Source organism: Delphinapterus leucas, chromosome 5 (assembly GCF_059928025.1).
Source record: "Delphinapterus leucas isolate spDelLeu-1000000601 "Yukka" chromosome 5, BTC_Dleu_Yukka2, whole genome shotgun sequence".
NCBI lineage: Eukaryota > Metazoa > Chordata > Mammalia > Artiodactyla > Monodontidae > Delphinapterus > Delphinapterus leucas.
Window position 1 is genome coordinate 19,169,162 of NC_143133.1, and position 60,948 is coordinate 19,230,109.

At 35.3% G+C, this 60,948-nt stretch overlaps 1 protein-coding gene across 1 annotated transcript; it reads right to left on the reverse strand.

Annotated features, from left to right (window-relative positions):
• Positions 1 to 11,319: 11,319 nt before the first annotated feature.
• On the reverse strand, positions 11,320 to 57,433 carry ADAD1 (adenosine deaminase domain containing 1). Its single transcript, XM_089911535.1, has 11 exons — positions 56,170 to 57,433; positions 55,228 to 55,416; positions 52,899 to 53,066; positions 48,178 to 48,245; positions 43,451 to 43,577; positions 36,377 to 36,500; positions 34,408 to 34,578; positions 32,962 to 33,191; positions 25,061 to 25,298; positions 20,790 to 20,922; positions 11,320 to 11,433 (listed from the first exon to the last, which is right to left on the reverse strand). Exons 1-11 carry the CDS (start codon positions 56,339 to 56,341, stop codon positions 11,320 to 11,322), a joined length of 1,734 nt encoding a protein of 577 aa, XP_089767661.1. The 5' UTR covers positions 56,342 to 57,433.
• Between the last annotated feature and the right edge of the window lie 3,515 nt (positions 57,434 to 60,948).

The following is a 60,948-nucleotide window of genomic DNA, read 5'->3' on the forward strand; positions in this document are numbered from 1 at the left end:
TAACTATCAAGACTTAGTAAAAAGCTCATAATAAATAAGCATGGTTGACATAAGGACAGAGCAGGGGAAAAGAAAAAGTCTGACATATATAAGGTTACATCAAATGTACAACTTAATTCAATGGGGAAAGAATAGTCTTCCCAATAAATGCTTCCAGGTTAACTAGATAGATTAAAAAAAAAAACCCTTGAGCATTATGTCTGAATAAAGGTAAAATAAGTGTTGATAGAATGAGGAGAAACTGATACCTCTGTGCACTGCTTGCGGGAATGCAGACTGAGACAGCTATACTGGAAAGTATGGTAGTTCCTCAAAAAATTAAACACAGAATTACCATATGATCTAACAATTCCACTTCTAGGTATTTGTCCAGAAGAATTGAAAGCAGGGACTCAAACGTACTTGTACTCTCATGTTCAGAGCAGCATGAAATACAATAGCTCAAAGGTAGAAATAAGCCAAATATCTATCAACAGATGAGAGGATAAACAACAACAACAACAAAATGCAGTACACCCATACAATGGAATAATATTCAGCCTAAAAAGGTAACTCTGAATGAACCTGAAAACACTATGCTGGACAAAACAGTACAAATATTTATGACTCCACTTATATGAGGTACCTAGAATAGGCAAAATCATACAGACAGAAAATAGATGTGTGCTTACCTGGGGGTTGGGGGAAGGAGGCAATGGGGAGTTACTGTTTAATGGGCATAGAGTTTCTGTTTAGAATGATACAAAAGTTCTGGAAATAGATAATGGTGATGGCTGCAAAACACTGTGAACATACTTAATACCACTGAATTGTACACTTAAAGTTGGTTAAAACAGCAAATTTCGTTATATATTTTACTGCAATAAAACATGCATTAATGTTCTCTGAATCTGTAATAGCCAAAATTGGAAACAACCCAAATGGGTTCACCTTAATGGGTGAAGGGATAAACAAACTGTGGTAATATATAAAGTGAAATATTATTCAGCAATAAAAAAAGAACTATTGATACCCACAACAACTTGGACTGATCTCAAGGTCACTCTAATGAGTGAAAAAAACCATTTTCCAAATATTATACTATATGATTTCATTAATATAACATTTCAAAATGACAAAATTATATACAGAGAGAGAACAGATTGCCAGATGTTGGAGAAGGTTTGACTATAAAGCTTGAGGGAGTTCCTTTGTGGTGGTAGTTATATTAATGTATACATGTGAAAATATTTCATAAAACTGTACACATCAAAAAGGAGTACATATAAAAACTGGAGAAATCTGAGTAAGTTCTGTGGTCTAGTTAATTATATTGTGCCTATGTGCCTGGTTTTCATAATGTTCTATAATTATGTAAATGTACCACTGAAGGATGGTGGATGATGGGTACAAAGGACCCTCTCTGTATTGTTTCTGCAACTTCTTATGAGCATATAATTATTTCGAAAAAGGTTTTTAAAATTCTGAGAGAAAATAATTCCTTTTAAGTGTTTTTAGTAAAAAAAAGAACAACACGTTAAACTTGGTACTCTATACCTTCTTAATACAGAAAGTCCTTGGGTTTTAAAAGTAGAAGTCATCTTAGTAAATGCAGTTATACAGGAAGTGTAGTCATTAAAATTCTAGCAGTAAATGATCAAATAAGATAATTCATCTACAACATATATCTAAGGGACTCAGAGATGCCCCCAATTTCTGAAGTAGTAAATTTAGTTGTCTCTAGGTATGTCTACACATATCTGCATATTTCATTCTTGGGAAAAAAATATAAAAACTTAGTAAGTTTTCAATAAGTAAATATTAACTGATTACTTAAAGTCACCACCCAGGAGGCTACAGGAAAAAAATGAACAAATTTACAATTTAGTAACAGTGATAAGAAGTAAAAATAAATGTGTTAAGAGAGGGATGGATATATATATGGGAGCTCAGAAATAGGAAGGATATTTAAAACTAGGAAGTTTCAGAGCAAATTTAATGGAAAAGTTACATTGGAGCTGTCCTTAAAGTAGGAAGAATTTGGATAAAGATGGAGAGGAGAGGCTCCAACTCAAGACGGCAATGTAGGAAGTTCCTGAACTCACCTCCTCCCATGGACACACCTAACCTACAGCTATATATGGAATAATTTCCTCTGGAAACAAAACTAAAAACCAGCAAAACCAGTTTGCCCCTTCACATTGGGCAAATGAGAGGGATATCACATCAAAGTGGATAGGAAAGGCTAAGACACAATCTCACCATAAATCCCATCTACTGTGAGGTGACCCACAACCAGGAGGGAACTCAAAACCTGAAGCTTCTCACTAAGCAGCAGAGGGCTCATAATACCGCACATTGGACACTCCAACTTTTAAGGTCAGCACCTGAAACAGTCCTCCAAATACCTGGCTTTGAAGACCAATGAGGCTTGCACCCATGACACTTGGAGAGCTGTGGCAAACTGAGGGCTTGTATACAGACTCCACCTGCCCCAGGGCCCAATGTGGAAGCAGTCCTTTGAAAAGTGCCCAGACTTTATGTAAAGGAGATTCATTTCCTAATTTTAAAGCACTGGTCTGAGGGGCAGGGGCCTGTTGGTATACTCTCCAGGAACAGAGGCTGGTGGGCACCATCTTCCTGCTTTCATTCTGCTTTGCTAAAGCCGGAGGGCACCATCTTCCCACTCACACTCTCCCTCTGTCGTGCTTCAGAACACCAGTATCTCCTGGAGGGGAGATTCTACACACACCTGCTGCCCTGGCTTTTTTTTTTTTTTTTTAACCTCTTTATTGGAGTATAATTGCTTTACAATGGTGTGTTAGTTTCTGCTTTATAACACAGTTAATCAGCTATACATATACATATATCCCCATATCTCCTCCCTCTTGCGTCTCCCTCCCACCTTTCCTATCCCACCCCTCTAGGTGGTCACAAAACAGAGTTGATCTCCCTGTGCTATGCAGCTGCTTCCCACTAGCTATCTATTTTACATTGGGTAGTGTATTTAGTCCATGCCACTTTCTCACTTTGTTCACCCTGTTTTTTTAATATCTGGTGACCAGTTTTTGTGGCTGCCACCCAGGGGATACCCCTTGATCACCTGTCTCTAGAGACCAGAGGCCTGTATTTCTGTGTCTTACAGGACTGTAACAATCAGAGAGAGTTCTTGGAAGTCTATCACTCCCAGGGCACTGCACATGTAGCCGACTGAAACACCCCCCAAGTCTTTCTGAGAAAGAGGTGTATTTCCTTGCCCATGAGCTTTAGTCTGAGGGTCAGGCTTCTGGTTTGACACACTTATAGGGACCTACAGAGGTGCTCTCAGAGAACGCCAGTGGATGCAATCTTCGTGCTCTCTCTCTACCTCACTTCAGCTCACTGGTATCTTATAGAAAGGAGCTTATAGCCTTCTCTGACGTTCTGGTTTTGTAACTGCTGCCCTGGACTGCCTGGCTCTGGTGGCCAGGGGGGCTTGCATTCTTGGGTACCACAGGACTGTAACACTGGAGAGACAGTTCTTGGCAGCCTCCCCCTCAGGGCACTACACAGATAGCAGACTGAAATACACACCCAGACTTTCTGTGAAAGAGGGACTTGCTAATCATGGACCTTTGGCCTTAGGGACAGGCTTCAAGTTTGGTACACATCTAGAGGATACGAAGGTGTTCTCAGGGAACACAGGCCGGGAAAAATCATCTTTGCACTCTCCCTCTGCCTTGCCACCGTTCAACGGTACCTCCCAGAAAGGAGCTTATACACTTGTCTGACGCCCTGGTTTTTGTAAATGCTGCCCAGGGGATACCTCCAGATTGCCTGGCTCAGGGGGACCAGTGGGGCTTATCCTTGTAGTCCCATAGGACTATATATATTTGCATACTTTAACAGCTGCTGCCTGAGGGTCTGGCTTCCAATCAACCTATATTCTAGATGCTGAATTCTTCCCCTTTGGGACACTAACTGGTCTTGGCACACCCTCAACTACTGGGAGCTATTAAAAATAAAAAATGTTACTCGGACGATCAAGATCAAAACTCTTAACAAACATAACATATTAATATATGTAGAACAATTTAAACTACAACTCTCAAAATAATTCATTTAAAGATTTTAAATGGTAATACCAATCTTCTAGGAGTAGTATACCTTTTTAACCTCTACCATCATGTAACAATAAAAACTATAGCTTCTAAAAAAATAATCCAGATTTAAAATATCACAAAGAAAGGGAATTCAGGCTCAGCAGACTTTTTAACAACAGAAACATGTATGTTATTTCCAGGAACAAATAATGTTTTGGTAGTCAGGATGCTCCTTTGATACTACTAAAACTATTACACTAAACAAAAATACTTTTGCCATCTATTATAACACAAGAAGTGACAGAGTAGAAAGTTGTATTTTAACTCAACTTAATTTATAGTATGGTACCAGGATCAAAAGACTTCTAAAGAGGAAATTCGCATGCTTCCTGTTTACTTAACAATATTCTTTCTCCTTTCTCACATCAAAGAAAAGTTATCTTTATCTTGGAACCATCAATTTCAGCTCATTCTCAAAGAAAATAAACTTGCATTTGAAAGTCACAGTGATCCTTCATTAACTGTTATTATGAAGCTTGACAACACTCATATCCACTCCGCAACCAACAATATTTTTAAAGTATCTGTACCTATTTCATGTACATATTTATCCTTAAATTATTTTTCACAAGTTTCATCTAAGCCTTCCTTAAAATAATGCTCAGTCATGTCACCACCTCATGTGCAAAATGAAATATTATCTAAAAATACCTCCCAACTAAAAAATTGTAAGTTCCTATAACAGATATAATTAAATGGCTATTCTACCTCAATAGGCCATGACTTAATACATGATCAACACCACCACATTTTTAATTAAAAAGTTTAGAATACTGCTTTCTAACCTTTTTCATACATGGCACAGATAAGAAACTGGCATTACTGGACATGGGGGCAAATAACGGCTGCCTAAAGACACAGTTGACTGTCCAGGCTTCAGCTGTCTCTGGGCCTGGGCTCAACTGCTTTCAAAAGTACACCCAAATCACAACTATTTACACAACAATCATCAGTGAAAAAGACTGGAACCTACCAGAAAAGATCTTCTACAACTTAAGATGTAAAGAAGAAACCACAACAAGATGGGTAGGAGGGGCAGATTCACGATATAGTCAGGTCACATGCCTGGGTGGGCAACCACTGTGGCAGAGGTTCTCCCACATGAGTGAGAGGTCCAAGCCCCATTTCAAACACCCCAACCCAGGAGTCCTGCACCAGGAAGATGAGCCCCCAAAGTATTTTGCTTTGAAAGGCAGTGGGACTTAATTTCGGGAGTCCCAGAGGACTGAGGGAAATAGAGATCTCACTTAAAGAGCACACACAAAATCTCACACACTCCAGGACCCAGGACAAAAGCAGTAATTTTATAGGAGCCTAGGTAAGACCTACCTGCTGCTCTTGGAGAGTCTCCTGAAGATGCAGGAGGCAAGTATGGCTCACCCTGGGGACACAGATGCTAGCAGCAGCCATGCTTGGGAGCTCCTTCTACCAAGTGACACTGGTGCTGGCAGGTGCCACTGTGGAATCATCCCTCTAGCTTATTAGCCCCAGGACCCAGCCCTGCCCTGGCCCAACAGCTGGTAGGTGCCAGTGCTGGAATGCTCTAGGCCAAGCAGCTAAGTGGGCAGGGACACACCCTACCCATCACCATATAGGCTGCCTTAAGACCCACTGAGCCAACAGCTGCCTCTGGTCACCGCCCTGCACAGCAGAGGGCCCAGGAACCAGCTCCATCTACCAGTGGGCAAGCACCAGCCCCAGAATCCCCTGGGCCCTGGCCATGCCCCCAGGAAGTCTGCTCTAGCCTCTGGATTAGTCTCACCTACCACGGGGTAAACACCAGATGCAAGAAAACCACAATCCTACAGCCTGTGGACCCAGCCTGCCATCAGCAGGCCAGACCCTGTCATGGGACCAGCTGGGCAACAGCCTTACCCACTAGTAGGCCAGCACAAGCTTCAGGACACCCCAGATCCCTTACCAAACTGTGTCAAGAACCAGTCTCCCCCACCAGCCATCTGACACCAGCACTGGGACCCCAGGGCCCTGCAAGCACACTCCAGGTCCTGGCTCTGCCTGCCAGTAGTCTGGCTCTAACCCGAGGACCTGGTTTCACCCACTAGTGGGCAGGCAACAGCCTCAGAGTCTTCTGGACCCTGCCCACCAGTAAGGCAGCACTAGTCCTAAGGTTCCCTGCGGCTCTGCAGTCAGCCACCTCCTTGTGACCCAGCCCTACCAACCACCAGCCAGCAGCCTGTGCACAAGGCAAGACCTGGCAACCAACTGGACTGGGGACCAACAAAGCCTAAAAGACTGCCCACATAGTCAGGCCCTTCACAACGGAAGGACCCTGTAGCCCTCATAAAGGGAACCCCTAGAGATATAGTTCGGATGATGAGACGGGAGTGTGTTGCTGGGATGCATAGGATGCCTCATACAAAGGGAACTTCTCCAAAGTCAGGAAACATAACTAATCTACCAGATACATAAAAATACAAATAGCAACTTAGGCAAACTGAGGTGACAGAGGACCATGTCCCAGATGAAGGAAAAAGGTAAAACCCCAGAAGAAGAACTAAGTGAAGGGGAGTTAGGTAACACCCGAAAAAGAGTTGAGGGTAGGGATCATAAAGATGATCAAACAACTTGGGAGAAGAATGGATGCATAGAGCGAGAAGTTCGAAGTTTTTAAAGGAGTTAGAAAATATAAAGAACCACCAAAAAGAGAAGAAAAATACAATAACTGAAATGAAAAATACATCAGAAGACTAAATGATACAGAGGAATGGATAAGTGAGCTAGAAGACAGAGTAGTTAAAAATCATTGATACTGAATAGAAAAAAGAAAAAAGGCTGAAAATAAGGACAGCTTAAGAGACCTCTGGGACATCATCAAGCATACTAATATTTGCATTATAGGGGGTCCCAAAAGAAGAAGAGAGTGAATGAAGCTGAGAATATACTTAAAGACATAATAGCTAAAAACTTCCCTAATCTGGGAAAGGAAACAGACATCCAAGTCCATAAAGCACAGAGAATCCCACCCAGGATTAACCCAAACAGGAAGACACCAAGACACACTGTAATTAAAATAGCAAAAATTAAAGATAAAGAGAGGATATTAAAAGCAGCAAGGGAAACCAACAAATAACATATAAGGGAACTCCGATAAGGCTATCAGTTGACTTTTTAGCGGAAACTCTGAAAGCTAGAAGGGAGTGGCACAATATATTTAAAGTGATAAAAGGAAAGAAACTACAACCAAGAATACTCTACCTGGCAAGGCTCTCACTCAGATATGATGGGCAGATCAAAAGTTTTACAGGGCTTCCCTGGTGGCACAGTGGTTGAGAGTCTGCCTGCCGATGCAGGGGACACGGGTTCGTGCCCCAGTCTGGAAAGATCCCACATGCCGCGGAGCGGCTGGGCCCGTGAGCCATGGCCGCTGAGCCTGTGTCCGGAGCTTGTGCTCCGCAAAGGGAGAGGCTACAACAGTGAGAGGCCCGCGTACCGCAAAAAAAAAAAAAAAAAAAAAGTTTTACAGATAATAAAAAGGTAAAAGAATTCAGTACCACCAAACCAGCTTTACAAAAATTGTTACAGGAACTTCTTTAAGAAAAGGTCACAACTGGAAACAGGAACATTAAGAAATGAAAACGCTCATCAGTTAAGGCAAACATACAGTAAACGTAAGAAATGATCCATACACAAAGCTAGCAGACAGGTTAAAAGTAGTAGTAAAATCATCTATATCCACAATAAGCATAAGATAAGCAATAAGATACACAAAACAATTAGATGTAAAATATGATATAAAACGCAGTAATCATGATGGGAGGTGAGAACAAATGCAAAGTTATTAATATGCATTTGAAATTAAGAGACCAGCAACTTAACTTTGTTATAAAGCAGAAACTAACACACCATTGTAAAGCAATTATACTCCAATAAAGCTGTTAAAAAGAAGAGACCAGCAACTTAAACCCATCATGTATATATATAGATTGCTATATAAAAACTGCATGATAATCACAAACCAAAAATCTGTAATAGATACACATGCAAGAAAAGAAAAAGGAATTCAAATGTAACACTAAAGATAGTCATCAAATCACGAGAGAGCAAAAGAAATAACAGCAATAACCAATAACAGCATCAAAATGAGACTGTGGGAAACTCTGCAAACAAAGAACCCAGTTTTTTCAAGAACTAAATTAAAAGAAAAAAATGAGAGGGCATCTATAGATTAAGAGATACTTAACAAAAATTTGAATTTCAATACATGGATGTAATTTTGATCTTGATTCCAACAATATATACAACATTTATGAGATGAGAGAATTACTATTAATTCTTATGGTATACTAACTGAATTGTGGTTATACACACACAGGTGTGTGTGTGTGTGTGTGTGTATTAAAGAGTCCTCATATTTTACAGATACATATCAAAGTATTTTCAGATGAAATAACATGTCTGATATTTGCTCTAACATAATCTACTTTGGGGAGGTATATATGAAACAAGATTGTTTTAATAATCATGCCATGATTTATAATACATGTGTGATGGGTACTACTCTCTCTACTTCTGTATGTCTGAAAATTTCCATAAAAAGTAAATAAAGAAAATGTTGTGAAATGCTGTTTTACTGTAGGTCACTTCCCTACACAAAATCTTTCAAGGACTCCCTTCTGCCTACCAAACAGAGAACATCTGCTAGACTCATTTCTCAAATCTTCCATCCAGTGTTCTTTATTGGCCTCAAACACTGTAACATTTCCCCTCTAATCTTTGCTTCATAATTTTCAAGTGGAATGCATTCTCTCTCTCATTTCAACCTTCTAAATTTTACCCATCTTTCAGTGCTTGCTTCAGGTAACATAACAGAACCTTGGAGCTAAAAGAGGACTTTAAACTAGTTTCATGGGTTTTTGAACAACTTTAGAAGTAGAGGTTTAGAAGTCTAAATTTAGAAGTTTGCTTTTCCCAACAGAACTTTAAAAATAAATGGAACTTTGAATAAAATGTTTTTCCTGTATTGAAAAATAGCTTACCCCTAAACCTTCTACATAAAAGTATTTCATAATTATCTACCTTTCTTATAAAAATCTTTGAAAAATATCTGCCACTAATAACGTATTTATCATGCTTACAAATATTGTGCTCAGCATGCTTATAAATTAAACATTACATACGATTTATATTAAAAAGTTTGCTTTTCTTAAAGCAAAATATTTTGTACAACCCCAACACATTATATATAGAAGAGATAATAAGCATTTCTACTTTTGATGAAGGGCAGCCTGAAGTCCTTTCTATTAAGCTTCCAACCCTGAACAAAGAATAACAACCACAAGTACCAATTTCATCCTTGCAAAGATAAAAAATTGAGCTAAAAGAAATTAAATAATTTACAATTGTCAAGAGTCATAACAGCCAATGTTGGGTTTCACATCTATATCCTGCCCCTTCTGCTAAATGACTGCCTTCTACTAAATGCTATCTCCTTTACCCTTTATATAGCTTATCCCTCTCTAGAATATAATCTTTCTCTAAATCACAACACCATATGTAAGTAGACATAATACATACACAGAGACACTCAGTGACCACTTGTTGAATAAATAAGTGGCACTTACTAGATTCTGTCTATAAAACAGCTGGGTATATTTGTTTTATCTTACCCTTAAAATTAAAATTTTCTTGAGGAAATAAATTGTCTAACATATGACCTTTCACTAGTTAGGTAAAACTTTCAGAAGCAAATATTAACCACTTGGTGCTTTTCCTTATTTTGTGTCAGTCAAAAGCAGAATACCCACAAATGTGAAGAGCCAAGAGAAGATGAAAGGTGTTGTATTTTTAGAGGCAATTTACTATCAAAGAGAGGTAAAGTAATAGAAATAAAGGCTGGAAATTAGCTGTAGATGGAATCAACCCAGATAAGAGACTAAAATGATTTTAGAAGGAAATACCAATTTAGAGAAATAAGCACTAGATATCATCTAATTGATGGAAATGGAACTTATTAATAACAGTATATTTATGTTGATCCACATGAAACTGTCCATATTTGACCATTTTTGACCTACTTCCCCCCCATAAAAATGGCAATTTCACAGGGTTCAACCTACTGATAAGTATAAAATCTAGTCTACTGAAAGACATGTAAGTATGTCTTTCCAGAATGACTTCAGTGTTCATCAACTAAACTCTACCATACTTTTAGAATAGACAAAAAACAAATCCAAAAACCAAAAACACAAAAACCCTACATTAACCTTATCAGAGATTATAATAGTTCATATGGGTTGGAGTTGGAGTGAGACTAATTTAATAAAGATCCAAGCTAAGAGGAACAAAGTCTGAGAGCCAATGCTTAATTCATCTGTGATTTAAACTAAGGAAGAGATTGAAGAGGCTAAAGCATGGAACAAACTCCCAACTTCAATAAAGATATATATCCTAACCCAAGAGTAACTAAACTTTCTCTTTCATCTAACTGTATAAACAAATACAAATATAAAGCTAAATAATCTTTTATTGATCTATTATTAGAAGTCCCTACTAAATTATAAAGAATAACATTTGGATGAATCTTACAGAATACCTGAAAATAGGCAATCTTAAAGCATTTACAATAATCCTCTATTAATCAGAATAACTAATGTATCAAATTATTCCCTAACATGGTTAACATTTTTCTGCATTTACATGTTCAGTTTGCATTCAAGAGCTTCTCTGACATGAGAAATGATGTTTTAGTTACTGTTTCTTACTATGGTTATTGGCAAATATTAGACATTCAAATGTCTGTTGATTTAATCAACAAATGAGTAAGAATTATTATTTATATTCTTGAATTCCAATTTTTAATTAAGAAAAAACGAGTGAGATATCAGGACACAATGCTGAATATCTTTGCTGAACAAATAACTTTAAAGCAAAAACTTAAAAGAAAATGAATATTCTTTTAAATTACAAAAGGGTAATGGCTTTATAATGTCTATAAAAATAAATACAAAATAGCTATATAATGAAGCAGGTAATTATTTTTTCAAAAACTAAAAAACATTTAAAACCCTAATGTTTCAACATAAACTGACACGAATATTTACAAAATTTCAGCAATCTCTGAACACTGCTGTTGCATGACTCTGATTTTAAAAGCTGAACACCACCAACATTTAAAAAAAAATTTTAGTAGTCAAAACACATGAAAAAAAAACGATTTCTAACATGACAATGGATTAATTCACATACTAAATTGCTCTATACAGGGCGATTTCACAATCCAGGAGCCATAGCCATGCTGCTGTAAGTAGGATTTCAACAAAGTTTTAGCTTCTTGATAGGATCCAGACATATGCTACAGAAAGAAAAAAATATTGAATTATAGAATATAGGCAGAATTAGGCTTATGAAAAGTAAGTAGCCCTAATCTTCTTTCTTTAGTTTGACATTTTAAAAATTAAGAAAAATCTTTTTTATTTCCCATTTCCCTCAGTATTGTTTTTGAAACTAAAAATTTTCCTTCCCAACACTCCTAAAAGACAATTTTTCTTCTTTAATTTTTAATTAGAAGAGTAATCATACTCATTACAGAAAACTTGAAAATAGAGAAAACAGAATAAAAATCACCTGTGCTGGATCACATGGTAAGTATATGTTTGTCTCCATAACAAACTGCCAAACTGTCTTCCAAAGTGCTTTATACCATTTTAACATTCCAGTCAGCAGTGCAACAGGTTTCTAGTTTCTCCACAAAAACACCCGGTGTAGTCAGTCTTTTGGATTTTAGTAGGTGTGCAGTGGTATCTCGTTGTGGTTTGATTTTGCATCTCCCTAATGAGTAATCAGGCTGAGTATCTTTTATATGTGTATTAGCCATTTGTATATATTATTTGCCACTTTGAAAAACTGGGTTGTTTGCCCACTTAATAATGAGTTATAAGAGTTCTTTATCTATTCTAGATCTAAGACCTTTGTCAAGTGTATGATTTGCAAGTATTTTCTTCCATTCTGTGGCTTGTATCTTCATTTTCTTAATCCAAGTTTTAAATTCTGGAGTCCATCAATTTTTTCTTTTATGGATTGTGCTTTTGGTGTCATATCTAAGAAAAATTTGCCTAACCTAGGAAGACAAATGTTTCCTCACATTTTCTTTGGAAGTTTTTATAGTTTTTACCTCTTTTAGTTCTATGATCCATTTTGAAGTTTTTGTATGACTGATATAAGTCTAAGTTAATTTTTTGGCTTGCCCACAGATACCCAACTGTTCCAGCACCATTTGTTGAAAAGATTTTTCTTTCTCCCATTAAATTACTTTGTACCTTTGTACAAAATCAATTGATCGTAAGTGTGTGGGTGTATTTCTGGTCTCTTATTCTGTTCCATTGATCTATATGTCCATTGATCTATATGTCTATCATTACATCAATACATTGTCTTGATTACTGTGGCTTTATGGTAAGTTGTTGAAACTAGGTAGGGTACTCTACCAATTTTGTTCTTTTTAAAAATTGTTTTGGTTCTTCTATGTCCTTTGGATTTTACGTAACAATTTTAGAAACAGCTTGTCAATTTCTACACAAAAGCTTACTGGGATTTTGATAGAACTTGCACTGAATCCATAGATTATTTAGTAGAGAAGTGACATTCTAAAAACACTGAGTTTTCCAATCTATTAATTGGTACATCTCTCCACTTACTTAGGTCTTTTTAAATTTCTCTCAGCAATGTTTCATCATTTTTGGTGTACAGGTCTTACCTTCTTTTATTAAATTTATTCCTAAGTTTATTTTTATGCTCCTGTGGGTGAAATTTTTTTCTCAAGTGTAATTCTGGGGTGTTCAGTCCTAGTATATACATATACAATTTATTTTTCTATATTGTTCTTACACTGTGTGCTAAATTCACATATAATATAGTTGTTTTTGGTAGATTCCAGAGGATATTTTACATACAATATCATTTAGAAATAAGGACAGTTTTTCTACTTCCTTTCCAGTCTGGATGCCTTTTATTCCTTTTTCTTGCCTTGCTGCTCTACCTAGGACCTACAGATCATGCTGACTAGAAGTGGTGAGAGCAATCTTTGGGGGAAGGGGAAACAGTATTCAGCTTTTCAGCATTGTCAGGTAAACTGTAGTTTTTCAGTGATGCCCTTTATCTGGTTGAGGAAGTTCACTTCTATTTCTTATTTGTTCAGTGTTTTTATTGTGAATAGGTGTTGGATTTTGTCAAATGCATTATGTACATCTACTGAGATAAGTATGTGGGTTTTGAACTTGAATATATTCACATAATACATCAAATGATTTTCTGATGTTAAATCACCCTTGCATCCTGGAATAAACCTCCTTGGTCATGGTGTATAATCCTTTTTATATGTTGCTGGATTTGGTTTGTAAATATCTTATGAATAATTTTTGCATTTATGTTCCTAAGAGATACTGATTTGTAGTTTTCACTTCCTGTGATGTTTCTGACCACTTTTGGTATCAGGGTTATTATACTGGCCTCATAAAATGAGCTGGGAAGCATTCTCTCCTCCTTTATTTTATTAAACAGTTTTTGTAGGATTTATGTTAATTTTTGCTGTTATGTTTGGTAGAATTCACCAGCGAACCCATAACTGCATTTGTGCTTTTCTTTAAGAATTTTAACTAATAATTCAATTTTTTTTTTTACTTTAGTTCAATTCAGATGTTCTGTTTAGTCAAGTTTTGTAATTTGTCTTTCTAGGAATGCATCCATTTCATTTAACTTGTCTAATTTGTTGACAAAAGGTTGTTTATAGTATTTCCTTATAATTATTTTAGCTCTTTGGGGTCTTCAGTGATGACTCTTCTTTCATCAAGATTTTGATCACTTGCGTTGTCTCTTATTTCTCAGTTATTTCTTAGTTCTTTAGTCTAGCTAAAGTATTATGAATTTTTTTGCTGATTTTTTTCAATGAACCAGCTTTTGATTTCATTGATTTTTCTATTGATTTTCCTGTCTTTTATCTCATTAATTTCCAACCCATCCTATATTATTCTTTTTTTTTTTAAAATTTGCTCTTCTAACTTCTTGAGGTGGAAGGTTAAATAACTGATTTTATGGTTCTCTTCCTTTTTAATATAAGCATTTAAAGCTATGCATTTCTAAGCACTTCTTTGATTATATTCTCTAAATTTTAATATGCTGTATTTTCATTTTCATTCAGTTTGAGATATTTCTTAATTTCCTTTGTATTTCTTCTTTGACTTGTGGAATAGAAGTTGTTTAATTTCCAAATGTATAATTATTTCTAGATTTCATTCTGTTGTTTTCTAATTTAATTCCATAGTAGTTAGAACATACTTTGTATGATTTTAATCCTTTAAACTTATTGAGACGTGCTTTATGGCCTATATGGCCTATAGTGGAGAATGCCTCATGTGTATTTGAAAAGAATGTATATTCTGCTGTTGTGTATAGTGTTTAGTCTGGTTGGTTTGTAGTGTTATTCAAGCCTTCTATATTCTTACTGATTTTCTGTCTAGTTGAACTATCAATTACTGAGGGAGGAACATTAAAACCTCCAACTATAATTGTAGAATTCTCCATTTCACCTTTAAATGCTGTCATTTTTTGCTTATGTATTTTGGGGTTCTGCTGTTATACCCATATACTTATATAATTGTTGTTATGTTCCTAATGTATTAACCGTTTACCACTATAACACGTTACCCTTTGTCTCCAGTAATATTGCTCATCTTGATGTGTACTTGTTTGATTTTAATGTAAACACTCCAGCTCTCTTACTGCTATTGTTTGCCTGGTATGTCTTTTTTTTCATCCTTTTACTTTCAATCTATTTGTGTCTTTGAATTTAATGTGTCTCTTACAGATAGTATACAGTTGGATCTTGCTTTTTAGCCCAATCTGAAAAATCTCTGTCTTTTTTCTGGAGCATTTAGAATATTCAAATTTAATGTAATTATTGATATAGTGGATTTATGTCTGCCATTTCACTTTATTTTCCAAGTCCTGTGTCCTTTATTTCTCTGCTTCTTTATTGCCTTCTAGTCCTTTTAAAAATGCATTTTTAGTACACCATTTTAATTCCTCTGTTGATGTTTTAGCTGTAGTTTTCCAGCTATTCTCTTCATGGCTACTTTAGTAATTACAATATACCTCTTTCTCTTACCATAGTCTGCTTCAGATTCATACTGACTTAATCCTGCTAATATATAGCAACTTTGTTCCAATATTGATCCATTTCTTTCTCTGTCCTTTATTATTGCCATTTATACTCCACTTACATACATTATAAAATTCAATAATACAGTGCTAAAATAATTTTAAACAACTTTGGTTTTTTAAAGAAAATAAAAGAAAATATATACATCTTTTATATCTACCCACATAATTACTGTTTATAGTATTCTTTATTCCTTCCTGTAGACTTGTTATCATCTGGTATAATTTCTTCTAAGCCTCAAGGACTTCCTTTGGAATTCCTTCTAGAGAAGTTCTGCTAACAACAAATTTTCTTAATTTTTGTCTACCTGGCAATGTTTTTATTTTGCTTTTGTTTTTAAAGGAATCCTGACCCATTAGCAGTCACTTCTCATTCTCTCCTCCCCACAGCCCCTGGAAATCAGTAATCTACTTTCTGTTTCTATGAATTTGCCTATTATAGACATTTCATATAAATGGAATCATACATGCAGCCTTTTGTGGCTGGCTTTTTTCACTTAACATTTTCAAGGTGGACCCTCACTGTAGAATGTATCAGTACTTCAGAGTTCCTTTTATGGATGAATGGTAGTCCGTAGTATGGACATGCCACATTTTGTTTATCCATTCATCAGTGGATGAACGTTTGGATTGTTTCTACCTTTTCTGTATTATGAATACTGTTACAGACATTTATGTTTAAGTTTTGGTGTAGATAAGTGTTTTCAATTCTTTTATGCATATACCTAGGAGTGAAATTCCTGGGTTACATGATAACTCATATTTAACTTTTTGAGGAACTGTTAAATTGTTTTCCAAAGTAGATGTACCATTTTATATTCCTATCAGCAATGCACGATAGTTCCAATTTTTTCACATTCTTGACCCTTGTTAATGTCACTCTTTATTACAGCTATGTCCTAATGTGTGTAAAGCAGTATATCACTGTGGTCTTCATTCGCATTTTCCTAATGACTATGTTGAACATCATATGCTTATTGGCCATTTTAAAATTTTCTTTGTAGAAATGTCTGTTCAAATCCTTTGCTCATTCAAAAAATTTGGTCATCTGTCTTTTTATTATTGAGTTGCAAAAGTTTTTTGTGTATTCTGGATACACGTCCCTTATTAAATATATGATTTGCAAATTTCCTAATGATAATTTTTGAAATGCAAAAGTTTTACTTTTAATGAAGTTTAAAATACTATTTTTTTCTCTTTTGGATTGTGTTTTTGTTATCAGATCTAAGAAGCCTTTTTTCTTATTTAGGAATACAAATATTTTCTCCTATGTTTTTCTCTGAGTTTTATAGTTTTAGCTCTTACGTAGGTCTATTCATTTTGAGTTCATTTTTGTATATGGTATGAGGTAGAAGTCCAAGTTCATTCTCTTCCATGGGGATATTCAGTTGTCCTAGGACTACTTACTGAAAAGACTATTTTTTCCCACTGAATGATCTTGGCACTCTTGTTAAAAATCACTTAACCATAATTGCCAGGGTTTATTTCTGGAATGTCAATTATATTCCATTGATCTATATGTTTATACTAATACCAGTATTATACTATCTTGATTATTATGGCTTTGTAGTATGCTTTGAAATCAAGAAGTGTGAATCCTCCAACTTTGTTCTTTTTCAAGATTGCTTTGGCTCTTCTGGGTTTGCTTCCATTACTGCTAATGAGAAATCAGCCTTAAATGTATTGGTCTATGGTTGATAACTATTTTCTCTCTTGCTGCTTTCAAGATTTTCTCTTTGTCTCGGTCTTAAGCAGTTTGACTATGATGTATCTAGGTATGAATCTTTATTTTTTTCTTTCTTGGGGTTTCTTGAGCTTCTTGGATCTGTTAATATTCTTCCTCAAATATGGGGTTATTTTTAGTAATTTCTTCAAGTGTTTTTCCTGATCCCTTTTCTCTCTCCTTTTCTTCTAGGACTCCTAGCATTGGGTTGGTCAAAAGGTTCATTTGTTTTTTTCCGTAAGATGGCTCTAGTATCACTTAGTTGTCTTCAACTTCATTCAAAACAATTTTGTTAGATTGTATGTGACAGCTGTCATATCATCGTGCATTTAAAAAAAGACTTATCAAAATTGGTGAATTTTTGTGTAGCCATTTTAATACTGAAGATGGAAGAAAAAAGCAACATTTTCAGCATATTATGCTTTATTATTTCAAGAAAGGTAAAACGCAGCCGAAATGCACAAGAAGATTTGTGCAGTATACGGAGAAGGTCCTGTGACTGATCAAATGTGTCAAAAGTGGTTTTTGAAGTGTGGTGCTGGAGATTTCTTGCTAGAGGTTGCTCCACGGTCAGGTAGTCCAGTTGAAGTTGACAGCGATCAAATCAAGACATTCACTGAGAACAATCAAAGTTATACCATGTGGGAGATAGCCAACATACTCAAAATATCCAAATCAAGTGCTGAAAATCATTTGCACCAGCTTGGTTATGTTAATCACTTTGATATTTGGGCTCCACATAAGTTAAGCCAAAAAAACCCTTCTTGACTGTATTTCCACATGCGATTCTCTATTTAAATGTAATGAAAATATTCCGTTTTTAAAACAAATTGTGATGGGCAATGAAAAGTGGATACTGTACAATAATGTGGAACGGAAGAGATCATGGGGCAAGTGAAATGAACCACCACCCAACCACACCAAACGCTGGTCTTCATCCAAAGAAGTTGATGTGTATATGCTGGGATTGGAAGGGAGTCCTCCATTATGAGCTCCTTTCAGAAAACCAAATGATTAATTCCAACAAGTACTGCTCCCAATTAGACCAACTGAAAGCGGCACTAGATGAAAAGCATCCAGAATTAGGCAACAGAAAATGCATAATCTTCCATCAGGATAACGCAAGACAGCATGTTTCTTTGATGACCAGGCAAAAGCTGTTACACCTTGGCTGGGAAGTTCTGATTCATCTGCTATATTTACCAGACATTGTACCTTTGGATTTTCATTTATTTCGCTCTTTACAAAATTCTCTTAATGGAAAAAATTTCAATTCCCTGGAAGACTGTAAAAGGTACACAGAGCAGTTCTTTACTCGAAAAGAAAAAGTTTTGGGAAGATGGAATTATGAAGTTGCCTGAAAAATGGCAGAAGGTAGTGGAACAAAAGGGTGAATATGTTGTTCAATCAGGTTCTTGGTGAAAATGAAAAATGTGTCTTTTATTTTTACTTAAAAAATGGAGGCAACCCAACATAAGTTGGTACACTTAATACTGTTCCACAAATCTTTGAAGTTCTGTTCATTTTTCTTTAACCTGTTTCATTCTGTCCTTTAAAATAATTTCTTTTGATCTATCTTCAAAGTCCACTGATATTTTTCCTGCAATTTCAAATGTACTGTTGAACCCATCTAGAGAATTATATTCATTTCAGTTATTATATATTGTTTCAATCCTAGAATATTCATTTGGGGTTTTTCTTTTTGTAGTTTCTATTTCTCTACCGAGATTACCTATTTACTGAAACATTGTTGTATTTTCCTTTAATTACTTGAACATATTTATAATAGCTGCTTTGAAGCCTTTGCTATATTCAACACTGGGATCCACTCAGAACCAGTTTCTATTGAATGTTATTTTTCCTGAGTATAGGTTTTACTTTCCTGTTTTTTACATATCCCATAATTTTTGGTTGAAACAGACTTTTTAGATAATATATTGTAGCAACTCTGGATTCTGTTTTATTTTTTTTAAGTTTGCTGCAATTGTGAGATCTGTTTTCCCCATGGTGTGTACTGTCTCTTTCCAGTTTTTTTATGTTTTAGCCTGGCTTCCTAGGGGTTACCCTGTATCTGCAAACCTTAGTGATAAACAAATAGCTTAGTGATAAGGAAAAGATTTCAGCATACATTATGCTCAAACACCTTGAACCCAAAAGGCTTCTACCTTTTTCTGATCAATTCATTTGGGGAGGGGTGGGTGGTACAGTGTATTTAATGTTGCAGGCAGTTCTATTTCACACTTTCACTCTTTACTAGGTTCTCTTGAGTCTGCATTGCACATGAGTGTAATTTCTCAGTCAGCCAAGGATATATAGAGAATTTCTCTCAACGCTTCCATGGCTCTTTCACTTCCAAGATCTCCCTGTTAAGTTACTAACTGGTATACCACTTGCCCCAAGGACTGCAACCTTGGGCCAGCGAAGTTACTGATTTTCTCCATTATTTTCCTCTACCAGGTTTGGCACATTTAGTTGAAAAAGTCACAAATTTTCACCCTCTGCCACACATCAAGTTCATCCCCTCTAGCAGAAAATCTACTACTTTTGGTGGCATTCTCAATCTGATAAAACTACAGTTCTTGCCGTTCAAACTAGCAGAGAGGAAGGAGAGAGAACAGGAACAGCTTTGGGCAAAGGTGCCACAAATTCCTGCTGTTCTTACCCAAAGTTCTAAAAGTTTTACAAGAGTATACACTTTTCAGTGTGTTTTCTGCCTTTAGTTAATTTCCAGAGTTGTGAGAAGGGGTTTTTTCCCCTGATAATTTTGTCCAGTTTTATATTTTTTACAGAGATGACTTGCAACCTCTTTATGCCCAAACCCGAAATTGTCTAGGTAAGCTTTTATACTTAAAAATGTTTGTATATACAAACAAACCTACAGTTAATATTAATTGCTTTACAGGATGGAATTATACAGTTTGAGTATTAAGATATTGGTGAAATTAAGAGACTTTCACATAATACTATATTACTGAAACTGAAATTAGGTTATTAAAAACAATTTGTATTTAATAATTTGATAACATGGATATAACATATTATGAAATGGCTCAGGTCTTAGTATGTTGAATGAAAAAATCAGATTAACAAGCATATATAATATAAGCTTAATATTTTAAAATATATACATACACAAAAATATAAATACATGATAAGAAACTGAAATAACATGCTTACATTACAAGATTAGAGTATTATATTTGAGTAGTAGGTGGATTTACAAGTAATATTTTCCTTCTGTACTTAAAAAGAAAATTCCAAATTCTCTACTCAACATGAATTATGTTCGTAATACTAAAAAAAGAATATATATATTTAAAGATAGAAAAAGGCTACCTACATCACTTAAGTCCAAATCACAAACTCAAATTAAAGGTGTTTCACAATTTTAAGACAGGCAAATTAATTTATATGAATATACTAATATATCATTTTAGAATACTTAAATACTATCGTTAACATAGCTAATATCATATACATAAGAAATTTTTTACCATTTTGTTCCTCTGGGTATGACAGTAGGTTTTGATCAATATTGTCAAAGTAGGTACACACCATACTGAGGTAGCTACTTTCAGGGGCAACACTTATTTACATATCCAATTTCCAGCATGTTCACTTAAAAATTAATTTTATCACTACATGGTAATCTCTTATTTTCAGGAACTATTTACTCAACTTTTGCTATGTATCATCATCATTATAAAATTACCACATTATTATTGTCTTAAATTTTTATTTCAGTGATTAGCTTCATTCCTTTTAAGACTTACCTTAGCTGCATGATATGTACTAGCTTCAAGTAAATCTTCTTTTTTAGCTTCTTTGGCAAGCAGGTTAAATCGACTTAACATTGCCGCCTTACAAAGCCGACTTGCCATTGACACACCACTTTTAAATGGGGAACTGAAGTAGAAAAGAATGAAACATTCACTAATCATTATTCAGTATTTATGTTGGCACTTGTAGGGATTAAAATCAACACAGAATCTACAAATATTTATTTCAATTATGTACAGTGCATATAGTGAAATTTTTTTACATAAAATTATTCTGAATATTTAACTTTCTGAAGTTAATTTCATTTATGAAATTATAGTTTAAGTTATCAGAGTACTGCATTAAAAATTAAAGCAGAGGATGGATATTTGGAACATTTCTTTTGTTTGAAGCAAAATTAATCTATGGTGATCCAAATTAAAACAGTGGTTCTACCAAGGATTGACTAGAAGAGGGCAAAAAAATATTTTCTGAAATGAAGAAAATGTCCTGTATTCTGACTGGGGTAATGGTTACACAGGCATGTATATAAATAAATAAATAAATAAATATATAAATATATAAATATAAAAACTCATGAAATTGTACATTTCACTCTTTGTAAATTTTGACTCACTAAAAAAGTAAATTATACACACTCACCTCACCACCCTCCATATATATGTGTGTATGTATGCACATATAGATATGTATTTTTCTATGTTTCTAATAGAAGTGGGTCCACAGATCATGAGCTTTCTTGCTATTGTAACTCTTTCCCTTCATTATATCTTCTCATTAGTTGTTCTCCTGATAGATTACAAAAATTGCCAAAATCCTTTATTCCTTCCTGTCTCCATGCTCTTTACAATGTAACTTTTCAGATTCTCCCATCACTAACTATGGTTGATTGCTCCTCCCCATGAATTTGGGCTGGCCTTGTGACTTGTTTTGGTGAATAAAATAGACTATGTGCCAGTTCCAAGCCTGGGCCTCAAGAGGCTTTGTGTTTTCATTCTCTGGGGACCCCTTCCTCTGCCATGTGAGCCTCCTAAGACTGGTCTATTAGAAGGTGAGAGAACACATGGACCAGAGCCCAGCTGTCCCTCTAAGATCAGCCAAGATGCCCTACAGCTGACCTAGAGTGGACCCCAGACACATGGGAGAGCCCGACCAAATCTAGCTCAGTTGACCTAAGGACTTGAACAGCAATAAATGTTTGTTGTTTTAAGCCACTAAATTTTGAGATAGTTTATATGCAGTAATAGTTAACATAAACGCCTATTAATGAAATGTACTAATCTCTATATATTAATTTTCCACCATCATACCTTTTTTTGGTGGTGGATTTTTAGATGATTCGCTTGGGCTTTTCAGGTATAAAATGATACCATATGCAAAAAGTCGTAATTTTACCTCCTCCTTTCCAATATTTTATATCTCTCATTTCTTTCTTTTGTTCAAATGCATTAAATAACATGTTAAATAACAGCAATAACAGTAAACAATCATGTCTTGTTTCAGATGTTAGTAGAAATGACTCTGAGATTTCATCATTAATCATGATGGCACTTTTGGACTAATAAAGATATATTTTACCCTTAACAAAAATATCTATTCCTTTTTTATTGAGTAACTTTATCTAGAATAGTTGTAGAGCTGTACTACATGTCTTCTTAGAATTTATAAAAATGAATATATGGTGTTTTTCCCTAGATCAATTAATATGACAAATTATATTAATATGAGTTTCTAATTTGGTATTATTTTTATTATGTTATTCTCACATTTCTAGAAAAAATTCCACTTAGTATTATTGTATAAAATATATTATTTTAAGGTTCTGCTTCCTAATATTTTATTTAGCAATTATGCTTGAATATAAAAGTGAGCTTGGTCTGTAACTTTTGTGGTAGGGGGACAGCAATCTTCTATTAGGTTTAAGTATCAATGATACACTTGCTTCATAAAAGTATTTGAATGTTTTCTATCTTTTTAGATAGCACTGGAAGTTCCTGCTATTTAATGGTTTATAAAATTAATCCGAACCACCTCAGAATGGTGTTTTCTTTGAAAAAGAGGTAGGGCGCCTTCTTGGTAACTTTCTCAAGAAAATAATGTTAGATATTTTTCCCTCTTCCGTACCAATTTTAGAAAAATATTTTCCTAGAAATATATGCATTGCACCCAGATTTTCAAATATATTTGCATGGTAGGGCAAAGAAGTTTCTTATGACGTCTTTTAATTTTCTCTGTAATTACTCCTTTATCATTCATTAGTATATATGAGATTAGCTACTGATTTTTTTTCACAGAATCAGTTTTTTATGATCATTTCTAACTTCTTCAGTTCTCTAGATCTTTAATTTACATTTCTAGTTTTATGAACTTCTTCATTCTGTTTATTTTCATTATTTGTTGCTATAAGCATCTAAAGAATTGGCTTTTCCATTCACTTTGCTTTAGCTATATATCCTACAAGTTCTGAAATGCAATGCACTAAATATCCGTGTTTTCTAAATATTCTAATATTTTCTAAATATTCTAAATATTCTGTGATTTCATTTTATATTTCCTCTTTGAGCCAAAAGTTGGAGAACTTCTTTTTCCCAATGAAAGTGGTTTCTAAATATTCTGATTTTGTTATTTACAGTTTGATTGCATCACAATCAGAGAACACTGCCTACATCACTTTTACTTCTTAGAATTTCAGATTTTTTTTTGTGGCCTAACATACTGTCAATTTTTGTTAATGTTCTGCAGGTTCTTGAAAAGCAGGTATATTTTATATTTTATGGTACAGAGTTTTAAAGAAATTAATCAAATCTACCTTATTGTTATTTAAGACTGTTATATTCTTGCTTATTGTTTTGTTTACTCAATCTACTAGGAACTGAAAGAGGTGAATTATTGCCTCAACTAATAGTGTATTTCTATTTATCCTTTTATTTTCTGTAATTTCTGCTTTATGAAGGTTGATACTATGTTATTTGCTGCAGTTACTCAGAACTGTTCTTCTTCGTGGATTATATTGCTAAAGTGTCCTTTGCCTTATGTAATGCTTTGGGGATGAATAATCAGATCATATCTGCTTTCTTTGCAATCACCTGGCAAGCACTTAGCCATAATAAATGAGTTAAGCTCATTTTACATTAATTTCATCTTTGTTATACTATTATGTTTTCAGTAAACAGTTTATTATTTTTTTTGGCCTTGCCATGTGGCATATGGGGTATATTAGTTCCCTGACCAGGGATCAAACCCATGCCCCCCACATTGGAAGCATGGAGTCTTAACCACTGGAGCACCAGGAAGTCCCTCAGTAAACAGTTTTTTAATGTCTTCCACAGAAGACCTGTTTTGTTTGTATGTGTGTAGTCTGTTATTAACAGAAATACACTTCTTAATGCTGACTCAATGCATAAGTAGTATAATTCATCCTAGTTGAAATAATCAATAGTATGCTTGACTGAGTTCATACCAAGAAACATTTGTATGTGATCTTAATTTAAATCTGTCTTTCACAAAGAAAGTAAATTTAGGCACTTAAACTTTTAACATTATTCATTACCACATTATAAATGTATTTTCACACTAAAAGGAGGATTTTAGTTTTACTTGATAATCAATGACAGGAATATTACAAAGAAATGTCTAAAAGGCATAATGTATTATGGCTAAGAACAAAGGCTTTGGAAATAAAATGCCCAGATCAGAATCCTACTTGTGTCACTTAATAGTTGGGTGACTTTAAGCAAGATATTTAAACTAGCTTGAATCTCAGTTTCTTTACCTGTAAAAAAAAAAACAATATCACCTAACCCACAAGGTTTTTATAAGAAAGCAGTATAACATAGTACAATAGTTCTCACACTCAAGTGTACATAAACAATATTTGGGAAAGTTGTCAAAAATACAGATTCTGGAGCCCTAAATCCAGACATTCAGATTCAGTAGGAAAAACTGAATTTTTAAAACAAATATATTATTTGCTAATGATCACTAGAGAAACAAAGGATCTGGAGACTGATTTTGAATGCTGGCTCTACCATTTACCATGTAACTTTGGTAAATTATATAACTTCTCCAGGCCTATGTTCTCATCAGGAAAAAAAAGTTTTTTAATTAGTACAATGCCTGCAACATAGTCACACTTGATAACTATTATTATTATTAATCACAATTCAAAAAATTGTATTCAAAAAACAAGATAGTTTTTAAAAATCGTATTAAAATGTATTGTTTTGCTTAATATGTGATTTTTGAAGAAATTAGTGACGCTAACCTTTCGGTGGTCTTCCCAGTTAGGCCATCCACAATCTCCAAAGAAATGTCCCCTTGTGCCCAATTCAGACTCAGGAATTTATATTCCAAGTTTGTTTGACATGGATATGCAGAAGGTACTAAACTAATATGAGGTCTGTTGACCAAGTAAAACATTGGAAGTTTTGAAGTGAGTGCATCATCAACACGTTGCTTTATAGCAATTTCTAAGCCTCTAGTATCACTGCAATTCCCATCACCTACAAAGCAAAAACAAAGTAAATACTCAGAAGTTCAATATGAAAAGACTATACTGAAAAAAAAGGATATAAATAAAAGTTTAATCGTAAATAGTTCACTTCTTTATCCTGTATCTTGCAACCTTCTCTTTCTGACTTCTACTCTCTTAGTAGCTACTTCTATACTCTTTACCAGAATCAAGACAAGGTAATAAGTCAGAATTTCCATTCAAAAAAGAATCTTCTACAGAAAATAATGAATTGACATTCCAGTGAATAAAAGCAAAAAGCCAGACCTGACCAGAAACAAATCAGTACTTTTACAGGGTTCTGCCAGAGAGAACTGGCTCATTCTGTCTTGATTTCTAAGATTACAGCATGAAACCAGCACATAATGTAGCAGATATATGTAGCTGAGAAATAGTTGGTTAAAGTGTGTTATTTTTCCACATCTGAGAGCCACAGCTTGCAACTGTTCCAGTACCACATGGCTTAGTTTCACAACATGAAGTACTTTAAAGAATGACCATTTCTGATTATAACTGTGGCCAATGCCAAAAGCTTTGAGTTCTCAGTTAAAATTACTGTTGAAGAAGAAAGCTCAAAAAGATGATTAGTATAAGAAAATGGGCTGCGTCAAACTTAAAACAGAAGTTAGGGAACAGTCATTCCTATTTAAAAATTAATAATTCCAAAGCAGATCTCTTTCCTCCTTAGAGGGTCTGAAGTTCTCACAACAAGAGAATCTTTATATACCAGTAGACATATTTCACAGATAAAGTTTTGTTTTCACATCACTGGAACTGTTGAGATGGCTACTGGGCTTACACTCACTATGATTACTTGGGAACTAGAAAATGATGTAAAAAGAACATGAGTTGCTTCTGACACTCTTTTTCTAAGCACTCCTTTCAATGTTCCAAATCAAGAGATACTGACTAATACAGGCTAGTTAAGTTAAAGATATACTTAGACGTAGGAAAAAAGAAGAAATAAGGTCTGTAGAATAGTCATTGTATCTATAATGAACAGAAAACATGGGTTAAAAAAAATGTTACGTATTACACACTGTACTACAGACTAAGTGTGTCCCCACAAAATTCATATACTGAAACCTGATCCCCAATGTGATGGTATTTCGAGGTGAGACCTTTGCAAGGTGATTAAGTTATGAGGGTCAGAGCTCTCATGAATGGAATTGGTGCCCTTATGATAAAAGAGACCCTAACCCCTCCCACCATAGGAGGACATACTGAGAAGACAGTCATCTATGAAGCAGAAAGCAGGTCCTCAACAGATAATGAATCTCTCAGCCCTTTGATCTTGGACTTCCCAGCCCCCAGAACCGTGAGAAATAAAAGTTTATTGTTTAATCCATGCAGTCTATGGTATTCTTTTGTTTTTTGGTAGCAGCCCAAACAGACTAAGACATACTGTAATAAGATAACGACATTGGTTGTGCATAAAACAGCAAGATAACATTTGGAAAAAGAAAAATAAAAACCTACCAGTGACTCCACATTAAGATTCTCTAAACATCAAATTGTTTCACCTAGATGTTTTAACGTGGTGGTATAAAATTTAATAGAAAAAAATCAAGTATATTAATATTTTATTAGAAATTTTACTTTCTCCATTTATATATGTATGCTTTAATTATTAGCTATACCTGAGGTATGATTTTAATTTTATCTTGAGGCTAAATCCTGTTCCCGGGAAAATATATCCCTAAAATTATATCACATAATTTCGATTTGATTCATCTAAAATGATTTGAAATAATAACATAAAACTCAAAGATTAAAGGCAAAGGTTAAATCTTAGTAAAGACTATAGCAAACCTGACCTGAGAACTTTTCTGCATGAATAGGTCTCAGATGGGATTGATATATATACACTAAATATGTATAAAATGGATAACTAATAAGAACCTGCTGTATAAAAAAATAAATAAAATTAAATTTAAAAAAAAAAGAAAAGTTCTCAGGACCTTAGTCTACCATAAGTTAATATAAGTGAACAGAAACAGCTGCTGAAACAGGTAATGAAGGCATACCTCAATTTATTGCACTTTGCTATATTGCACTTTGCAGATATTACGATTTTTACAAATTGAAGGTTTCTGGCAACCTTGTGTTGTCAGATGATGTTTAGCCTTTTTCAGCAATAAAGTACTTTTCAATTAAGGTAAGTACGTTGCTTTGTTTTAGACATAACGCTATTGCACACTTAACAGACTATAGTATAGTGTAAACATAACTTTTATGTGCACTGGGAAACCAAAAACTTCGTGTGATTCACTTTATTGTGATATTGACTTTATTATGGTGGTTTGGAACTGAACCCACAATATCTTTGAGGTGTGCCCATACAAACTGAAGCTGCATTAATAAAAATACAGTGTCTAAGTCAAAGAATTCAGCATTATTATAGAACTATGCACTGCTCATATCATATCTGAAACATCATATTTAGTCTGAGGCATTACATTTTAACACCGCCACCCACAAATTACAGAACAGCTGGAGAAAACAAATCATGATCCTGTGAAACACAAATGATGTCTAAATAGGAGAAGACATGAAGGCAGAAGCATCTTATCTTTGTATTCTTAATTCTCATTCTATATTTTATGTGAATGGTGCCCCTGAGAGTTATTTAACAGTGCACAGCACCTAGCATATAGTAGGTGGCTCAATAAACACCTGATGAAAAAGGAACATAAAAGATTAGATTATCAGAGAGCAGTAATCATCAATTCTGGATACACATTAGAATCAGTAAGGATGGGGATATTAATACTAATGCCATTCCCATATTATTTTAAAAGCTATCCAGGTGAACCTGAAGTGCAACATGAGTAAAGAATAATAGTTAAAATTTATTTTTCAAGTGTTCCAGGCAGAATTGGTATTAAGAAGAAAAATAAAAGCATTTTAAAAAATAAAACATGCTGACTCAAAGCATTTATCCAGGAAACATTTATTGACCTCCTGGTACAAACCAGACCAAGATGAGTGTCGCAAAGCACCTGCCTTTCAAGAGTGTCAAGTTTAGCAGACACAATAGCGGGATTCTAGTCACTGGCTAGGCTCAGACAAAGCTGTCAGAGCTCAATTTAATACAAAAGGCAGAAGCATGAGAAGTTATGAAAACTGAGTATGGGTCCAGGCTCTGCCAGCAGGCAAACTGAATGATTTTGGGCACGTATTTTTATTAACATTCTAAACCTCTTATTACTGCCCTGAAAACAAAAAAAAGAAAGAAATGAACAACAGAATCTCTAAGGTTATCACATGCTTCTTAAAAGTTCATGAACTATGTTGAAAATAGATTCCTTCACTAAGAGGGAATCAGAATTTAGTATTCCCTATAATGGAATTGTACAATTCAAATTAGCGTATTGAAAAGGACTCCTGAATGGAAACACCTCTGGATAAACATTCTTGAGGTATTTATTCAGAAAACTATCTTAACAGGATAACAAATTTGCAAATACACCTTAAAAGGCTTGAAAACGAATATAAATCCAGCTCTTTTAATAACTAAGCAAAATGAATTTTTTTCCAGATTACTCTGGATTATTTTCTATACAAATAATAGTGCCTTTTTATAGTGCAAGCTTAAGACATTTTTCTTAAAAAAGAAAGACTATCACCATAAAATGACAAAATGAATTATCTGAGAACATCTACAGTATAAAATTAGTTTCCAAAAACTTCCCGTTGTGGAGCACAGGCTCTGGACGCGCAGGCTCAGCGGCCATGGCTCACGGGCCCAGTAGCTCCGCGGCATGTGGGATCTTCCCAGACCAGTGTACAAACCCGTGTCCCCTGCATCGGCAGGCGGACTCTCAACCACTGCGCCACCAGGGAAGCCCTCCAAAAAGTTTTTGAAAAGTTAAATGAAGTCTTATAATAATCTCTCCATTTTTAATTGATCTACTAAAATATCTTAGGTTTTTCAAGCATCAAAATAAAGAATTGCAAAAGATTTCATAAGACTTAAGAGAAAAGGGGACAAGGTCATTATCATCAAATAATTAGATTTAATCTGCATTGTCATTTAGTTCAGAATTAAAGGGAAACAAATTTCAATTCTAAAGAGTAATTTTTAAAAACAATTGGAGCTATCAATTAATGGAATAGATTGTCTTTAAATCTTATACTCCACATTATTGGATTCTTTTAAGGTAGGGTTAGATGATCCTCTATCAGAAATGGCATAAAAAGAGTTTGTGAAGACATACAGATGGCCAAGAGGCACATGAAAAGATGTTCAACATCGCTAATTACCAGAGAAATGCAAATCAAAACTACAATGAGATATCACCTCACACCAGTCAAAATGGATATCATAAAAAAATCCACAAACAATAAATGCTGGAGAGGGTGTGGAGGGAAGGGAACCCTCCTACACTGTTGGTGGGAATGTAAATTGGTACAGCCACTATGGAGAACAGTATCGAAGTTCCTTAAAAAACTAAAAATAGGGACTTCCCTAGTGGTCCAGTGGCTAAGATTCTGCACTCCCAATGCAGGGGGCCCAGGTTTGATCCCTGGTCAGGGAACTAGATCCCGCATGCTGCAACTAAGACCCGACACAGCTAATAAATAAATAAATAATTTTAAAAAACAAAACTAAACTAAACTAAAAATAGAGCTACCATATGATCTGTAATCCCACTCCTGGGCATATATCTGGAGAAGAACATGGTCTGAAAGGATACATGCACCCCAATGTTCACTGCAGCACTGTTTACAATATCCAAGACATGGAAGCAACCTAAATGTCCATCGACAGAGGAATGGAAAAAGAAGATGTCGTACATACATACAATGGAATATTACTCAGCCATTAAAAAGAATGAAATAATGCCATTTGCAGCAACATGGACAGACCTAGAGATTGTCATACTGAGTGAAGTAAGTTTGACAGAGAAAGAGAAATATCACATTATATCACTTATATGCGAAATCTGAAAAGGAATGATACAAATGAACTTATTTACAAAACAGAAACAGACTCACAGACTTAGAGAACAAACTTATGATTACCAGGGGGGAAGGGTGGGGGAAAGGGATAGTTAGGGAGTTTGGGATTGACATGTACACACTGCTGTATTTAAAATGGATAACCAACAAGGACCTACTGTATAGCAAAGGGGACTCTGCTCAATATTATGTAACAACCTAAACGGGAAAATGTATAACTGAATCACTTTGCTGTACAATGGAAACTATCACAACATTGCTAATCAACTATACTCCAATGTGAAATAAAAAGTAAGAGTTTGTATAATAAGTGAGAAGCTGTACTACACGACTAGTTCAATAAACTCTTAAGATTCTTTTAGCTGTACATATCACACTTTTAAGTATACAGACACTCTGAGTATTTCTCAATGTGAGCCATTCAAATCATCTGTATCAGAATCACCTGGTGGTGCTCTTTTAAAACATATATTCCTGGGGCTATCCCCCAGACATACAGTACAGATCTTAAGAGGCTGAGAAATCTGCATTTTTAACAAACATTAAAATCTGTTTAGGTTATGCCAGACAGAACACCAATTAATTAACTTTAGATATGTTCCATAAAGATGCAAAGAAAGAGATCAGAAGCAATTTTACCAAGTTTTATAGTATTTTTATTGCTACCTGGTATTCCTACTGCTACGTGCAAGATGACAGGCAAAATGATGAGGTCTAATTTTTAAGCCCCTGTCCAAACCACTAAATACTAAATAATTCTAAAAGAATCTAAGATTCTACCCTTTTAAGAAACTAAATATAGTACGGAGTTATGTCATACAAAAGGCAAACTGTAAAATATCTTTCTTCACAAAAGTCAAAGAAAGCCTTGCATGCCAAACTGTGACTCTAGAGAATGCACAGACATTTATTAGACATTTTGTAGACACTTATCAAGAACAAAAATTGCCTTTCCTAAAGAAGACTGAGAAAAGTTTGAAATGTCTGAGAGAGTATCTGAACTGACTAAAAGAAAACATCATAAAGCATAATTTTGGTATCCAAGTTAAATCTAAGAAATAAATCATCTACAAGAATAAATATTTGGAAAAAGAGTTAGAAATAACCACTTTTTAGGGTGTGAGCAAACAGGCACTCTCAAATATTGCTAGTGAGAATATGATTTGGAGGGTAACTTGGTAATAGTTTTCAAAATTGCAAATGCATACCTCTTTGGCCTGCAACTCTACTTCTAGGAATTCATTTTATATAGATATATTTTACATGTGTCAATAACAAGTGTAATAAGGTCATGATTCACAATAGCATTTGGTAGCTGCAAAAGATTAAAAACAATCTAAAGTTCCATTAACCCACAACTGGTTAAATAAATTATAATACGTTTGTACAAAGAAATACCATACAGAGAGTTATGAATTATAATAATGAAAAATTCTTCATATACTCATATGGAAAAATTTCCAAGACACTTTGTTAAATGAAAAGAGCAAGGTGCAGAAAAGTATGAATTGTATGATCCCACTGGTGTAAAATACAAAAAAATATGCATATACTTTTATAAGCATAAACTACCTTTGGAAAGAAAAACAAACTAGTAACAATGGATGCCACAGAGGTAAAATGGGTTCCTAGGGCCCTAGGATAGAAGGAAGACTTGACTGAATACCCTTTTGAATCTTTTGAATTGTGAACCAAGTAATAGGTTTCCTAAACAAAGAAAATAAGCTTAATATTAGAAAAATAAATAATTACTATTTCATTTTTATCATTTATTAAAGCCAAACCAAACAAAAATGGGAAGAAAATAAAATATTCTGTATATACATGGAACTGAAAAAATACTGTCTATAGGAGAAATTCCTAAAGAAATGGGTATAAAATGTATAGAACAACAACAAAAAAACCCCACAAGAATAAAAGAAACAGCACTTTCTAAAAGTAAAACTACTTCTCATGCGAGGATCCAAAGCTTGCATATGGGCCATCATTACGAAAAATTAGCAGTAAACAAAGAACAGCCAAGTAATGGTAGTGTTTAAATTGTTTCCCAAGGGTAACTGAAGCTTTGAAACTCTTAGGGCTTTATGAAAACTATAGAATTGAGTGCCCAAAATGTCTGTCAATGGGATAATATCTGGAAAACCATTCAAATATAAATACAGCATTCTATAATAGCCCCTACCAAAGAAAGAAATAAATTACTAGTTCACATTATTTGTGTTCTAGTTACTTCCCACTCACTTCACAAATCAAAAGGATCCAAATCATAACCAAATGTATAAAAAAAGCATAAAAGTAAGAAAGAACCAAAATGGGCATTTAATATTTTTTATTTCAGGAATAACTAAATATAAGCTTTTAAATTTGATAAGTTCAAAGAAGCATCTTCTTCCAAAAGAAAGGGAAAAATTGAATACTGTACAAACAAAAGTATACATTCAAGACAGAATACATGTAATTGCCTAACATAAAATATTGATTCTTATTAGCCTCCTGATAAGATGGCAAAAGTCATATTATACTAAATGTGATGACCAGTTACCATGAAATGAAAACCTCAACAAAACAGTGGATCTGAATTTTACCTTAAGTAAAGCTTCATGCATGCAAATTGTGATTTTACACTGGTAAATAAAATATAGTGAAATGACTTAGTGAAAGAGGCCAAGAGGTACTGTAATCCAACTCACCAACAAGTATATTGCTGATATAAACTGGCTGTATAAACTGACTCAGCAATGCTCCCTGTACACCAAGCACTCCCCATCTCATCAGTTTGTCACTTGAGGCCATGCTGCTTATTCTATTAACAACATCTGCAGGGCAGTAGACAGTCAGATGAATTTTGCCTTCAACAGCCACATGGAGACTCAGCTCTTCATGGGCTTCAAATGCAGACACAGAACGTGGATTAAGACGCCTAGAGAAAGAAAAGAAAGTTTCTTCCTTTAAAAACCAAAGCCCCGAGCTGATCTCCCTGTGCTATGCGGCCAGCTAGAGGGGTGGGATAGGGAGGGTGGGAGGGAGGGAGAGGCAAAAGGGAAGAGGTATGGGGACATAGGTATATGTATAACTGATTCACTTTGTTATGAAGCAGAAACTAACACATCATTGCAAAGCAATTATACTCCAATAAAGATGTTAAAAAAAAACCCAAAACCCAAAGCTGACAAAGTAAAATCTGCATGTACCTAAGAACTGTTCTCAAATATATTTAACTTGCCAGTGTACATTTAATTCCAGTAACAGAAATAGATGCAAACCCAAAGCAAGGTAGGATGGAGTGACTTCGTTCCACAAAATTAAAACCAAACAGAAATTAACCATATTTAGAGCTTCCAGCAAGGATAAATTTCATATTATTGCCATTCTTTATGTCCCTTAAAATCAAATGAAAACCTAATTTTTGTCCCTGCCATAGTTTGTGAGTTATTTCCTTTCTCCATATTAAAATTTTTAAACACTACAAAATTAGAGAATGAAAAAAAGAAAACTGACAATTTATATTCAAGATTCACCTCCAACAAAATATGTTAAAACAGTAAAATCTAAAATTATTTTTCTTGAGGTTTCTCTCAAGAGAAACACTCACCCTTGTTTTCAAAGGTGTTACTGGAAGGCTTTTAAACAAACTATAAACTGCAGTTATCTCTAGATGGTTGGAGTGAAGTGAATTTTACTTTCTTTTTTGTGCTTGCCTGTGTTGTTCAAACTTCATGCTAACTGATGCTACCCATTCATCAAGATAATGAAGTTTTGGCCACAGACTGACCAGAAGAATAGACTGCATTCCTTAACTCCTGTGTTAGTGTGTGAAGAGCGTATAAATCCATACTTCCTAAAGTTTATGAAGTATTACAACTAGAAAGGAATAGAAGATTTTCAACAGCATCAAAAAGAGAGCAGTGAAGTACATGGAATACTTAAGTAGTAGTAATGGACCAGACTGAGTGGAGGGAAGGAGAAAGAATTTGTGGTCTTTCAGCCTTCAGGCTCTTGCAGCCTACAAATAACACCTCAAGGCTGGAGGAAGAATATGGATAGATATGAATTTACTTGTTCTTTTGCTGTATGGATTCAGAATGCATGATATGGCCATCCTAGATTCCTTCAAAAACAGCTTCCATAATACTTACAATTGTGACTTAATCTGGGCTGATCCTTTAGGCAACTGGTTCATATAGAGATAAATGTTGATATTCTGCTTGAGAGTGAGCAGATTAGAAGCTGGTTCTGTACAAAATATTGATTTTTCCAACACAGCAGGATTTTTGCTGTAGAAGAGTAGAAGTTGTCTATAAAAGTACCTAAAATTAATGAGATAGAGCTTCATCAAGTAAGAAAATTTAAAAATGAAGTATCTTAAACAAACATTATATTCATGTTATGAACAATGTCCCTATATGCCAAAAGTTTTGATATTGATAGGAACTTGTAAAATAATCTTAGCCTTACTTAATGAAGAATTAAGTCCCTTGATAAGTCTTCAGTTAGAGCCCAGTCTGCCCGGTGACCTGCCTTAAAGCATCATTCCTCGACTACCACTCCACTCTCATTTCACATTAAAGTACTCAACTATCATTTTCTGCAAAAGACCCATTTCTCTACTGATTCCTCCCTTCTTTCTTAGACAGCTCTGCTCCCAGCCTCCTAGGTGAAGTATCAATTTTCTGCTTTACTTCTATTTTCCCTTCCATGCCAAAACAGGCAGACAACGACTGTGGTTCCCACTGCTTAGTGGTTCTGAAGACAAAAACACAAGAGCGTAGGAATAACATAACAAAGCCTGTAAGTTAAATTAAGAAGTGAAATAGATTTCCTGAAACTACTAATCAAATCAGAGGACAAATACTATTTTGCTTATTTAAAAAACCATGATTTTAATCCTATCATCAGAAATATATAATAAAATATTAAGCACCAGTATAAATGACAGTGCCAAGCATGACAAGAAATAAACACAAAGAGGTAGTTTTAAAGGGGTCAAATAATTCACTAAGCACCAAGGGGGATGGGAGGACAATTAGTTGCATTACCTTCATGGACTTCCCAAAATCTTTCCTTTTAAGATTATAGGATTCTTTCCTTATTATTAGAGATATATACTTAAGTTTTTCCGATAAAATAATACGTGTAAATTTGTTTTAAAATACTCCAGTAAAGAAATACCACCAACAAAAAGTGAGGGTGCATAAATTAAATAAGATCAACAGAATCCTAATAACTGGATATGCTAATAATTGGATATGATCATTGGGTATTGGTATCAGAATGCTGACAACTGAATGATGGAATTAACTATCTGATTCTCACTTTTGTTTGAAAAATTCGATTAAAAATGTTTTATAAAAAGTAAACTTAGTGACTTAAGAGAACAAAAGCTGGTAACTACTGCAGGAGGTAATGCTCATGTCCCACTTTTCATGTTTTTACAGAAAAGGAATTCCAAAGAGTAACATTCTTGGTTTATTTCTCTACTATCTGCTAATTATGCCTCTTACAAGGAGCAGAGTGACTGATAAGTTTGGAAAAAGAAACTAGGCATCCTCACTTTAGCCCCTTTCTCTCTTTCTCTCTGAGATCTGCCAGCCTAAAAAATACTTTATCGACACTCTGCTATATCGTAAACTTTGTACAGACCTCATGAGTGGAAACTCATTGATTTCTGCCTTTGGATAAGTATGATTAATTCAGGGGTGATATATTACCAAGCCTACTTGGTCCAGATCTAAAGCTATACTCTCCAATTACTTTTATCAGTAATAAAGACAGTATTTTTCTCTTAAAAAAAAGGTTGTATGACTCTTAAAACTGAGTTCATAAGCTCTTGATAATAGAAGCCACAAAATTCATAGGCTAGACACTGAAATTACTATAAGGTTTCCAAAAGTGACAGGAAAATATCAGATGGCTTGGATAAGTAAGAGACTGCCATACCCTTGGCTCAATGATGAGTAAAATTCCATTTGTAAATAAAGACATATATATGTGATTGCTTTAGGCTAAGAGCATTAATATTTGATGGCATTAAACATATCTGTTAAATATTAACAGATATATTTATATATATTTAATATATTTAATTAAATATATTTGTTACCTTACCTAAGGAGAGATCTCCTTGCCGTAACAACAGCATGAGTATCGTGCAACACTCTTCCGTTTGGCTTAATGCACTGACTATAATTGTATTCACCTGTGCCTATAGCTACAACTTCGCGCTGTCCAGCTGAAAGGAAAGGTTAACAGTAGCAGGTTATTTTTACCTTCCTCTTCCCTATGTTCAACCTCCACCTCTTTCTTACCATTTTTTTTCCCATTTATATTCAACAAACTTTTATTTGAGCATCTAGTAAATGCCTGGTGTAAAAAGAGAGTAGGTTAAATGAATTAATTACAACGGTAGTTCAATGAAAAAGTCTACCTTACCATTTTAAAGTTAGTAAAATATATTGACCAAAAAGTTGGAAAAATAATTCCACAATTTCAAATAAGAGTTTGAGAGTCTTCTAGGAAGCAAAATTTAAAAACTACTTCAATAGTATCACAATTTAAAAGGCAAATGTTTTATATTATACTTTATCTACATTTCTACTACAATCAATAGAATCATTTTTTGCTGTACTCCATTTGAGATTTCTTTGAAACTCTATGCTCAGAAGATAGTTTTTTCCTTTCACCTCCTACCTATGTGGCCTTTCTATATCCTAGTTGCTAGATCATTGTTCTTTTTTCTCTAAATATTCTTCTCTGAGTACCTATCTCATGCTATAGTTTACCTCTGTGTTGATGATTTCAGAAAATCTCTAGTCTTAGTCTTTCAAAGTTCAGTTCCACATCTGCAACTACCTAAGAAAGGACTTCCATTAATTCCACAAAAATTGTTGCAGTCCTACCAAATACTAGGCAGTGAAATAGATGCTAGGAATCAAACACTGATTAAGACAGGCCCTCATGAAGCTTCTAATAGGAGAGAAGAAAAAAAGACTAAAACCACAAATTGTAATAAAAGCTTTGAAGGAAACAGATACACGGCTAATTTAAAGAATATTAGGAGGAAAGATTACCTCATGAAGACCAGTTGCAGAATCCCTCCTTATGAAACTGAAATTTAAGTTTCATTATGAGTGAGCAGCAAAAGGAGTGGGGTAAAGGATTCCAGTAAGGTCCAAGAAGCTGAATTAGGGGCTCTGTTACAGTAGTCCAGGTCAGAGATAATGACTTAAGACTCAAATGATGGAGGTTAAATGAAAAAAAAAGGAAGATCAGACCTGAGATAGAGTTTGAGGATATAATAAACAGGACTTGAAGATAAATTGTAAGATGTTAGGGGAAGGGATAAATAATGGATGACTTAGATTTTTAGCAGCTGGATGGATGCCATTTACTGAGATAAAGGCAGCTGGAGGAGTAGGATTAGATGAGAAAAGTAAAAATGTTCTATTATCTCTAATGTATTGGGTTGGTCAAAAAGTTCTAGTATTGGTGTGGGATATGGGGTGATATAAGGGAATTGTATAGTGTCAGTGTAAGTTCTGGAATGGTGATCTATGTTCTGAGTTATAATGGGCAGTAGTGTAGCCAAGAGCTCAGCTTCTTTCTCTGTAACTCAAACTGCAATGTTTCAGGGAGATACTAGAGTTTGATAATGTAGGAAAAAGAGGGAATAACCAAAAGAAGAAATTCACCAAGATGTAAGAGGAAATGGCAGGCAAGCCTACCCTGTCCTCCACTGGGCTCACAGCCACCACACAGGGTCTGGTCTTATAGCCAACTGGGTCAGGGGCCAGGCCTGCCTACCCACATGCCCAGAGTAGTAGGCCTCACCACAACAGAAGGGCACACACATTCTAAATAGAGGGCACCCCTAGAGTATACAGCCCTGGTGACCAGAGAAGAATGTGTTGCTGGGCCCCATAGGATGTCTCCTACAAAAGGCTACTTCTCCAAGAGGGGGAAATGTAACTGAACTACCTAACACACAGAAACACATAGAGAATTGGGCAATACAAAGAGACAGAGAATTATGTTCCAAACGAAGGAATAAGACATAACCTCACAAAAAGAACGAAATGAAGTGGAGATAAGCAATCTACCTGATTAAAGAGTTCAAGATAATGATCATAAAGATGGTCACTGAAGACAGGAGAAGAATGGATGAACACAGAGGTAGAAAATATAAAGAACCACCAAACAGAGCTGAGGAATACAATAACTAAAATAAAAAATACACTAAAAAAATCAACAGTAGATTAGCTAGTACAGAGGAACGAATCAGCAATCCGGAAGACTAAGTGGTGGAAGTCACCTAAGCTAAAGAGAAAAAAAAGAACTTAAAAAATGAGGATAGTTTAAGACACCTCTGAAACAATACCAAGCATACTAACATGTGCATTATAGGGGTCCCAGAAGGAGAAGAGAGACAGAAAGGGGCAGAGAACTTATTTGAAGAAATAGTAGCTAAAAACTTCTCTAACCTGGGGAAGAAAATAGAAATCCAGGTCCAGGAGTCACACAGTCTCAAAAAGGTGAACTGAAAGAGGTTCAAACCAAGACACATTATAATTAAAAAGGAAAATATTAAAGATAAAGCAAGAGAATAGCAGAAAGAGAAAGGCAACTAGTCACATACAAGGGAACTCCTATAAGACTTTTAGCTGACTTTTCAGCAGAAACTTTGAAGGCCAGAAGGGAGTGGCACAATATATTCAAAGCAATGAAAGGAAAAGAACCTACATGAAAGGAAAAAACCTACGGTAGAGGATACTCTACCTGACCAGGTTATCATTTAGATTTGAAGGAAAGATAAACATTTTACAGATAAGCAAAAACTAAAAGAGTTCAGCACCAAAAAATCAGCTTTACAAGAAATGTTAAAGGGACTGCTCTAAACAGAAAAGATAACAATTAGAAATATGAAAAGTAGGAAAGGAAAAATTTCACTGGTAAAGGCAAACATACAGTAAAGTTGACAGATCAGCCACTTATAAAATTAGTAGGAAGGTTAAAAAACAAAAGCAGTAAAATCATCTATAGCCACAACAAGTAGTTAAGGGATACACATGCCAAAAAGATGTAAAATACATTAACCTTTGGGGGGAGTAAAAATACAGGGTGATTAGAATGCATCTGAACTTGAGAGATCATCAACTTAAAATACCCATATATATATATATATATATATATATATATATATATATATATATAAAACCGATAATACAGATACACACACAAAAGAGGGAAAGGAATCCAAACACAACCACTAAAGACAGTCATCAAATCACAAGGGAAGAAAGCAAAAGAAGGGACAAAAAAGAACTACAAAAATAACCTGAAAACAAGTTAACAAAATGGTAATAAGTATATATCTATCAATAATTACTTTAAATGTAAATGAACTAAAAGCTCCAATCAAAACACATAAAGTGTCTGAATAAGAAAACAAGATCCGGGCTTCCCCGGTGGCGCAGTGGTTGAGAGTCCACCTGCCGATGCTAGGGGACACGGGTTCATGCCCCGGTCCGGGAAGATCCCACATGCCGTGGAGCGGCTGGGCCTGTGACCCATGGCCGCTAAGCCTGCACGTTCGGAGCCTGTGCTCCGCAACGGGAGAGGCCACAACAGTGAGAGGCCCACGTACCCCAAAAAAAAAAGAAGAAAATAGAAGAAAACAAGATCCACATATATACTACCTACAAGAGACTCACTTCAGATCTAAAGACACACACAGATTGAAAGTGAAGGGGACAAAGGTATTCCATGAAAACAGAATGAAAAGAAAGCTGGAGTAGCAATACTTATTATCAGACAAAACAGACTTTAAAACAAAGACAGTAAAAAGACAAAAGAGGACACTACACAATGATAAAGGGATCGATCCTAAAAGTATATATAACATTTGTAAATGTAAAGCACTCAACATAGGAGCACCTAGATATATAAAGCAAATATTAATAAATGTAACAGGAGAAACTGACAATAATACAGTAGTAGTAGGGGACTACACCCCACTTACATCAATGGCCAGACCATCCAGACACAAAATCAATTAGAAAATGCCGGTTTTGGATAACACATCAGACCAGATGGAATTAAACATATATGGAACATTTCATCCAAAATAGCAGAATACACATTCTTTTCAAGGGCACGTGGAACATTCTCCAGGACAGGTCACATGCTATGCCACAAAATAAGTCTCAATAAATTTAAGAATACTGAAATCATATAAGGCATCTTTTCCGACCACAACCCTATGAAAGTGGAAATCAATCACAAGAAACAAGAGCACAAAAAAGCACAAACAGGTGGAGTCTAAACAACATGTTACTAAACAATCAATGGATCACTGAAGAAATCAAAAAGGAAATAAAACAATACCTGGACACAAATGAAACTGCAAGCACAATAACCCAAAACCTATGGGATGTAGCAAAAGCAGATGTAAGATTAGGAAATGAAAACAAGTCTACTTCAGGGCTTCCCTGGTGGTGCAGTGGTTGAGAATCTGCCTGCCAATGCAGGGGACACTGGTTTAAGCCCTGGTCTGGGAAGATCCCACATGCCGTAGAGCAACTAAGCCTGTGTGCCACAACTACTGAGCCTGCACTCTAGAGCCCGTGAGCCAGAACCACTGAGTCCACATGCCACAACTACTGACGCCCGCACACCTAAAGCCCAGGCTCTGCAACAAGAGAAGCCACTGCAATGAGAAGCCCACACGCCACAATGAAGAGTAGACCCCACTCGACGTAACTACAGAGGGCTGGCATGCAGCAACAAAGACCCAATGCAGCAATCAATCAATCAATCAATTAATAAATAAAATAAACTATAAAACTTCTAAAAAAATTAGAAAAAAACAAGTCTACTTCAGGAAACAAGAAAAATCTCAAATCAATCATCTAACCTTACACCTCAAAGAACAAGAAAAATAGATATAGCCAAACCTAAAGTTAGAAGAAAAGAAATCGAAAGAACAGAGCAGAAATAAATGAAATAGAGAATAAAAAAAAAAAAAGAAAAGATCAATGAAACTAAGAGTTGGTTCTCCGAAAAGAAACAAAATTGATAAACCTTTAGCCAGATACATCAAGAAAAAGAGAGAAGGCCCACATAAATAAAATTGGAAATGAAAAAAGGGAAGTTACAACTGACACCACAGAAATACCAAGAATCATAAGAGATTACTCTGAACAATTATATGCCAATAAAATTAACAACCTATAAGAAACAGATAAATTCCTAGAAACATACAATCTCCCAAGACTGAACCAGGAAGAAACAGAAAATATGAACAGACCAATTACTAGTGATGAAATTGAATCAGTAATTAAAAAACTCCCAACATACAAAAGTCCAGGACCAGATGGCTTCACAGGTGACTTCCACCAAACATTTAGAGAAGAGTCAATACCTATTCTTCTCAAACTATTCCAAAAAATTGAAGAGGAGGGGTCACTTCCAAACTCATTCTATAAGGCCAGCATTACCCTGACACCAAAACCAGACAAAGATACCACAAAAAAAGAAAATTACAGACAAATATGCCTAAACACAAATGCAAAAAAATCTTCAGCAAAATATTAGCAAACCAAATTCAACAATACATTAAAAGAAGGATCATACACCATAATCAAGTGGGATTTATTCCAGGGATGCTAGGATGGTTTAATATCCACAAATCAATCAATGTGACACACCACATTAACAAACTGAAAATTAAAAAGCATATGATCATCTCAATAGATGCAGAAAAAGGTTTCAGCAAAATTCAACATCCATTTATGATTAAAAAAAACTCTCAACAAAGTAGGTAGCAACAGAACATACCTCAACATAACAAAGGCCATATGTGACAAACGCACAGCCAACATCATACTCAATGGTGAAAAGCTGAAAGCATTTCTTCTTATATCAGAGGAATAAGATAAGGATACCCACCCTCCCTACTTTTATTCAACATAGTATTGGAAGCCCTAGCCACAGTAATCAGACAAGAAAAAGAAATAAAAGGAAAACAAATTGGATCAGAAGAAGTAAAACTGTCACTGTTTGCAGATGACATACTATATACAGAAATCCTTAAAGACTCTACCAAAAAACTATTACAACTAATAAATGAATTCAGTAAAGTTGCATGATACAAAATTAATGTATAGAAATCTGTTGCATTTCTATACACTAATAATGAACTATCAAAAACACAAATTAAAAAAGCAACCCCATTTAAAATTGCATCAGAAAGAATAAAATACATAGGAATAAATCTAACCAAGGAGGTAAAAGACATACTTAGAAAACTGTAAGACGTTAATGAAGGAACTGAAGTTGACAACAAATAAATGGAAAGATATACCATGCTCAAGGACTGGAAGAAGTAATATTCTTAAAATGACCATACTACCCAAGGCAATCCACAGACTCAATGCAATCCCTATCAAAATATCAACAACATTTTTCACAGAACTGGAACAAATAATTGTACAATTTGTATGGAAACACAAAAACACCCAAATAGCCAAAGTGATCTTGAGACAGAATGATAAAGCATGGAGGTATCATGCTCCATGATTTCAAACTAAAGTTGACCCTTGAAAAATCATATATATCTTCTCCCCACCTAGGTCACAAAAAATCATTAAGAACCAAATATCAAATTGTTTTTGTATCATCTATAATATTCAGAGATGACTATAAAATTCAAATCTGTTTAATTAATGATCAATCTAGAATATTACAGGATAAATAAAAAATGTCATTGGAATCACATAATATTCACAGGAAAAAACATAGATTCATGATTTTTCACTTTAATCTTTTATTATTTGAAAGTGAAGAAAATGTTAATTTTTATAGAGTCTCTCTCAATATTTGTTATAATGGGGTTAGATTTCAAGATGGTAGTGACTCCAACACAGTTACTGATTAAAATATTAGGTTATTTTACCATTCTGCAGTTCTCTATTGGTTCCTATTCAGTATACTTTATCTCTACCTTTGAGAATCTTTGTGTTTAATGACCCACACCTACTAGAAAGGGCCACTTCAAATCAATGCAGCACCACTGTCAACAGGGGCAAAGATAGTTAATTAAAATATTACCATTGCGTAGTTCAGATCATTAAGTTACTTAATAGCTTTTGTACAAATGAACACATCCCAAGTACTTGCACTTACCTCTTTCAATTATAAAAGCAGCTAATGAGTTGCTACATTTCAGACACTCTGAATGATTAGAAATTAGTTGATAAAATGTTTCTTTAACGATCTGTGAAATCTTTGCAAACTGAGTATGTCTCCCTTCTAGAAAAAAAAAATCAAATGCAATATGAATTTGAAGAACACTGTGCTTTCTCCCAGAGGTCTCTATTATTCCTCTTATAACCTTTCAATTGAATGAGTTAATTTATAGAGATATGTAAGCAAATTTATAATTTATGTCATGATTGATTTTAAAGTATTCCATTCTAAAAGAACACAAGTTATTGAGCTTTTTGGATTCTTGTAAAAAGATATATAAGTATTACATATTAGAGGATTACTAATTTATAATTGATAAAACATTCAAAAGTCATACAGGACACAAGACAATTCTCTGTTGTATGGGATTGTCCCACATTGCCTGACAAGCAACATCTCAATGAATGCCAGCAGTCTTCCCCAATCACTGTGACAATCAAAATATACTCCTAAGTATTTGTCCCACTGACAACCACTGCAAAGCACTAAACACTTAGACTCTTGATATAGTTCCACGTTCGCACTAAAAAAAAAAGTCCCAAACTTTGAAAGGAGATAGTCTGAAGTAATCAGGATTACCATAGAACAGTTATAACCAAGAATAGACATCAAAAGTCACCCATGGACCTTTTTAAAAAAATGAAAGACTTGAGGTTCTGAGACAGAGCCCTGGCCATCTGTTGCTTTGTGTATGTATGCTTGTATATCCCCAGGGAAGAATCATTATTCTAGAGAATGAGAGGTTGCAGAATCACTTAATATAGTATTTCTCAAAGTTTAGTTGTTTACTAAACACTGATAGTCCTTGTTAGTTGCATGATAGTTGCTAAGTAGTCTATCAAGTGGTTCGCAGTCCACTATACCCTCAGAGGAAAAAAGTAAATGAAACAATTTTGCTCTCATACCTTGCATATATATGAATTGTATAACTATATTTTTCACAGAAATTCTTTTTACCTGCTTAATAATTATATTAAAAAGGCACATAAATGATAAAAATTTAATGTTAGTAGTCTCAGCTAAGACAACTCATTTCAGTAAGGCCATTTACAAGTTTTTACTTATATTTGTTAAACTTGAATTTTTCTTTAATATTGTTAATGCTCTCTTAGCAAAAACATGTAAAGTCACATCAAAAAGAGTTAAAGAACATCATAAACACAATCAGAAAAATGAACTACTTGCTATATTCTTTTATCTAACCACAAAGCATACAATGAGAAGGTGCAAATTATTATAATTGCATGCTAGCATATATTTCATTTAAATTAGTAAAACCATCATGTGGTGTAAAAATTAGCTTTTGGTGTTTATGCAGTAAAACTATGAGAAGTACTCAACAACTTGGCTCAGCTTATTACCAAAAGCTTATGATACAGGAGAAGCATATTCATTTGATGATAGCATAAAGTTAAATGTTTTTTTCCCACTGAAACAGCAATATAAGAGATGTACATTCATAAGTCTCCCTCTCCAAATGCAACCACTATTACCAGTATGGATATTTTGATAAACAAAATATACATCTAAACATACACTAATTAAAAAATAAAAACTGGGGCATGCTAAAATCCACTTTGCATTTACACTAAGTTCTCTACATATGAACCTTCAAGTTGTGAACTTTCAAAGATGCAAAGGTACGTTCATATGTCCAATCATGTAAGTTAGTTCATGTGTCTGTCATTACACTGTCACGTGTGTGCATCCTCTACAAGTGGTTGTGCGTTTGTGTACTTTACTGTACAGTACTGTATACAGTAGTACAGTATATTTATTTCAAGCCTAGGATGTCTGGAAGCAAGTGTAAAAGCAGCGGTGATGTAGCTGATACTACTATACTTTTCAAGGTACTGTATTGTAAGATTAAAAATGTTGGGGCTTCCCTGGTGGCACTCTGGTTGAGAGTCCGCCTGCCAATGCAGGGGACGTGGGTTCGTGCCCGGGTCCGGGAGGATCCCACATGCCGCGGAGTGGCTGGGCCCATGAGCCATGGCCGCTGAGCCTGAGCGTCCGGAGCCTGTGCTCCGCAACGGGAGAGGCCACAACAGTGAGAGGCCTGCGTACCGAGGGAAAAAAAAAAAAAAAAAAAGTTTTATTTTTTGTGTTTGTTTTTTATGTATTATTTGTGTGAAAAGTATTATAAACCTATTACAGTACAGTACTATATAGCCGATTGTGTTATTTGGGTACCTAGGCTAACTTTGTTGGACTTATGAACAAACTGGACTTACAAACACGCTCTCAGAATGGAACTCGTTTGTATGTAAGGGACTTACTGTACTTGGTCTTGGGCATCATTCAGAGGTAGTGCTACCCTCCTTCTTCTTAATAGTTCCATACAATGAATGCACTGTAATTTATTTAATCACGTCCTATACAGTTAGCAATTATTTTGCGCAATGATATAGAATAGAAAAATACACTGCAATTAGTACTGACAGATCAAGAATTATGTGTGTGGCAAGAGAATATTTTGCTGCATATTAAAAACGTTGCACCTGAATATCATAAAGAATGTTTGGAAGTTAACAACGTACTGATACAGCTCTTGATCTTAACTGGTGTTGAAGGAAATAACAAATGTTGTGAATATAATCAAATCTTAGTTACTAAATGTATCTCTTACTAGCATGCATATGAAGGAATAAGGAGCAAGTGCAATACTATTTTTCCTATACATGTGCGCTGGTTGCTGAGGAAATAAAATGTTCTCACAAACTATTGGAAGTGAAGGATGACATAAAAACATGACATACATGATGCTAATTAACACCAGTTCTTTGATTTCCAGTTGCTAATTTCAAGTGATCTTTAGTATCATAAGTAACCTGAACCTATCTTCAGAGCCAAAATATCACTATATTAAATGAAGATACACTCCAGTAAAAATATGGCAAAGTAGACAGGCTGTGAAATGGTGATACCCTCCATAACTAGCCCAACAGGACCTGTTCAGGAGATTTTTATGTATCTCAAATCTTTTTTTCTTCAAAAGTGATAACATCCAACTCCCGTCTTTACCTATAAGCCTGATAATGATGTCTGTTCTCCATTTCCCGACTAAAACTGTCAAGTTTTAACTTTTTAACTCCTTACCTGAGCCTACCAAACCTGACTCTACTCATGTATTTCTTTAAACATACCGTTAACCACATACTCTTTCTTCCCCATAGATTGATGTGTTTTCTCAGGGTAACAGTAGTTTTTATTATTTGCCAACCCGGGATTCTTTTTAACTATTCATTAAAAATGTCCACAGAGGCTGAAAAGAAACACTAGAGTCCCTTCTCATATTAAGAAATCATTGCTGTTGGACTGACCACTCACTGTCCTTCTGTTCATCAATTCCTATGACTATCAGGGTAAATGACTATATCTGACTGACTATATTTAACTATTGGTAGACTTTGCCTTTTGAATATGCCTATTTTCCCTGGTCTGGTCGTTTTACTCCAAACAAGCACACAAATGCAGCTTTTTTTCTGTCTCTGAAAGACAATGGAAAACCAAACCTGAAAAGGCATAAATCCTAATCCTCAGACCTGGAAAAGACAAAGAAAGAAATGCTGTTCTTCACTTTAGTTGCACAAACACTCTGAAGTCTGAAGTGTTACTATTATGAAGGCAATGTAGAAATTAAGGATAATTTCCTGCCTTTCAGGGGATTCACAATCTAATGGGAAAAGTATACACTAATCTACATAATGTTGAATATAATAAAATGTTAAAATAATGGTAGTTACTATTTAGTGAGCACCTACTGTGTGCCAGGCACTGATCACGTTTTTTTTTAAATGCATAAATTAATTTAATCCTCACAATAACCCTATGAGGTAATTATTGTTGTAGCTATTTTATAGACAGAGAAATTAAGGTGTACAGAGAAGTAACTGGTCCTAGGTCACATAACTAGTAATTTCAATTGCAGTTATAGTTTTCTTTGGGCTTGAGTGACAAATAACTAACATTAAAAGAAAGTGAATAGATTACTTGAAATGAATACCCCAGCCATCAAGCACCAGAAAGCCACTGGATTTCATTAATGACCGGCCCACCGAAGCAAAGAGTTCTCAAAAAAGCAGTTATATGATATTGATAAGCCATCTCTTTATAGGAAAGAAACCACTTCTTCAATAGTTCCTCTCCAATTTTATTATCTCTCTAATTTTTAGCAGAGTATGGAAGGAAATACTCATCTTTGTTGAAGTGTGACAGGTTTGAATAATAAAATACTAATGTACATTTTCATACCTATGCATATTTTAATTATATGCTGTTATAATTTTTAATTGGGTTAATCTTCTTTAAAAATTATCATAGGGGCTTCCCTGGTGGCGCAGTGGTTGAGAATCTGCCTGCTAATGCAGGGGACACAGGTTCGAGCCCTGGTCTGGGAGGATCCCACATGCCGCGGAGCAACTAGGCCTGTGAGCCACAACTACTGAGCCTGCACATCTGGAGCCCGTGCTCCGCAACAAGAGAGGCCGCAACAGTGAGAGGCCCGCACGCCACGATGAAGAGTGGCCCCCGCTTGCCACAACTAGAGAAAGCCCTCGCACAGAAACGAAGACCCAACACAGCAAAAATAAATTAATTAATAAATTCCTACCCTCAAATATCTTCTTAAAAAAAAAAAAATTATCATAAAGGACTTTCCTTCCATAATGTACTTTTGAAACATATACTGGTTCAGGTGAAACAATAGGTTCTGCAGGGATAGGAGGGGGACCTGTAAATAAAACAAAAACATAAGGAAAAATGAAACATCAAATGTTCCAAAGAGCAGGTATCATACTACTCTGTAATAAAACAGCGATCCAAGAATGATTATCTTTTCTGTATACTTCTGCCAACTCTAGGCCATCTATTATCCATTAGCTCAGCCTTGCTAAATGTCTTTCCTATATTGAAATCAATTCTACAAACACCAAATACCTTTCTGGGTGCCCTATTCTTATGCTACTATATAGCTTGCTTTGTAATAGATTCAACATTCTGAAAACCGGTAAAAATGAAACCCTGTTCTAAATGCTTATGAACAATTTTATATTTACAATAATACTAGGTAAAACATTTAAACTTAATATTCTACCAAAAAGTTAGTAAGTAAAAAATTACCATTTTAATGCTATTTTATCAGAGTAGTTTGTAGGGGAATACTTCATTCAAAGTTTTCTAAGCTTTTAGTCCCATTCTTTGCAATAGCTTTCCAATTTGGTTCCCAAGTTGGGAAATCCAGGAAGAACAAGAAAAGAACATGACACTAAACTAAAGGGATAAAAGATCAGGAAAGCTTAAATGAGAAGGGTCCAGGAGCAAAGGTTCAACTAAAGTAGTCAATATCTCTCAAGAAATCATTCATAAAGACAAAGAAAGAAAACAGAACTGCTACTCTGGACCTCATTTTGAGTAAAATGAGAAACTGGTTGTAACATAGAAATTAGCAAAGAAAGACTGACAATGTCATCTTGGGGTTCACATTAATTAAGTAAATGTTGACTATAGTTAGATATATACACTCTGGACTTTAAATAAGCAGAACTTTAAAAACTCAGAGAAAGATGGATTTTTTCCATCTACTCAGTGAGGATCAAGTGAAATGAAAACTAAAGATATTAAATCCTGTTTATCAAGCACAAATGCTTTCAATAAATAAGAAAATGTGACTGTACAAGTTGGTCTGCATTTTGAAACACCATATAGAGTAATCTTGAAAAAGATGAACAAAGTTGGAGGACTCACACTTCCTGAATTCAAAACTTAATTACAAAAGTTACGTTAATCAAAACAGTGTGGCAATGGCATAAAGACAGACACTTATAGACCTATGAAATAGAATAGAAAGGGCAGAAATAAATCCTTACAAAGGTGGTCAAATGATTCTCAACAAAGGTGTCAATACCATTCAATAGGGGAAAGGACAGTCTTTTTCTACAGATTATGCTGGAAAAACATGATATCCACATGCAAAAGAATGAAGTTGGACCCTCAGATAACCCTACATACAAAAATTAACACAATATGGATCAAAGACCCAAACGTAAGAGCTAAAACTATAAAACCTTTAGAAGAAAACATGGGCAAAAAGCTTCATGACATTGGACTTGGCAATGATTTCTTGAATCTGATGAAAGGCATAGGAAATAAAAACAATAGGCAAACTGGACTTTTTCAAAATTGAAAACTTCTGTGACTCAAAGGCCACTATTAACAGAGTAAAAATGCAAATCACAAAAGAGGGGCAAATATTTGCAAATCACATATCTGATAAGGGATTGTTATCTGGAATATACAGAGGACTCCTAAAACTCAAAAGAAAACCAAACAACCCAATTCAAAAATGGGCAAAGGACATGAGTATGACATTTCTCTAAAGAATATATACAAGTGGGCAATAGCACATGAAAAAAATGCTCAACATCACTGATAATTAGGGAAAGCAAATCAAAATCACAATGAGACATGATATCACACCCATTAGGATGGCTACTATCAAAAAATGAAGAATAGCAAGTGTTGACAAGGATGTCGAAAAACTGGAACCCTTGTGCACTGTGGGTGGAATGTAAAAGGGTGCAGCCATTATGGTAAACAATACAGCAGTTCTTCAAAAAAATTAAATACAAAATTACCATATGATCCAGCAATTCCACTGCTGGGTATAAAACCTGAACAATTGAAAGCAGGGTGTCAAAGAGATATTTGTACACCCATGTTCATAGCAGCATTATTTACAATAGTCAAAAGGAGAAGCAACCCAAATGCCCATCAACAGATGAATGGATAAACAATATGTGGTATACACATATAATAGAATTATTATTCAGCCTTAAAAAGGAAGGAAATTCTGACACATGCCACAACATGGATAAACTGGCTAAGTGAAATAATCCAGTCACAAAAGAGACACATACTGTATGATTCTACTTAAATGAGGTACCTAGAGAAGTCAAATTAATATAGACAGAAAGTAGAATGGTAACTGCCATGCGCTTGGTGGAGGGGGGAATGCGAGTAACTGTTTAATGAGTATAGAATTTCAGTTTTGCAAGATGAACAGTTATGGATATTGGATGCACAAAAAAGTGAATGTACTTAACACTACTGAACTGTACATTTAAAATGGTTAACTTGGTAATTTTTACGTTTTAAATACATGCATTACAAAAAGTTTACGTTACTTTTACATTATTAAATGATTTTTTAAGGGGTATTGAACTAAAATAAACACAGAGCCAGATTCTTAAATCACTGTGTCAAAAAGTGTTAGATTTTCAAAACCTAACATAATATCATTAAGCATACTGCTCTTGAAAAGAGTCAGAGCAAAAAAGTATTTATATGGTTAACAAAAAACTAAGAATATACTTTTAAAAACACCATGTACAATATATGAAAGAAGATATACATGAAAAATAATTCTGATGAGTTCAGAATTTTGAAAAAATTAAAAATAAGTTTTAAAATTTTTACATTATAAATAGGGAGGAGACTAGAAAAACAAATATAACATTAACAGCAAAGAAAAGAAATAAATACTCAATACTTACCTTCCATATCTCTTCACAAGAAAAATAAATAGTTAAGCTCAGTTGTCTAGGACAAACATTTTAAAGAAGAAAATGTAGTTCATTATAAGGGAAAAGACGACCTAATTGAATTATTTCCAGGCTCTATGCCAAGAGAAAACCTTTTATTAAAGAACTCTTAGTCATCATTAAGGAACTATTGGCACTTTTCAAGAAAACAATAGTGAATATAAAAGTGGCATCAGTGCAGATGGGAAAATGCTACTTTTTCACAAAAAAGGGAAAAGATAAATGTTTAGAAACTAAAAATTGTGGCCCACAGGGCAAAAGATTTGCTAGCCCTAGATAAACATTTTGAAAACCCTCAGGGGAAATGCATTTTTCATGAGAAGCCAATCATAAATATCATTTTCTGATAATTAAATTAGATGCATGGGAAATTCTGTAGATATATTTTAACTTGATTTCAACTAAGTATTTTAGTTCCTTGAGGGTACAGAATGGGTCTTACTTGATTCTAGACTCCTAGTATTTACCACAGTCCCTGGAAGTTATCACAGTCCTAGTATTTACCCTAGTACATCCTCAAAACATAGATTTATTGATTTGAATGCATGTGACGGTTGGAAAGAAACGGGGAAAATATTGCTGGGGACATACCTAGGTGGGTTGATAGCTTATGAAATAATCACATATAAAGAATTTCCATTGATAAACTGCCAGCATGGATAAGACACCAAAATTATCATACCCAGCCCTAAAAAATTAATAAATCTAAAAAATAGTGAACAGAAATATGAAAATTAACAAAATACTTTCCTAAGTACTTATTTAATCCAAACTATCAGTATTTTGAAAACAATGAGAAAGACTACACATCAAAACAATAATGGTTTTAATTAAACAACAGAAAAATTAAAATATATAGAATAAGAACTGAACTTAGAGAAAGAACAAAATGACCTTAAGGAAAGTATTACAAAAGAAATATTAAAATTAATAGGTTATAAACAAACAAAAAAAGCCCAGTCATAAGGTGATCTGAATTTAACTAGAATTTATTGTCACTGTTTAAATCAAATTTAAATGTTTTTATTTACTAAAGTTGCCTCATTTACAGCTAAACCAAAATGTAATCTAACATGAATGAAATATTGACAAAAACTGGTTACTATGCTAACATATATACTCCTCAAATTGATTAATGTTTAATAAGAACCACTGTCATTTGATTATGTTACTGTTCACCAGGCACTGGTTATAAGCTTTGCATCCATTATTTACTGAATCCTAATGACAGCCATAGTAGGTATCTATCCTTGTCTCCATTTTTCAAATGATGAAACTTAGGTTTAGGAAGCAAACAACTTGTCTTGTCCAGGGTCAATACTCAATCCTGAGCAATCTAATTCTGGACTTTACACTCTCAACCTATTTGCTATGCTACCTTAGGCCCTTATTTTCTCAAGTAACCCTACCATTACCGAATTTAACATAGGCAAACTTCACAAAAATTGCATTAATAACCTCTACATATTAAGTGCACAGTGTTAAGTTCATAATAAGAATCCAATAAATTACAGAGAAAGCTAAGTTTCAGGACTCAAACCCATCTACAATCTGACAAGTTATCAGACAGTTCAGCAACATGTTTACATCTTTGGTGTTGAAATATACAAGAGCATTTTAACTACTATTAAATAAGTCAGCAATCAGCAACGGAAGAAAATCATTCAAATCCTGCTACTTCTTGTAGTTGCCAAGTAACTCTTCATTAACATAAATCTTTCAGGTGACACTTTCTGGAAAATGATACACTTTATAAACACTACTTTATAATCAAGAATATTTACCTGATGTTTCTGAAATTCTTGGTTCAGTTTCATCCAATTGTAGAAGCTCATCAAGAGCTAATTTTGCTGCATTGGATCTAGACTCCTTTTTATTTTGTCCCAGTCCAGTCTTGTATTGAATACCATCCACCACAGCACAAAAAGCAAAATATGGTCCCATAACATTACCTTGAAAAATAACTCAGAATGAATGCTGTAATACTTCACAGTATGATCTTGCAAAAGATGTCTGTTACATAGAAAAACATCCCAGTACAACTGTAGAAAACTATCTCAGCCTACCAGTTATTCTGCAGAGCCAATACAGGTTAAAAGTAAAGCGGAGTGGGCCCCTGAACTAGTTCTGAGGAATCCTTCAAGCAGCCAGTTTGGCTCCAGATTCAGCATGAACAATAGGGCCAGCTTAGAGTACACGTCACACACAGAGTGACAGTGCCTTGTATAATTCCTGGCAATGGTAAGCATCCCAATATCTATCTAATGACCAATGAGAGGGAAGATGTGGAGCCTCTGGCAACATGTCTCTTCTTTCGAACTTCAATACCAATGAAGTTGAACAACTCCTACACTCCGAGTGCCCTGATACTCTTATAAGCTCCGGAACAGAAGGAATCCCTTTTAAGAAATCTTATGTTTCTATCAGGGAGTCACAATAAGCAATCCAAGCCATCACAGCCTTATGGTGTGTGTGTGGGATTTACAAGGAAAACCAAACCGTAAATAATAATAAGAAAAGATATGCTAAAGAACTGAACTGTCCAGTCACCCAAAATTCCCGGAAAAATTACCTTTACACAGTTACATTTACCTAGTTTTCATATTTGCCTGATGAAAAATGAAATGGAACCATCTTCTAAATTTACAAGCCAAAGATTTTTCTGGTTCAAGTTTTACTTGGTATTCAGACTACAGGAGGCCTTTAAGAAACTTAAGTCTCCACTCTGGTTACAAATGGATACATACAGTGTCACTCCACATAAGCCTCATTATTATTGTATTATCTTGTCTTCTTACATATTCCATTAGCTTCTGGGTTTTTCTTTAAGATGTACATCAAGAATTTAGAAGCAACTCCAGACTGCATCAGGGTAAACTGTTTTCCTCCTAACATCTATGACCTCAGTTTCCCAAATTCCTTCCTTCATGATCACCTGGGTTCCAATCCAAATTTAGTAAACCTGAGACTATTTTATATTTTTAACAAGTGGCCCAGATGATTCTTATTTGTGAGATATTATGTGTCAAATTTGTTAATAAGTACTGTGTCAGAGTGCTGAGACTTTAAGCTTCATCCTGTTTCTACCCCAGGTTCTCAAACTTGATCATCATCTAAATACATACTAAAGAGCTTGTTAAAAAATATTGACACTCTGGTTTTTCTACCAAATCTACTGAATTAGATTATTCAGCTAGTACTATGCACATAAAATGCACATCGTTAACAATCACTGGATTGTGTTTTTGAGTTTTTACTTTGTTCAACGAAGAGTTGCCCTGATAAGTTTTCTTCATACTGTGACCAATAGTTTACATTTTCCAAGGGCAGTCTGAGAAGAATGGCAGAAAGCTAATTACACAGAAATTCAGTCCATAGTATTGATCGTATGAAGTTATCCAACCTACAGTGATAGAACCTAGGAAAACGTCACTTCATTATTAAGACCCTATTTTTGTCACCTGTTAATTTTTCTAATCACTAGTCATAAGGTTAAGAAATCAGAAACTTCTTTCCATCTTTTACTAATCTGTACTCCTGTAGCCTTCCACAGGCCCAATGTGCTAACAGATTCTTCTGGCAGGGGACAGTTTAAGAGAGAATGGAGAAATTTAGTCAAAGACAAGGCTGCAGACAGAGAATCAATCAGGTAACTGCTATTTTCCCTTATACTTTATAAAAATTAGGTTCTGAAATATAAATTTCAGAAGCCAAATTTGACTATAATTTTCATTAGGCATCATCACCACAGAATACTCATAAAATCATCAGAGTCCAAATATTCAACATCCCTACAGAAGTATACTTATGCTATAAGAAGTACTTACAATTGAAAATAATCTACAAGGCTGATGAGATTTAAACTAGCCATACACAAAAAATTAAAATTCAGTATTTTAGAACTTTTGTATGAGTAAATTTAGAGGCTCAAAAGGCTAAAGAAGTATGAACATAAAAATTTCTGAAGTACCCTTGTCAAGGCATACTAGCAATTATCTAACCCCGACATTAGGCAAATAAATAAGATAATCAAATTTTGTACCACTTATATACTGTTTTCAATAGGAAAATATTTTCTAGTACTGGAACAACCAGATACAACTTCGCACTTGCCTGTTGTTACTGTTTCCTTAAGGTCAAACTGAACCCGCTGCATTTGCGCAAACTGGTGCAAGGCTGATACCGGATTTATCTCTCCATGCTTGTATTTCATTATAAATTCCTTAGGTATTTTTTTTGGAGGAAGGAGAGGATTTGAAATAGATGAAAGACCTTTGGAGAGCAATGGTTCTGGAAAATTACCTAAAAATAAATGTTTACGCTTGTCAACTTGGTTAAATTAAAAAGAATAATAAGACAAGCAAAAGCACCAAACCCTTTCCTAAAATGGAAGGTGTTCCAGACACATTTAGTCACATGTGTTTTTCATTAACAATGAGTTTCTACTACTAAAGAAGTGTAACCTGTTACTGTATATATCTTTTAGAGTACTATTTTGCAAAGTACTATCATTGTCATATAATTAAGTGATATCAAAGGATCCTAGCATTTCAGTGATGTCAAGGTCTTCAGATGCTCTCTAAGCCAGTTTTATCCATGATGTCACTAAGGCCTAAAATGTATTAAGACAGATTTGGGACTAGAACCTAGTTTCTGCTTCCCATTCACTATTTCATATTACCTTTCACGTTGAATTCAATCAAATTTTTAGTGTGTCTGTCCCTGCTTTACACTTAACACTCTACTGAGTGATATGTGGAATAGAAACCAGTATAAATCCAGTCCTCTCTCCTGAAGGGAGTGACACAGCCTCACCTCAAAAAGGCAAGACACACTGGAAGTGGTTGTACACCCAAGTGGTAAAGATTAAGTCAGTAGCCAAGGGAAGGACTTCTACTGTGATGGGAGTCAAATCCAAGTTTCAGTCGGGACATGGCCACAGGTAAATGGATATATATCCAGGAAACATTTAAACCGGGGGCTCAACAAAACTAACTGGCCATCTCAGAATCTTAAAGAACGTAGGCGTTAGTACAAATGTAAAGGAGTTTGTACCCGTCACTTGAGTAACCTTGGATGTCATGTTCGACAAGCTGTAACTTTCCGAGGAACATCCTGTGGGTGTGGTTACCGTCTGGGCTGATGGCTGAACTGCCAAGTTCTTTTTCAGCATCTGGGCAAAGCTAGGGACCCGAGAACTCTGAAACCAGTCATCGTGGCCAGACATTTTCTCACCTACAAATTGTAAGAAAGTTGGCAGAAGACAAAAAAAAAAAAAGTACTACGTAAACTAAAAATACTCTGAAATAAAAACCAACCACATTCCCATAAGCGGCCTTTACACACACATGACAAGCGCTAAACCTCTAACTGATGTCACGGCTGCTCTGTGCCTACAGTTTTACGGGTGACAAAACTATCTCTCCTAAATCCCTCCCCCAAAGCACTACTACAAAGAGGAAAGAAGGGACGAGGTGGTCCGTGGTGAAAAGCCCTTCCTCGGGTGTCAGGAAAAACAACAACAACAAAAAGAATACATTTGAGACCCGCAGCGGCCCGCGAGTCCCAGCCCAACACCCACTCACCAAAATTGTCCTTCTTGCCCTGCTGGCCAGACCCTGCCGGCGGGCAGCTCTGACGGAGCCGCAGGCCGGGTGCTCGCCGGCCGGCTGCTGCCGACGCCGTGGCTTCTTCCTCCCTGCCTCAACCTCTCACTTCAAACCGCTTGGCCTGACAACCACACGCCCAGGGCTGCGTCTTTCAAATGGCTGCCTCACGACGTCCCTGCAGGCCAGGGACTGACGCCCCCGCGCCCTGCCTCAACCAGTCACCAACCGTCTCCTAGGCTCGCGCTACCGCCCCCCGCGCCTGCGCCTACGCGTGCGCGCCTGCGCCTACGCGTGCCCGCCGCGCTCCACGGCTTGCGTCGCCAAGCGTCTGGACGCCGCAGAACGTCGCGCACGTTTAAGGCCGCGGGGTGTGTTCCCAGCTTTCCGAGGGTGGGTATCCAGGCCCCTTGGCCGCCTTGACTGCTGGAGCACGCCGGTAACGTTGAGCAGTTCGGCCCCTTCGCTCCCCTGCCCGACGCCCTCTACGCACACCTGCCCCCTACCCACTCCATCCTGACAGAGCACTGGAATGGGGTCTCCTTATCTAGGGTCCTTGGAGGCAGCCCTAGGGCTACCTGTGTGTGTGTGTGTGTGTGGGTAGTTTCAAGGAAACCCTTCGCTTTGTCCCCAGTTATACTCTGAGAAGGTCCCTGTGGACAGGGTTTGGCCTCACGGTGTCTTTATTGTTTACAGGAAAAAAACCACCCTGGATTCTTGCAGAAGCTTCACATGGGGCCAAGCCAGGAACAGTCCTGAAAACAGGTATGGCAAACCCAGTGTGCCTGTCCTCAGTTCTTGGCTCTTGTGAAAATTGAAGGAGGCTCTGATAGAGGTGTTGCTGAGACACCGCTGAAAATATTTTAACTAGTATTTTACTAAACAAGATTTGGCATGTAACTCATGGAATTGAGTGAGATTGTTATAACAAAATTTAAATGACCCTCTACTTCTTTACGTGGGAAAGGCTTCTCAAGGGTTAAATCACTTTAAAAAAAATAGAAAAAATAACAGAATTGATGGTGTGCTACCTCATTATAGCAAGAAGTAATATCCGTCCACAAATACATGGGTTAATTGGGAGAAAAAACAACATCATTTTCTCATTAAGTAGTGCATTTTCAATAAAAGCAACATGTTCTTTAGTGGTTATCAGAATGTGTTGGTTATGACGTTTTGATCAAGTGCTCGTTGATAACTGTAATGATAACTCAGTCTAGGTTTTTTTTTCCTTTAATATTTAGAAACTTTTGCTTACAGGAGATTAAAAAGTTCAAATGTTGCCGAGAAGTGTGGTAAGGATGGTGAATAAAACTTCTAAGTACAAAATTACATAATTACATTAGGATCAGTTTGAGTAGGGACGCGGAATGGAAATAGAAGCTAAAGAAGTAAAAGGAATGGTTAAAAATGACTCTTAAAGATAAAGCATATGTATATAATGTTTTATTTTGAAATAATTTTAGATTTACAGAACACTTGTAAAGATAGAGTTCCTCTATACTCTTCCATCCAGTTTCCCCTAGTGTTAACATCTTACATAGCATAGTACATTTATCAAAACTAAGCAATTCACATTGGTACAAAACTACTAACTGTACTATATACTTTATTTGGATTTCACCAGGTTTTTAATTAATGTCCAGATTCAACCCAGGATACCCCATTGCACTTAGCAGTCATGTCTCTTTCGTCTTCTGTGGTTTAAATGGTAGTTTCTCAGTCTGTCCTTGTTTTTTATGACTTTGATCCTTTTGAAGAGTACCAGTTGGATATTTTGTAGAATGGCCCTCAATTTACATTTGCCTAATGTTTTCTCATGCTTAAACAAGAGTTAAGGATATTTGGTAAGACTACTATGGAGGTGAAGTGCGCATCTTGTGGCATATCAAGGAGTACATGATATCAGCAGCTATTAGTGGTGATGTTAACCTTGATGACTTGTTAAGGTTGTGTCTGTCAGGTTTCTCCACTCTGAAGTTACTATTTTCCCTTTTCTGTACTCTGTTAGAAGGAAGTCCAGCATACACACAAGGGGAGGGAAATAGAGATACATCTCCTGGAGAGAAGAGTATCACAGTTTATAGACATATGTTAAAACCACCATGTTAATAAATATTTTTAGGGAGATAATTTGAGGCTGTGTAAATATCCTGTTTCACCCTGGAGTTTGACTAATTTTCATTTTGCCTGAAGCAGTTATTACTGTGGTATTCTTATTTTTTTAAATAAGTTTTCTCAGTTAAATTTCTTCTTTTTTATTAAAATATAATTGACACATAACATTATATTAGTTTCAGTTGTAAAACATATGATTTAGGGCTTCCCTGGTGACACAGTGGTTAAGAATCTGCCTGCCAATGCAGGGGACACGGGTTCAAGCCCTGGTCCAGGAAGATCCCACATGCCATGGAGCAACTAAGCCCGTGTGCCACAACTACTGAGCCTGCTCTCTAGAGCCCGTGTGCCAGAACTCCTGAGCCTGCGAGCCACAACTACTGAAGCCTGTGCGCCTAGAACCTGTGCTCTGCAACAAGAGAAGCCACCGCAATGAGAAGCCTGTGCACTGCAATGAAGGCCCAACACAGCCAAAAATAAATAAATTTATTAAAAAAAACATATGATTTAGTGTATGTATATATTGCAGGTTGATCACCACAACAAGTGTAGTTAACATCACCACATACAGTTATAAATATTTTGTTTGTGATAAGAACTTTTAAGATCTACTATCTTAGCAAATATTGTGCATAACATCCCCAGGACTTATAACTGGAAGTTTGTACCTTTGACATCCCCACCCCTTGCCTCTGGCAACCACGCATCTGTACTCTGAATCTATGACTTCATTTTTTTTTTTTGCGGTACGTGGGCCTCTTACTGTTGTGGCCTCTCCCGTTGCGGGGCACAGGCTCCGGACGCCCAGGCTTAGCGGCCATGGCTCATGGGCCTAGCTGCTCCGCAGAATGTGAGATCTTCCTGGACCGAGGCACGAACCCATGTCCCCTGCATCGGCAGGTGGACTCTCAACCACTGCGCCACCAGGGAAGCCCTATGACTTCATTTTTTAAAAATTCGATATGTAAGTGAGATCATACAGTATCTGTATTTCTCTGTCTTATTTCCCTTAGCATAATGCCCTCAAGGTCAATCCATGTTGTTGCAAATGGCAAGATTTCCTTCTTTCTATGGGTGAATAATATTCAGTTGTGTGTATATATACATATATGTGTGTGTGTATATATATATGTGTATATATATATATATATATCATCTTTATCCATTTCACCATTGATGGACAGTTAGGTTGTTTCATGTCTTGGCTATTGTAAATAATGCTGCAGTGAACATGGGGGTGCAGATATCTTTTCCAGTTACTTTTTTCATTTCCTTAAGATAAATACCCGGTGGTGGAAATGCTGGATCGTATGATAGTTCTATGTTTAATTTTTTGTGGAACCTCTATACTGTTTTCCATTACCAGTGAAGGAATTTACATTCCCACTAACAGTGTATGGGCGTTCCCTTTTTCTCCACATCCTCCCCTGGTAATTTCTTTCTTTCTTTCTTTCTTTTTTTATTGGGGTATTGTTGTCTTACAACGTTGTGTTAGTTTCTACTGTACAGTGAAGTGGAGTTCCCTGTGCTATACAGCAGGTTCTCATTAGTTATCTATTCTATATATATTAGTGTATATATGTTAATCCCAATCTCCCAATTCATCCAACCTCCCCATCCCCCCTTGGTGTCCATACGTTTGTTCTCTACATCTATTCACCTGTTATTTCTTGTCTTTTAAATAATAGCTGTTATTAGATGTGAAGTAGTATCTCATTGTGGTTTTGATTTGTATTTCCTTGATGATTAGTGATGTTGAGCATTTTTTCATGTACCTGTTGGCCATCTGTATACATTCTTTGGGGGAAATGTGTATTCAAATCTTCTTCCCATTTTAAAAATCAGATTGTATGGGGTTTTTATATTGAGTTTTATGATCTCTTTATATATTTTGATATTAACCCCTTATCAGATATACAATTTGCAATTTTTTCCCCTTTCCATAGGTTGCTTTTTCATTTTGTTAATGGTTTCCTTTCCTGTGCAGAAACTTTTTAGTTGAATATAGTCTCACTTGTTTATTTTTGCTTTTGTTGCCTTTGCTTTTGGTGTCAAATTCAAAAAATCATTGCCAAGACCAAAGTCAAGGAGCTTACCACCTATGTTTTCT

What these genes read in the sequence shown, in the direction of transcription:
- ADAD1 (XM_089911535.1), bottom strand. Translation starts at nt 56,341, where the DNA reads ATGTCTGGCCACGATGACTGGTTTCAGAGTTCTCGGGTCCCTAGCTTT. An exon ending in TGCTTTTATAATTGAAAGAG is followed by an intron (nt 36,501 to 43,450) that starts GTAAGTGCAAGT and finishes CTTTCCTTTCAG; the next exon opens with CTGGACAGCGCGAAGTTGTA. An exon ending in GCAAGGAGATCTCTCCTTAG is followed by an intron (nt 34,579 to 36,376) that starts GTAAGGTAACAA and finishes CATTAATTTTAG; the next exon opens with GTACTTTTATAGACAACTTC.